This window comes from Aricia agestis, chromosome 4, assembly GCF_905147365.1.
Source record: "Aricia agestis chromosome 4, ilAriAges1.1, whole genome shotgun sequence".
Lineage (NCBI taxonomy): Eukaryota > Metazoa > Arthropoda > Insecta > Lepidoptera > Lycaenidae > Aricia > Aricia agestis.
The window spans coordinates 15,369,152-15,435,948 of NC_056409.1; the positions used below are offsets into that span (position 1 = coordinate 15,369,152).

General features: G+C 37.0%; 6 protein-coding genes and 1 pseudogene across 10 annotated transcripts in view; 5 read left to right on the forward strand and 2 right to left on the reverse strand.

Annotated features, from left to right (window-relative positions):
* LOC121725978 (ecdysteroid-phosphate phosphatase) overlaps positions 1-5,190 on the reverse strand; it is a 16,163-nt gene extending 10,973 nt beyond the window's left edge. For 3 of the 4 annotated variants that reach the window (XM_042113193.1, XM_042113194.1, XM_042113192.1), the window contains exons 1-2: positions 4,890-5,031; positions 1,657-1,782 (exon numbers count right to left, since the gene is read on the reverse strand). In XM_042113193.1, coding sequence (XP_041969127.1) covers positions 1,657-1,782; positions 4,890-4,932 — 169 coding nt within the window. In that variant the 5' untranslated portion in view covers positions 4,933-5,031. Of the gene's footprint in view, positions 1-1,656; positions 1,783-4,889; positions 5,032-5,089 lie in introns of those variants that run through there. The other variant, XM_042113195.1, reaches the window with a different exon arrangement.
* A 3,472-nt stretch (positions 5,191-8,662) lies between these two features.
* On the forward strand, positions 8,663-9,541 carry LOC121726119 (annotated as a pseudogene).
* A 5,083-nt stretch (positions 9,542-14,624) lies between these two features.
* LOC121725999 (H/ACA ribonucleoprotein complex subunit 3) lies at positions 14,625-15,918 on the forward strand. The gene is made up of 3 exons (XM_042113218.1): positions 14,625-14,817; positions 14,945-14,987; positions 15,818-15,918. Exons 1-3 carry the CDS (start codon positions 14,764-14,766, stop codon positions 15,913-15,915), a joined length of 195 nt encoding a protein of 64 aa, XP_041969152.1. The 5' UTR covers positions 14,625-14,763; the 3' UTR covers positions 15,916-15,918.
* A 2,117-nt stretch (positions 15,919-18,035) lies between these two features.
* LOC121725971 (anaphase-promoting complex subunit 2) lies at positions 18,036-21,767 on the forward strand. The gene is made up of 2 exons (XM_042113178.1): positions 18,036-20,498; positions 21,730-21,767. Exon 1 carries the CDS (start codon positions 18,134-18,136, stop codon positions 20,459-20,461), a length of 2,328 nt encoding a protein of 775 aa, XP_041969112.1. The 5' UTR covers positions 18,036-18,133; the 3' UTR covers positions 20,462-20,498; positions 21,730-21,767.
* Positions 21,768-24,304: 2,537 nt separating this feature from the next.
* On the reverse strand, positions 24,305-59,081 carry LOC121725967 (probable Rho GTPase-activating protein CG5521). Of its 2 annotated transcripts, XM_042113170.1 has the most exons (34): positions 58,871-59,081; positions 58,408-58,518; positions 57,882-57,899; positions 56,953-57,124; positions 56,279-56,859; positions 55,876-56,163; positions 55,328-55,512; positions 55,011-55,166; positions 54,589-54,755; positions 54,194-54,276; positions 53,702-53,853; positions 52,881-53,055; positions 46,666-46,794; positions 43,048-43,146; positions 42,630-42,728; positions 42,127-42,344; positions 39,736-39,839; positions 39,324-39,454; positions 39,029-39,183; positions 38,668-38,793; positions 38,232-38,399; positions 38,037-38,133; positions 37,776-37,960; positions 35,018-35,173; positions 32,556-32,778; positions 30,835-30,973; positions 30,236-30,344; positions 29,525-29,685; positions 28,958-29,143; positions 28,615-28,741; positions 28,232-28,387; positions 27,593-27,751; positions 25,308-25,557; positions 24,305-25,141 (listed from the first exon to the last, which is right to left on the reverse strand). In XM_042113170.1, the coding sequence occupies exons 1-34, from the start codon at positions 58,974-58,976 to the stop codon at positions 24,963-24,965; spliced, it is 5,550 nt and encodes a 1,849-aa protein (XP_041969104.1). In that variant the 5' UTR covers positions 58,977-59,081; the 3' UTR covers positions 24,305-24,962. The 2 variants fall into 2 exon arrangements, with proteins under 2 accessions (XP_041969104.1, XP_041969105.1); XM_042113171.1 differs by lacking the exon at positions 57,882-57,899.
* LOC121725998 (endocuticle structural glycoprotein SgAbd-5-like) lies at positions 35,942-37,234 on the forward strand. The gene is made up of 3 exons (XM_042113217.1): positions 35,942-35,966; positions 36,612-36,724; positions 36,975-37,234. The coding sequence occupies exons 1-3, from the start codon at positions 35,955-35,957 to the stop codon at positions 37,168-37,170; spliced, it is 321 nt and encodes a 106-aa protein (XP_041969151.1). The 5' UTR covers positions 35,942-35,954; the 3' UTR covers positions 37,171-37,234.
* Positions 59,082-64,969: 5,888 nt separating the features above from the next.
* The window catches only part of LOC121725993, a 2,215-nt gene continuing 387 nt past the window's right edge, over positions 64,970-66,797 (forward strand). The window contains exons 1-2 of the mRNA XM_042113210.1: positions 64,970-65,278; positions 66,297-66,393. Coding sequence (XP_041969144.1) covers positions 65,141-65,278; positions 66,297-66,393 — 235 coding nt within the window. The 5' untranslated portion in view covers positions 64,970-65,140. The remainder of the gene's footprint in view (positions 65,279-66,296; positions 66,394-66,797) is intronic.

Genomic DNA, 66,797 nt, shown 5'->3' on the forward strand with positions numbered 1-66,797 from the left:
TAAAATAAAAAAAAGACAGCGTTAGTTCCTTTTTTCGCCACGTGCATTTAAAGCCTTGTTGAGCTCTATGGTTATGGTTAAATATGGCGTCTTGATGGCGTCCATTTTCAACTTTAACCAAAGATTTGACATTTTCCATTGTAGTTAAAGTTATAGTTAAATTTACAGTTATAGTTAAAGTAAGTTGGTACAACCCACCCTAGATGTTTCGCGCGGCTTCACCCGCGTAATTTAGGAATGTCACGGAAACCGTACATTTTTCCGCAAAAAAAGAAACCTATCACGTGGTCTATTCTTCATGCGTGCCAAAGAACATAAAAATTGCTCCAGTAGTTTCTTAAGATATTAATAAACAATTTTAAATAATTTCCCCGGTTTTTTCCACATTTTCCTCTATTTCTTCGCCCTTATTAGTCTTTGCGTGATAAAATATAGCCTCTGCCTATAGCCTTCCTCGATAAATGGGCATCTAACACTGAAAGATTTTTTCAAATCGGATCAGTAGTTCCTATTATATTACTAGCGACCCGCCTCGGCTTCGCACGGGTATAAAATAAATTATGGCCTAAGTCACTGAAAAAATGTTTTAAATCGATTCAGTAGTTTGATTTTAAATAATTTATATTAATTATAATTACTACCCGTGGCCCACATTGGTCGGTACTGCCGCAAAAGCTACTTACGTCCCGCAATTTCCGTCCGTCCGTCCCGACCGGAGGCCCAATCCCCTACCCTATTCCCTTCCCTACCCTCCCCTATTCCCTTCCCTACCCTCCCCTATTCCCTTTCCTTCCCTTCCCATCCCTGCCCTCCCCTATTACCCTATTCCCTCTTAAAGGGCCGGGAACGCACCTGCAGCACTTCTGATGCTGCGAGTGTCCATGGGCGACGGAAGTTGCTTTCCACCAGGTGACCCGTTTGCTCGTTTGCCCCCTTATTTCATAAAAAAAATATGATATACCATCGTGGAGTTTTCTTTACCTTTTCAATGTGTACAATGCGCACCCCTGCATTGGTACCTACTTGTACTATTATCTATTCTGTGGCATTGGTAGCGCCCACTTCGAAACGGGCGTAAATCGCAATATTTTAATTTCGCCATAACTTCTAAACCAAACGTCCAATTTTAATCATTCAAAGAGCAAATATAATCTACATAAACTGTACTTAGTGATGAAATTATTTATTTTGATAAGGATTATTGAAATGAGTGAAATAAATGCGTTTAAATGTAGACCAAAAAAATCAAGATTTTTAAATAAAAAAATGGTTTTTGTGCCTCACTTGACATAGATAGGTATATTGTGTCGCGGACATTTTTGTAGATATTTATAAGATCTACATTTACTTAGAACATTGTATAGTTCTATCTTTTATAGTTTAGGCAGCGTACGCAAAATAAGTAAATTTTCTGGTTGTTTCCGAAAAACTGAAATATCTTACGGAACCCTATATTCTCCAAAATAAAAAGTAGCCGAAAGCTACATTATTTACGAGTAACATACTCGTAAATAATGTAGCTTTCGAATGGTGAAAGAATTTTTAAAATCGGTCCAGTAGTTTTTGAGCCTATTCATTACAATTAAACAAACAAACAAACAAAGTTTACCTCCCACCCTCCCCTATATAAGATAAGATAATATAACATTTACTAACCACTTGTGTTATGTTTTTCTGACATTGTCCTCTTAAGCACTCTAGTTTTGTGTGTATTAAAGCCAGGCAATTCACGAAAATATAAACTTACTCCTGAATATGGGGTGCTTTTTGACAGCAAGTTTTCTGAAAAATATAATATAAATATAACTATAAATGCGAAAATCTGTCTGTCTGTTACCTCTTCACGTCCAAACCGCCAAATCTATTTTGCTAAAATGTAGTAAGTATAATATGTAGATACTATGAGTCCCGGGAAAGGACATAGGATACTTTTTATCCCTATAAATATACAGTTACCACGCGATAAACGAATTTTGACGCAACGGAGTTGCGGGCGACATCTAGTAATCCTACTAATATTATAAAGGCGAAAGTTTGTATGTGTGAATTAATGTTTGTTACTCTTTTACACAAAAATTACTGTATGGATTTTAATAAAACTTTACAATAATAAAGCTTAAATACACCAGAATAACACATAGGCTACATTCTACAATTTTAACCGACTTGTAAAATGGAGGAGGTGTTACGTTCGTTTTATAATGTTCAACGATTACTCTGCCGTTTGGGAACCGATTTTCAAAAAAATTCTTTTGGTATATACATTATAGGATATCATCCTGTAATGGAGAATGTTACCTTATTTTGATTATTAGCAGTCCATATTCTCTGTCAAAAATAATAAATACTAGTGGACGCGGGCGCCCGGTTACGGTGTGACGTCATAACTCATATCACAATTATTGCCATTTGCCCGCGCGGGCCCCATACAATATACGTGATTTTTTGGCTGTTTTTGCTCTTTATCAATAACGGCAACAGGTAGGTACTTGCAATTTTCACTAAGGCCTTAATTATATGTATACTTTAATAATTAATGATAATATTAAAATAAAATAAAAAATTAAGGGGGGCTCCCATACAAAATTCACAATTGTTGGCCTATTTTTGCTATGTAGCGGTACGGAACTCTTCGTGCGCGAGTCCGACTCGCACTTGACCGATTATTTATTTGTATTTTTTTAACCGACTTCCATAAAGGAGGAGGTTATATTATGTTCGTCTGTTTATATATTTTTCTGTATGTTCAACGATTATTTCGCTATTGTATCGGGTGTAATCCGAATTTGGTACCATTTTCATAAAAAAGGTGACTTCATGAGGGGATCCATAAGTAATTGAGGGAATTCCTCGCTATTTATACTAAAACCACATATTTATCTGGATGATATTGTGATTTCGATTCATAATCTGAAGTAAGTAAGTATATCAAATTGAAACTTATAGTGATTTTGGATAAATAACGAAGTATTCCAAGTAAATCTTACCAAAAAGTAAGATTTTGCACCAAGATATTATACCATGGTTCGAAGGCGGTGAACAGAACTCCAACCTCCTTGAAGATACATGTTTGTGGGTTTCGGTGTTGTTTTAATTAAGAACTGAAAGCATATGCTACTAAGCATATTAGATTATTCGTCATCATCATAACTTCCCTCACACCACGCCTAATCGTATTTTGAACCTATTTAGTACTTTTCATAGTCTTTTAGGTTGAGACAGATGCCTTTGATCAATACACTGTCGTTTGATGAGTGATTTTGCGGAAATTCTTAAACTACTTTGGAACTGAAGGCCTCCAGTCCCAAAGTATTTTGTCATGGAATTCACGATTCTGAGCTGGTACCGACTTCAAAAGTATGAAGATTGTATGCAGAAATAGTTGAGGTTTCAGCAAATTCTTACTTTTTGGCAAGATTTACTTGGAATACTGTATGTATGCAGAAATAGTTGAGGTTTCAGAAAAACCTCAACTATTTCTGCATACATACAGTATTCCAAGTAAATCTTACCAAAAAGTAAGAATTTGAGGCACTACTAAAGAGTAAGAATTATTTAATTCTTTTTAGTTTTAAATTAAATGAAATTTTTATTTTATTTTAATATTATTAATTAATTAATAAAGTACACATATAATTAAGGCCTTGGTGAAAATTCCAAGTGCCTACCTGTTGCCGTTTTTGATAAAGAGCAAAAAAAAGCCAAAAAATCACGTTTATTGTATGGGGCCCGCAGGGCACAATTGTTATATGATGTCACAGGCGGTCACGGGACCGTTAGCGGGTCTTGATATTTTTCGAAACTTTGAATGCCTATAAAATCAAAACTACTAGGTATTTTTGACTACAACAAAAACTAGTGTGTTTGTATACATACAGGCTTTAGGGAGCGCCCATACAGTCGGCATGTCGACATGCCGACTGTATGGGCGCCGCAGACTCGATCGCACAAAAAGTCTGTCGTCTGTGATCTCCCTTACTGTGACAAAATTTCAAGCAATTTGGCATAAATAGTAACATTCTCCATTGAGGGAACTCTTCAAAATTTATATGGAAACAATTTATGTGGTGACTAGTGACTTCAGTTTCATGAGAAGTATTATGCTACCTACAAGTAAGGTGCTGAGAGAACTCCTGACATCTTATAGATATGAGTTTGGAGGTCTTGGTACTGTTTTAAGAACGGAAAGTGCATCTATGTAAATCACATTCATCATCATCAATAACATTACACCATGCATCATCACAGACCACAATATGATCATATTATTATTACCTAATGATTGGTACTTTTCAGTCTTTCAGGGGCTGCCCCGCAGTGTTACCCGCTGTTTAAGTGAATGCTCTATAATACTTTAATCTGTGGTGAATGCCCCCGCCGGGGCACAGCAAGTTTATTATATATATTTATAAAGAGCCAAAATAATAATTACTTTTTAAATGCTGTTTACACAAGCATTAGAACTCACAGCCTATCTGATATATTGTCCTTCTTTAAGCGCTATACACAGCCTATCTGATATATTGTCCTTGTTTAAGCGCTATACACAGATTAATATCGGGTTTTCATAGAAATAAAATAGCATCCATTCGCCTCAACATTATCTACAAATTTTTTACTGACTACTACAAGACTGATATCAATCTAAAATATTATAATACAAAACGTTATAATAATTAAGTATAATTATGTGACATATTTTATTGTACATAATATTTGTGTAAAAAGCTCAAAATTAATCAGAAAATCAAGTATCACCATCCAAAACAAAACAATATACTTACTTTATGATTCGATTTAACAAAATTACAAAAACACAATTTCATTGAAAGATATTCATTTATGTGTTAATATTTTTCTGTAGCTATTTTAATAAAACTTGTACTAACCTATAACTCGAGCGGCATTTTTAATACAAAAAAATACTTTCATTGTTGTCCCGTCACGAGATATTTACAGTAGATGTTCCCTTACTATGCTCAGCAAACTACCAGTGCGATCTGACGTCTTGGTAGCCAATCGAATCTAGTCAAATCATGCTGGTGATGATGGTCCTTGCTAGTCTAACTGGGACAATAAAGAAACCCACCTTTACTAAGTTTCTTCGTCTTCTTTAGAAGGTTTCGGTCTCTTTGGTCTCGATTATATTCACACTTCACAGTATCATCTTTTGCTAGCCAGACTCTATTAATATAATATTATATATACTTCGTGCTGCGCCCTCGAATCAGTATAAACTGAATATATTATACACTTGTAGTAACGCCAGGTCACACCATTGCTACACTATAGTCTATAAATTAAAGAGAAAAAAAAAAAAATTATCTATGTTCCCTATACTTTTACACTTCCGGTATAATGGCAACCACCTCTGCCGTTTGGCGCTAAGCCTCATTCATATATAGGTACTAGTAATCTGTGGCCTCATTCGCTTTTTAGTGCCGCGACACGCTACACTTCTATATTTTAGGTAAATACGTATTGAAATAAAATGGCGAAACGTGCATCCAATGAAGACAGTTTTGAATTTATAGTTCAGAAACTAGCTAGACTGGAGAAGGAAATAAAACGTTGTAGACGAAATAATTCGTCGTCAAGTTCAAATTCGTCATCGTCGAGTTCTTGTTCGAATTCGGATATCGTTATTGAGGATTCAACTTGTGAGTATTCTTACCAGAATTTGTTTCAGATATTTCAGATTCACAAATAATTTAGACTTTAGAATACATCAGAATTGGTTTTAAGACCTCTTCGCCGTATTCGCCGCAATTGCCATAATTTTGTGAGGGTAATTCGAGAAAAATCTGCTGCTATAATTATGGTGAATAATTGCATAAAAGTCTAAAAGAAATGCATCAGAATACTTTCGGAGTATATCGCCCCACTGTCTCGTGTAATAAGCACCAGATTAGTTTTGTGGGAACTATATCGCCGCTATTACACAAAATGAGGGTACGTATATTTTTACATTTTGTACATGTGATAACGTATTTTTTAGGTCAAAGGGTCATGCCAATACCTGAGACCATTAGTACTATATCAGCAGATGGACCTAGTCATATACTGGTACCACCAGGAGATCCTTCTATTGAAATCTCTAATATAATTTCTGTCGACGTTGCCGAAAAAGACGTTCAGATGGATATCAACGATATTGTAGGAGATGATCCATCCAATTCCGTCGAATTCGGTCCCGATATCAACAAGAATTAATTTAATCACATAGCGACATCGGGAATAGGCAAGGAAAATCGTAAAGAAATTCTGAAAAAATATCTACTATCCGCAAATTGTAATATCAGCCCCCCTTTTAAATACAGAAATCAAAAATTCGTCCCATTATGAACAAGCTCTCAAAAGAGACGCCGCAATAGAAAATCGCCAAAAGTTAATGGCCACTGGTCTAGCGGGCTTAGGTCGCATAATTTCGACGCAATTATCCGCTTCGGAGGTAGATAAAAAATTAGTTAAAGAATTAATGGATGTGGGTAGAATATTTTGTGATATTCAATACTGTAATTCAGAAACACGAAAACAATTCATCCTGTCGTTAGTAAAAAGTGATCTACGTAGTCACTTGACTGAAACAAAGATTGATAAATTTCTATTCGGTTCGAATTTTACTGAATCGATAAAAAATGCTAAAGCCGTGTCAAAGTCAAGCTTGGATTTAAAAGCTCAAGCTAAGAAAGATAAGTCGTCCACCTTTAACAAACTCGAATAGATATTTAAACTGGAAGACAAGGACTTCGAATCGCAGGCAGCCGGGTCCAGCGCCACGACAGCAGATGCCTGCTGCGCAGAGCGGGACGTCTCGTCCGGGACCATCGCGCAACTTCTCGCAGCGCACCAAGGTGATTCGCACCCGTCACCGGTAAACGAGATACGTTACACCGGTCGCCTCTCTAATTTTTACAATCGATGGACTCTCATAACACGGGACTATACTGTTTTGTCTTGGATAAACGGATACAAGATAGAATTCGATGAAGAACCTCATCAAAATTGTCAACCAGCAGAAAATACGTTTTCTGAATTTGAAAAAATCCGTTTGCCATCCGTTATCCAGGAACTTGTTGACATAGGGGCTATTTCAGATTGTCAACCGGTTTCAGAACAGTTTATATCTCGAGTGTTTTTAGTGCCGAAACCAAATGGTAAAATGAGACTAATTTTAAATTTAAAAAATCTTTATAAATTTATAACCACTCAACATTTTAAATTAGAAGATATTCGTACAGTCCTTAACTGGTAACTAGAGATTGCTTTGTAGCTAATATAGATTTAAAAGATGCCTATTTTCTTATCAAGATTCATGAAGACTCAAGAAAATATCTACGATTCATTGTCAATAATAAATTGTATGAATTTAATGTCCTACCAGTTGGTCTCTGCACCCTATGTATTTACAAAACTTATGAAGCCAGTGGTAAAGTTACTAAGAGAAAGTGGTTTTATGTCATCTATATACTTGGACGATTTATTTTTAGTTGGAGATACTTATCGAGATTGTTATCAAAATATTGTAATAACTCAAAATGTATTAGAGTCATTAGGATTTATAATAAATAAAGAAAACAGTTTGTCTACGCCATCGACGTCATGTAAATACTTAGGTTTCATTATAGATACTTATAAATGGCAAATAAGCCTACCACTAGAAAAACGAAATTTTATAAAATCGGAGCTTGAAAATATTGTAAATTTAAAACGTTGTAAAATACGGTTGTTTGCTCGCTTATTGGGTTTATTGGCCTCTGCATGCCCTGCTATTGAATATGGAAGGCTATATACAAAAAAAATAGAACGTGTTAAATTTTTAAATTCAAAAAACAATTGTGATAATTATGAAGCGTGCATGTGTATTCCGCGTTCATTATTACCGGACTTAAATTGGTGGACACATTCTGTTCACAGAATACTATTAGACAAATACGCGTTAGAGGTTTATTCTGACGCCTCAACTACGGGGGGGGGGAGCAGCATGTAATGGCAAAACGGCTAGTGGATCTTGGTCTAACGAAGAAATGTTGTTACATATAAACCATCTCGAATTATTAGCGGCCTATTTTGCGTTAAAAATATTTGTTAATGGTCATAGGAATTGTCAAGTTTTGCTTAGAATTGATAATACCACTACCGTAAGCTATATTAATCGTATGGGTGGAGTAAAATATCCACATTTAAATAAAGTCACAAAAGATATTTGGCAGTGGTGTGAGGCACACAAAATCTTTATTTTTGCATCCTATGTGAAATCGTCTGATAATTATATAGCAGATTTTGAAATGTGAAGAAAACATCCCGATATTGAATGGTCGTTAACGGATTTTTCTTTTAGAAATTTAAAAGAAAATTTACTTAAACCTCAAATAGATTTATTTGCTTCAAGAATAAACAATAAATGCCAGAAATATGTCTCCTGGCATAGAGACCCAGACGCAGTTGCTGTAGATGCGTTTACACTAGACTGGTCTCATGAATTGTTTTACGCGTTTCCACCATTTTCGCTTATTCTAAAGTGCTTACGAAAAGTTATCGTAGATAAAGCAGTAGGTATAATGGTAGTTCCTAATTGGCCCACGCAACCGTGGTATCCTTTGTTTAACCGGCTCGTTATTTCTGATTTAATTACCCTGGATCATAACGATATTATCTTACCATGTTACAGCAATCGCAATTTTCAAACGCACGTTACCCTGGTTGCCGGGATATTGTCAGGGAAGCGTTGCTTAAGCCCGGAGTTCCCGATGCTGCATTAGAAATAACTATAGCAGGGTGGTCTTCAAATACCATAAAACAGTACGATGTATGTTTTAAACGTTGGTATGTATTTTGCCAAAATAATAACGTTGACTTTTTCAAGCCATCGGTTGCACAGATATTAGAATTTTTAACAAAAATTTATAACGATGGGGGCAAATATGGTACTGTTAACAGCCATAGAGCCGCTCTCGCATTAATTGCTAATGACGTGTCTAGTGACATTAGAATTTCGAGATTTTGTAAAGGCGTATATAATTTAAGACCTCCATTGCCTAAATATAATACGACTTGGGATGTGGCTATAGTGTTAAATTACTTAGGATCTCTATTTCCAAATGAAAATTTACCACTAGAGAAACTTTAAAAAAAGTGTATCACTTTACTTGCCCTTGTCACTGCACATAGAGTGCAAACACTTTCAAAAATTAAAGTTAACGAATTAATTACTTTGAATGACCAAATTATTATAAAGATAAGGGACATAATTAAAACCTCCAGAATTGGAACTAATCAGCCAACTTTACATTTACCTTTCTTTAATGATCGTGTAGAAGTTTGCCCTGCAAAAACATTGTTAGCTTATATAGAAAAAACTAGATAACTAAGAAAGTCTGATTACATATTCATTAGTTTTCAAAAACCTCACAATTGTGTCACGGGACAGACCTTGAGTCGCTGGATAAAGTGTACATTAGGAGATAGTGGAATTGACATTTTATCCTTTTCATCACACAGTACTAGGCATGCTGCCTCTTCCAAAGCGTTTAAGCTTGGCGTCAGTCTTGACGTGATACGACAAGTCTGTCGTATCTGGATGGAGTGCCAATTCCACAACATTTGCAAAATTTTATAACCGACCTATTCTAAATGAAGATGACAATGTAGCCTTAGCTAAAACAATTTGTTCTCTTTGATTTTTTGTATTCCTTAGTTTTTATGTTATTGTTAATCATTGTTTTTTATGTTTATATTAAAAATCAAATGATTGATAAAAACATGATGTTTCCTTTAACATCTCTCAACATCTACAAGTGTATAATATATTCAGTGTATACTGATTCGAGGGCGCAGTACGAAGTATAATTAGAGATTAAACGAACTTACCTGTAGGTGAAGTTCAATCATAATTATACGGAGTGCTGAAGCCGTAAAGGCTTTCAAATATATTTTTTCTCCAACTTTTGAAAAAAATAATTTTTCTCTGGCTTTATACTAATCTGACCTATACTTCATAGGAAAATCGTTATAACTTCTAAACTATCTGACTTAGAGCATTGAAGTAAAGAATTTATTTAAGATGAAAACCTCCTCTATATTTTTTAAATAAAAAAGAACCGGTTTAATGTGCTAGATTTTTCACAAAAATCCATTAATTAAAAAATCAAATTTTTTTTTCTTAAACTTTGGTTCTTCTATGTTTGATTTCACGAAATTTATAACATATTGCCTGTGTAAGCGTAGTCCACAAGTTTAGCTATCAAATGAGACCTTTTTTATCTTCATAGGATATTTACATGAGAAGAAGTGGTCAGATTAGTGTGAAAGCCCGAGAAAAACTAAAATGGCTGCCATTTTACAACCGTGAGAGAGAGAAAAAATTTGAGAGCTAATTTGTCGATAAAATATGCCATAGATCATGACATTAAAGGATCGGACACCGGTGTCGGGACACATTGTATATTATGTAATTAAGAAAATTTAAAATAATTATGATGTAGGTAGTGTGTTTAATTTACGACATTACAAGAAACAATCTAATCTATGTAAAGTATTATAATCTTTGTATATGTCAAAGTCTGTCTCTGTCAAGAAAGTGAAGAAATTAAAAAGTGGCAACATCGTAGTGTCATCCCTTTCAAATTAATTTAAGAAAAAAGGGATGACACGTTTACGATGATGCCACTTTTTAATTTCTTCACTTTCTTGATGGACTATATAAAAAATGCAATAACTCGATTAAACGGTTGAAGCAATATAGCTAATTTTAGTCTTAAAATATTCCTGGAAGTCCAGGGAAGGTTTATAAGTGACATGAAGTTCACCGGGACATCTAGTCACTAGTGTTACATACCCTCTCCCTGAGAGCTGCAGAGCTACTTTGATGACCAGTGAGAGCTGAGAGAAGCTCACTCCTTTTTTTATTAAGGAACTACCTACTTATTTAAGAAAATACAAAAAATAAATAAATGAAAAACAGGGGTTTCTTATTTTAATAAAATATGATCATCCAAATAATATTCTACAATGCACTATGCAGCCGGAAACAGAATCATCGCCACTTTTTAGGTCCATGTAGTTACAGCGGTGGTGTCACAGTGAAGTGGCATTTTCATCTTCAATAATCAGCTCTTCAATATCCTAATACAGGGTTAATTCCCACTCCTTGTATTTATTTTCAGTGTTTTTTTTTTTTCAAAATGATAGTATAAATTCTCCCAGTCATTTCGGTTATTTCGTTAAACGCTTTTTCTGCTACCTGTAAACATAAAACGTAATAATTATAATATTATATAACGCTGCATCAAAGAGTTAAAGGAGTTAAGCACATACACTGTGACACGAGAATTTTATATACATCTAAGATACATAATTATGCAAAGCACCTAAGTCAAAGTATCAATCATTGTTAGGCGCGTTATATGATAGATTTCTTTGACAGTTCATTGTTTACGTAACCACACAATGATATTCTATGTTACTAACGTAACCACATAATACTTACTCAGGCTACTTAAAATTGCAATAAACAATAAAATTAACAAACCAAATTTATAAAACAAACGCATAATAATTTTGGAGAGAAAAATAAAATAAACATTATTAATTACCTGATACTATGGCGATTGAGCGATCAGAATCGGAAATGTGGACGCGAGAATTTCAGTGATATTTTCGCGGTTTACTATTTTTCTTCAATGAAAATCTTCAAATTTTCAGCACTATGACACGTCTTTCACTTTAATTATTAATAATAATCACAGTAACATGTAGTTTTCACATTGTAAAACTAAATTTAAGCAAATTAAGAATCTTTGTTTTGTAAATTTTATGTCATAGAGTATTCTATGTTACGTTAGTAACATAGAATATCATTGTCATAGAGTCACAGAGAACTTTATTATATACTCATAGAGTAATGATACAACAAAGGGACAAATGTCAAAAAAGAGTTGCTATTGCTAAAAAGAAAAGTTTCGCCTCCTAGACATTCTTGACGCACTATATATTTGTAGATACCTTGGTCGCTACCACAGAGTACCTTTTTTTATATACCTATAGGAAGTCGCTACTTGAACTTCAGTCCGTCAAGAAAGTGAAGAAATTAAAAAGTGGCAACATCGTAGTGTCATGTCATGTCCCTTTTTTCTTAAGTGGCCCATTCACTATCTCACTTTGCAGCCCGCCGTGCTGGATTGCGAAATGACGTAGCCCACACATTATCCTACTTTGCCGTCCATCTAGGGATGTGATATACTTGCAAAATTCAATATCAGGGCTTCTAAGTACGAATACGTAACGAAATGAAGCATATAGGCATGCTCTACGTGGAAAATTAAGATGGTTTTGTTAGAGTAGAACTTTCTAAAGTGTAATTTGAGGGGAAAACAATCTTTTTTTAATGTCACGGCTCACGTGTCATACTCCACACGTTAAAAACACATATGATACGGCTGCCGTGTCATCCGCACTGAATTAGTAAAATATAAATTAAAAGTTTTGATTTATATTCATTATTACTACCCGTGGCCCGCATTGATTGGTACCGCCGCAAAAGCTACGTCTCGCAATTTTTAAATATGTAAAATTATCTTCGAAAATATTCATTTACTTAAATCATATCCTGTAAAGGGCCATAAATATCTATATTAAATGGACAATGTATTTAAAGTGTTCAATTGAATACGGATTAATGCCGTATTGGTTAAAATTGCTCCGAAAATTACCCATTATTATTTATTTGTCGTTAAAAGTTAATGACAAAAAACTGTTATTGTGGGATAAGAGATAGACAATATACTATCGCGGAGTTTTCTGTAGACCTTTCCAATATGTATAATATTAATTGGTGCATTATTTTGAAAAATCTCGTAGGGTTCATGAAGCCTGCGTTTGCAATGTAAGCGGAAACAAATGTAATTATTTACGACATCACATTAGAAACCGCAATAATAACAGTATTTGTCCACTATTTAATGAATGTCATTATCTATTAAAGAAGAAAGTAGTTTTAAGGATTAAAGGGAAGAAAGGGACATGAGGGGAAAAAAGCGACTTTGTTTTATAATATTATATAGTGATAATCAGCTTGCTACATATACAATATACATTAATCTGTGTTATAATCACTACGTGGTTGACAATGGACAACACGGGCTTAGTGGAGTTTATCGAAATATTTAAAGAAAATCGCTGATAGTGGGACCAAAAATCCCCAGCCTATAGTAATAAGCAAATGAGAAATACGGCACTCCAAAATTTATTTCCATACATAAACAGATTGAAGTTTTTTATACAGATTATATTTTTATTTTATTTTAGATCATAATTTAATATTTATAGATATTCAGATTGAATTTTTAGGGTGCCACGGGGCTCGACACGTTTGGGAGTGGCAAGTGGGCAACTTGCAACGGCGGCAAGGCGCAAGAGGGGCAAACGAGCCGAGCCTTGTAAGGTTCCCTAAAAATACCTACTTGCATGGGACTTCAATTTGTATATGTATGGAATTAAGGAGCAACATCGTGTAAATAAAAAACACTTTAAGTTATTTTGTGTGGATGAGCTCGGCAGCGGTGCCATATATGTTTTGACGTGTGGCGTATGACCCGTGAGCTGTCTCAAATTACACTTTAGAAGGTTCTACTCTGAACAAAACCAGCTTAATTTTCCACGTAGAGCATGCCTATATCCTATATGCTTCGTTTTCTTACGTACTTTTAATAAGAAGCCCTGATATTGAATTTTGTAAGTTCATCACATCCCTAGATGGACGGCAAAGCAGGATATTTATTACTTTATTTAGTTTATTGAGATAAATATATAGATTTCTCATTATTGTCATGACATGTTTAATTATTATTATTATTAATGACTTTTGTAAAAATTGATTTGAATAGGTATTGTTAGCGTAAAATATATTTTGTATGATTATAATTATATAACTTTATGACAATATGTTTAATTATTACTATTATTATTGACTTATGTATAAAATTGATTTGAATATTGTTAGCGTAAAATATAGTTTGTACATGATTATAATTTAAATATATATTTGTATGCTATTTCCAAAGACATTTCATACATAGCCAAAAGTGTTAGTTCTTAAGAAAATGATCAATACCACCTACTGTATTCACGACTTTTATAGCAAACTAGCTGCTGCCCGCGACTTCGTCCGCGTGGTCTTTAGTTTATAGTTGTACGCGTACATCGATTGAATCGTTTACACGCAAATCAGAAAAGTATATTGTGTGGGAAATGGGCTTACCATTCAAATAATTTCCCCCGTTTTCTCCACACTTTCCTCTATTTCTTCACTCACATTAGTCTTAGCGTAATAAAATATAGCCTGTAGCCTTCCTCGATAAACCGGCTATCTATCTAACACTAAAATATTTTTTCAAATCGGACCAGTAGTTTCTGAGATTAGCGCGTTCAAACAACCTAACAAACTCTTCTGCTTAATATTATTACTTAATATAATATAAGTATAGATAAACGAATTGAATTGATAATTCATTGCAGCCCTACACGACGGACTGCAATGCAGGATAGTGAATGGGCACTTTACTGTCTGGTCTGTGGATTCTGTGACAAACGAATGTCAATTGTCAAGTGTCAACCTGTGATGTCAATATTGTCAATGTGCAAATTGTAGAAATTTTAGAAATTTCAAAACCTAACTTTATGCATTTTGTAACGAAACAAATAACAGTTCTAATCATCTAATAATTTAATAATTACGAACTGAGGTTACAGAATTGAGCAATAACTATGTATTTAAGATATTTTTTGAATGAAAAGGGCGATAGGCAATACACCCTTGCAGTAAGTTTAACCTATAATTATTATAAACCTATAAACAACAGTAAATAAATAATTATTGTAACGAACGAAATTTAGCACGTGCCCATAATAATAATATTATCATCAATTATAACAATATTTGTTTCAGACTATCGACCCAAGTGGAAAACCAACTCTTTCAGCTCATCCAGGTAAATTAATAATAGTGTAATTTATATTCAAATTTTTTATTTTACGTTAATAAGTATTTTGTTGTTTTGTTGGTAAATCCATATTCATAATTTCCATCCAATCCATATTTATAATAAAGATGCTAAAGCGTGTCCCTAAGTGATTACCATAATATTTTTAAGTAGTGTCTTATTATGTGTAGGTCATATCTTGAGTCATCATAAATCATGATCCATGGACATAGGATGGCTGTAATTAAGTTCTCGGATAAAAGAAAGATATACAAATTTATGGGCATCACTAGAGTTGTATCAATACCTTACCTGCATAGTACAGTAATCATAAATTATAGTTTGTGCGTTCTAAGATGATATGGATGACAGTTTTCATGTTCCTTGCTATGGGTTTTTTTTACAAGAAATGAATAAAAATAAAAAGATGTTAAATGCTAACTTATTAATAAAAATTATAAATATTAACTGTGAAATAGGAGTATAAAATTATTGTTACAAAAACATTTGAAAAATGTCATATGCATGAAACGGAACTTATGTCAATAGAGATTGACATAAGTTCCGTTTCATCTCCGAATCGAAATCAAATCGATAAAAAAGGGCGGCCATCTTAAATCGCCGGCACCACTGAAATGTCAGTACGAAATCGATAATTTCGATTGCAATTCCATTACGAAGTGATTCAATATTTTTAAACTATCGATTAATTTTTGTTAGGTAACTTCCCTACTATTGTCAATTATAATGTGTCACGCATATCATCATAAAACGCACAAACTATAATGACTTTTCTTCAACAAATACAAACCATTAACTTTTTCATTATTATTTTTCAGCCCGTTTTTCACCTGAGGATAAGTATTCAAGGCAAAGAATAACAATTAAGAAAAGATTCGGTCTCCTTCTAACACAACAGCCTGAGCAAATTCATTAACATTTTAATTAATAAGAAATAAAAGAATATATTTATATAATGTGATATATTTTTTTTATTTCAACCAAAATATTTTGTTTCCTGACTCATATCCGAAAAGAATTCAAGAAAGATCCTTTGCTAAGATTATGGTACACCTATAAAACAAATTTAGTGTCTAGAAATAAAGAATAGATCATGATAGATCATAGATGAGACAATATTGTTATATACCTACTTAATAAATTATGATGAAGTATTACTTATTTTATAAAACGCATGTAAGTAGCAGTGTTTTGATGAAATTGTATTGTGTACTCAATGGTCGATGCTCATCAGGTATATAGGTGATAGTATATTAATTACATATTATGTATGTATAAAAATCAGCTAAGTGCCAACAATCAACATCTATTTTCCAAAACCAAAACCTATTTTACCTGAAAGACAATTAAGAATGTTACCTAATTTAGCAGTCCATATTAGAACGAATGATTCTGGTTGGAAAAGTCGAAAGCAGAAATTATGATTACGGAATACGGAACTTTGTTTGGACTAGTTAGGAGATAAACATACTAGAAGTCCTGACCCCTCCGAGGTGAGCCGGAGTGGAGGGGGGGGAAAAGAAGGACCTCTTTCTTGGTTTTTTGACTAATTTTCGAAAAAAGTGCTTGGTACGAAATTTTATTGTTTTATTGAACATAACCTCAAAATATAAAAACAATATTTTTTGTGGTAACTGGTAACTAATCGATAGAATTTAAACTAGTAATCTTTGCTACTGATTTCCTAACTTTCGGGAGCAGGGAGGGGGTCTCCCTCTCCTCCCCCCTCTTATCAGGCGACAGTATCTGGCAGACTGATTTCTTTTCATACCGAAGGTTAATGTGATTTTGAACTTTAAACTACCCCCTGCCTCATCTGTTTTCACAGGTGAGGTACTTGCTATATATAAGGCAATCTTATTTATTGAGTCACATAGACTAGACAAATCCATTATCCTCTCGGACTCCAGAAGCGCTCTGGAGGGTATCATGGCCAATCAATTTCGTTGTAGGAACAGATTTCCATTAATCTTAAAAATCAGGCAGCTACTCCTTAGATGCAAGATTCAGAACCTTCAAATAGTTTTAGCATGGATACCTGGCCACAGTGGTATTATTGGAAATGAAAATGCAGATGCTTATGCCAAACAAGCTGTTACAACGGGTGGACTTAACCATTATCAACTATATTGCCAGGACCTGATTTGTGCTAAATTACTAGTGTGCTAAAAATAATAGAGTGCTAAAAAACACCTATACATTGAGTGGAATAGAGATTGGGTCAGATCTGGCAATATTAAAGGCAAACATTACTTTGACATACAAAGTAGCGTTCCAGTGAGGCCTTGGTTTTTTAGGTTCATTCGAAGTAGTAAAGCAGTATGTTCTACCGTTTGTCAAATTAGGATTGGACATTGCTGCTCACCAGTATTCCTAGCTAAGACTAGGGTTAAGGACAGCTCTCTGTGTGAATGTGGCCTTGACGAGGGTACCTTAGATCATATTTTTTTCTGCTGCTCTAGAAATAATCCCTCTCTTTATGACCTTCTTCCTAACGACATCCCCCGCCCTATAAATTTCAAATCAATCCTTTGTTCTAGCTAAGATTAGGGTTAAGGACAGCTCTCTGTGTGAATGTGGCCTTGACGAGGGTACCTTAAATCATATTTTTTTCTGCTGCTCTAGAAATTCCTCTCTTTATGACCTTCTTCCTAACGACATCCCCCGCCCTTCAAATTTCAAATCAATCCTTTGTTATGTAAACACTCCACTTATTGAAATTTTATGTACCTACATATATCCGTTCTAACAATATAAAACTGTGATGTTTTTCTAACCCTTATATGTTTGTGTTTGTTTTAGATTATTCAACACATTCAACAGATAATCCACTAAATTAGATTCCGTTTAGGTATGGTATACCTACATTGTTGTTTCACCAGAGTCAGACCTACAATAATAGAGCAAAATCAACTCAGCCACTCTGACATTGGCAACCATGGAATTAATATGTACTACGTACAGAGTACATATTAATTCCATGTTGGCAACTCACTGAGACCGCCATAAATAAAGAAGAAGAAGAAGTAAATTTGAAGGTGCAGTTTTAAAATATTATTTAAAATTAAAGAGCTTCTCGCATAAAATAGTGCGTAAAGTTATATTTGAAACCCCTTTGTTGAGTCAGTCTTAAAATGGCACACAGCAGAGACGACTTACGTATTTACTGGAATAAAATCATTTATGCTTTTCCCATACTAACGGATTCTATGTTGAGTGATTGTACAACTAGCGAATACGAAGAAGTGCTACAAATAATAAACGGTCTGGGTATTCAAATCAAGATTCGTGATATGGTGCATATACACATAGAAAAATATCTACGGCAAAATACGGCACCATCGTTTTGGGCAAAATTTTCAAAAGTCGAGGAGGAAGTCAAAGGTTTCCAGTTGTTCAAAGCAGCAGTTAATGAGCTTTATGAATCGTTTGGCAGTTTCCTCCCCATAATAAAACGTCTGTCTATACTAAATAGCCACTGTTCAGACAATACACCAATTTACGGCGAACGAGATGTTATGTTAGGCTTTAAACAACTTTTACGAGGTACTTTACTTTCTCAGTTGCCGATAGAATATCATGTTATAATCAATCATTTTTATAAGATTTCCTTTAATGTGTTCGAAAATGAGAACTCTGATATGGGCGAAGATGACATGTGCTCCGGCTGTTGGAATGATTATAAAGATTGTAACTGTGCTTATGTTGTAAAAGTTTTTCATGATACAAATCGAAAACTTATGGAGCTAGAATTGCTGGAGAGATTGACTGGCTCTGTTTTAACTAACTTTATACAAATGAGGATTGAATCTCATATCAATAAAATTTGCACCGGGACATTTGATGTATCCTATATAGAGTCATTGGAAGATTGGCTCGAGACAACTGTCATGTCTTGGCTAACGCGTATTTACTGTGCAGGAAAATCTGAACCGCCACCTGATGATAGACACACTCAAAATGCCATTCATAAATTTAAACAGAAATTAAGTTACTATTTGTACCACTGCTACACTAAGTTGAGGATTGATCAGCTATTTAGTATAATTGTTGACTACCCTGACTCTCAACCAGCAGTAGATGACATTAAAATATGCCTGGATAAGACTGATTTACGACCAACTCTCTGTAGAAAGCTTCAAAATGCTCTTGAAACTAGACTATTGCACCCTGGTGTTAATACTTCTGAAATATTAACTGGTTATATATCTACCATTAGAGCTTTGCGACACTTGGATCCTTCGGGAATTATTTTGGAGACTGTAACAAAGCCAGTTAGAAATTATTTAAGAAATAGAGAAGATACTGTGCGCAGCGTGGTAAGTAGTTTAACAGAAGATAATGCAGGTAGTGAATTAGCAGAAGAATTAGATAAGTTTAATCCTGAAGCCGATGATGATGCTGAAAAAGAAGAGGCATGGGATGAGTGGGTTCCAGATCCAGTAGATGCTGATCCAAAAATTAATGCTATTGAGAGGAAAACTAGTGACATAATATCAATGTTAGTCAATGTTTATGGAAGTAAAGAGTTGTTTGTTAACGAATACAGAACACTTTTAGCTGACAGATTGCTTTCACAAAATGCAATTAATTCTGTCAAAGAAATAAGATATTTAGAACTATTGAGGCGTAGATTTGGAGATGAATCGCAGCTACATTTCTGTGAAGTGATGCTCAAGGATATATCTGACTCCACAAGAATAAATGCTTTAATACAACAGGAAAAAGATTCTCTTTTGCATAGCAACCCATTCAACTCCAATGCAATGATACTATCTGCTCAATTTTGGCCACCATTTAAAGATGAAAGTTTGGAATTACCAGATGAAATTAAACAACATTTAGAAAATTATACTAAATCATATGAAGCTCTCAAAGGCAACAGAACTTTAATTTGGAAACCACATTTGGGCAATGTAAATATAGAAGTAGAAATAGGAGATAAAAAATTAGATCTGACAGTTTCACCTTTTAATGCAACATTGATAATACACTTTCAAAACAAGCCCGAATGGAGCTTGGAAGATTTGCATAAAGTTATGAAGGTGCCTATAACTGTGCTAAGAAGAAAAATTATTTATTGGCAATCTTTAGGTATCATAGCAGAAAAAAGTCAAGACAGATATATCCTAGTGGAAGGTAATGAAGCTAACAAATCAAGTGGTGCTGTGAACCAAATTCAGGAAATGATATGTGAGGATGAAGAGTCTGAGAGTGTAATGGCTTCAGCTCATGACCAACGAGAAGGGGAACTTCAAGTCTTTTGGTCCTATATTGTAGGAATGTTGACTAATTTAGATTCTTTACCCCTTGAACGAATACACCAAATGTTGAAAATGTTTGCATCTCAAGCTCCAGGTGCAGAATGTAGTCTACAAGAATTGAGACAGTTCTTGGACACTAAGGTGAAAACCCATCAACTGGTTCTTCAAGCCGGAATGTACCGACTACCTAAAACATAAGAGAAGAAAGGTCAGTCTGTTCTGCAAAACTTCTATTATTTAGAGCAGGGGTTACCAAATGGCGGATTGTGGTCCACATCCGGACCACCAACCAAGCATTTTCGAAGGTGAACTTTGTTTAATAGCTTGCACCAATTTCACTCCAAACTTCAGACATAATAATCAACATTCAACAAAAATTGTTGATTATTATCTGTCTGTCACTTTTCTCATTAATATCTAAATAAATATTGTTTTTTTTTATGATTTGCATTATGGAGGATAGTAATGAGGATATTGTTATAATTAGCTGTATTTTATCAGAAAAGGAAAAGAGAAACAAGAGGAAACAAAAGATATGGGTTCATAATAATATAAACTAAAAAAGATGAATTTTAGGAGAATTTCATACATTATATTCTGATTTATTAGAAGATGAAAATAGATTTCCATCATTATTTGCCCAATTTCATCCCAAACATTGTCTCTCAGTTGGTTATAGTAATGTTGATGTTTTAAATTGTAAAGTTCTTCATATTTTTTCCAAAATATCGTAATTCATCCTGAATTAATATTTATCAATTATGTACAGTATAGTATAGCCGTCGCGTCATCGCAAACACGTCAGAACTTGAAAATCTTCGGAATCCGAGTAACGAGTTCACTTTGTTTTACTCCAATTTGGTACCATGTTCACAAAAGTGGTGACTTATGATGATGAGATCTTTGACTAATCGAGGGAACTCCTCGAAATTTATCGACGCGGTCTTTATTCCTTCGTGGACAAAAAGCCCACCACGCCCCGTCTGCAAAACAACAGAGTCCGCCCGGCAGCCAGCTCACTCAAAAACATCCTGTAAAAAAACCTAGTCTCGCAACTCAGTTTTTATACCGTAAAAATTTATGAGATCCATGCATTGCATGGACCAAGTCGGTTAATTTATTCAGTCCCTACCTACCTTCTGTCTCAAGTTATTACGTAAGTTATTATCATATCAATATTAAAAATCTTTTACGTTTTAAATAAATAGATCGACTTGGACATTGCATGATTAGATTGTTTAGTATAACACTATACAGTATCACACAGCACTACGGGCCTGCATCTGCAATAAACTAAACAATCTAATAATATAATAATTAATAAATACCTTTGTAATATCTGTAAATGTAATTAACTTGGTTTAAAAAAAATTATAAAATGTGTGGACCGCAAAGGTCATTTCATTTCTTAAAATGGACCCCGAGCGAAACTAATTGGTGACCCCTGATTTAGAGAACCAAGATACATTAACTATTTAGTGTAATAGTCATTAGTCATTCTAATGTAGTGGAGGTGAATAAAATTATAAACACAGTTTTATAGTTATTATTTATTTATAAAAAATGGTTAATCCATAATGTCATTTGAGTTAATTTCTGTGATAGTATTGCTTTCAGTTAAAGCAACTTATGATGTTTATTCAAAATTATTTATAATTTAACATAAACTAAATATTAATTAAGATATCCATTAATATGTGAATTAATATACCTTTTTCAGTCTTACAATCTATAAGAATACTGTAAAAACTATGAAATACATACATTGCTGATATTGCATACTAATATAGTGCTAGAAGATTATAGTTAACAAAGACTGGAATGTTGTTGATTTTAAAATTTTCAATGCTATTATTTTGCAAGCAAGCTGTTGCCATTAATAAAAAGAATTAAATATGTTTATGTTCAAATTGGAATGTTACATAACAATATTTTTTCAATCAACTTTATACATAGTTTAAACCAATGATATTCTATGTTACTAAGTATTTTAGAAACTCATTGGTTTAAACAAACAACAAGTTAAACAATATAATTGTGTTTCAGACAAATTCCAAATTCATAAAAAAACAATGAAAGGATTGTGTATAATAATCAATAATAATTTAAAAAATGTTTATTTTTAATCATTATTTTAGTTAAAAAGAAAAAAGTTTTATAGATTCAAACTACGAATAAGTAATAAAAACTAAGGAAAAGTAACTGTCAAAAAATTAGTCCCCATTCTACAATATGTGACTCGAATACATGCTTTGCATACTTTATGCAAAAAGAGGCCAGAATACATGCAAGAATTTTACGTAATTATAGAAGTGACCATTATTGTCAACGGCTTTATTTTGTCAATTTGAATGTAGTGTTTTGTAGCTATTGCCATATTATTTTAGTGTGCGAAAAGAACCTTGAGAACCAAATTCAAAACGATTGAAGTATGGGAGTTACGTTTCCTTCGTTTTTATTATTCGTAGGATTCAAATAATAAAATACACAGGTTTTATGACGGGTACAAATTCAAAATCACATCACAAGTATTTAATTTGCTTGAAGACGATAATAATCACACTTTAATCTTTTTAAACCAAATTATCATTATATAACCAATCATATTTAGCAAAATACTAAATTCACCAAGCTTAAAAGATTCGACACAGAAAGACATTGTGCACTGGATATAACAGATAATCCGGCAATAATTTCTTTTTAATACTTAAGGTAAATAAAATAATACACGATACATTTGCAAACAAAAATAAATATGTCTATGTAGAAGAAAAATAAAACAAGTATAGGTATATAATTTTAAAGATACATAAAAAGCCTTAATTCCTACAACAGTTAAAGCTCTATAACTAGTATACATATTTACAGACAAATCAGTGCAGTGTTGATTAACACGAATTGTCACAATATTCAAATAAAACATCGATAGGCCGTTATTAATGTAATATTCGCACATATAACACATAATAACCGAAACAGTCTAACAAGAAGTACCTATCTACCGAAAGATGCAAAACGATTAACGAACTTTTATATCAGATAAATGAAAATGTTACAAGAATGAAAATGAAATTAACGACAACGTTCAAAATTTTCAATTCGTGTTATTTGACTTAAACATTGTTATTTTTATAATAATTATAAACAATATATTATGTGCAGTAGTATAGTGAACAAAATCTTTATAGTTTATACACTTTTTACTGCGAAAGGCGTGGCTACTGACGTCATTGGCTATGTATTTTTTGTTTGTGTGTTTGTAATATGCTCTTGCTGAAATGATTATCATGTATTTTTAAGGCTAACAAAAATCTAATTAAAAGCATCATAACCAATGGGCAAAATCTTTGTAAGGAAGTAAATTAAAAAATAATAAATTAACAACTAAAATACGGGTTATAACTAATGTAACATTAAATGCGTTATAATCTATTATATAATTGTAATAAATAATACCTAGGATAATAAATTATTAAGTACATTAAATTTCATTTAAGTCCATATTTTCCAATCTCATTGTGGACGACATCAATATTAATACTATGATATAAACTTCAATCCCCTTACTAATAAAAGAAATGAGGCTGTTATATTTATACAATGCGGTTATACAATCCTTACCTGACAAGTTAGAAAAGTAGCTTGAAAGACACGGAAAAACATTGTACTTTTGGACTTTTTGGACCTTTGTGGACCTTTTTAAGAAAGCTGATGATATAACTGGGTGTCCTCAGATAAATGGAATAAAGGGTAATCTGCCCGTCATGCATATTTTTCAGTTCCGGATTTATATCTTTTTAAAGTGTACTTCATATTTTTACATATTATTATGTAATAATTATAAACTGAAGTTATCCTGTTTTCGGATAACCCAAAAAGCACTCACTTTAGTTACCATTATTACGCTTTAGTAAAGTGCACTAAAATGATTAAAATAACAATACTTAATTTAAATTATTTTAAACGGTTAACATAATATAATTTTAATTATAATAAATTATTAGCATAGTTTACAGTTTAACACATTATCTTTTATGTTAAGTATTGAGATTCCATATTTTAAGCATAGTTGTGCCACCCATGAAAATAAAATGTTTTAGCAAATTTGTTATCGAAATATAAATCAGTTATGGCTTGATAGTAAAGATGTTCCTGATTGTGGTAATAATAGAGTTTTATTCAAGTAAGTACTAATTAATTGCAAGCATTGTAAAATGAATTATTATAGATGCTAACAATCATTGTGCCGTGTAGAAGTTTCATAAAGGAGTTGTCAGGTTACCGGTTTGTTGTTCAACCTCACTAGTTACTTCGGTGAATTTTTGTTACAAATATAATATTATTATTATAAATATGTGAGATATTTAAAACATGAATAAGAAACTCTACAAAAAATATTATTGGCATGTTCTTTAAAGAAACAAACAGATAAATTAAAGCAAATAAAAAATGTAGGCAAATATTATAATATTAATAAGAGTAATCGAGCAATAAAGGTTTATCTGTTTATCATGACTGATTAAACAATTGATGTTCAAGTCGTATTTTTAATATAATTTTCTTTCCTAGTCGTTATCGTTCATATTTTTTTTCATACGTACTCGCTAATGCGTACTAGATAATCGAGGTTAGAATCATTCTTCATTTCCAGTAATGGGCATTTAGGAGATGATTTAGAGAAGACAACAAGGGTTAGTGTTCACCGTCGCGGGAGGTGCGGCGCGTGCAGCGCGGCGGCGGGCGCGGGCTGCAGCGCCGGCGGCCGCTTGAAGCCACCGACCAGCCGCTTGGACGGACGCGGCGACACAGACTGCGACTCGCTCGAACTCCACGACCCGTGGTCTAGGAGAGCGTTAGCCAATCGACCACTCGTTCTTTCTACAAAAATAAGTTACAGAATAAAATAAATAAAAATAAGTTACAGAATACGTTAAAAATCAATTACTAACTGTACAAATAGTAGTAAAATGCTGTTTTATACCTTATATATATAATAGTAGGCTAGTAATATTGAAGAACAGGTTAGAAACGTTACGAAGCTGACCTGGAGCAACGGGGGCGATGGGCGGCAGTGGGTCTCGGAGGCGCGCCACGAAGGTCTCGAAGGGCACGGGCTGCGTGTACTGACGGGAGAGCGAGTCGAGGTCACGCGCGCGCTCCGAGCACGCGTGCTGGTACAGCGGCATAGTGGCGCGCACGGCCCGCCCGCCGCTGAACGCCGCAGCCCGCACCAGCGCCGCGCCGCACCGCGCCCGTATCACGCACTCCTCCCACAGCGGCCCGAATACCACCACCTGGAAACCGACGCGCTTTACGATCGTCCGATACAAACAGAAATAGCTCCTATTTCATTCATTAACAGATTCAGTGCGGTGTCATTTTTTGCAATATTTTGCGTCTGGCTGCTAACAAATATTTCGTGGATCCTCTGAGGCGCCTAGAGCCAGGAACTTTGATGACTCCTCTCGAGCCCCATCCGCCATGAGTTGTAATTTATCGTTGTTTCGTCTGTTTCCAATTGTTTTTCTTTTAGTGGCCCCCCAACAGCGAACGTAAACAGATTAATAGTTTGTTTCAAGTATTTAGTAGTGATTATTTACGTGTACAAACAGAAATTGAAAGTAAGTGACTTATTTTTATCAGCTGTGTAAACCTTTGGCTATATTGATCAATTTATTTTCGTTTTATTGTAGAACGGGATATTACATGCTACTTGCTAGTTATGTATAGCGCCAAAAATGTATATCTACTTTATAGCATTTTATAAACAAATAAACATTGTCTAAGTTGTAGATTTTGAATGAAATATGTTTCTTTCATACCGGTGTGAAGCAGGGGCGGGCTGCTAGTTAATTATAAATAAATAAATAAATCTATGGACGCTTCACACCACGTCAGTCTGGCCCCGTGGTAAGTACCTGATGGACTTGTTTACAGGTACCAGACAACGGAAATATATTTAATACTTTTATACTATACATATATTTAAGATTTTTATTATATGATACACATATTTAATACACATCCATGACCCAGGAACTTTGAAAACTTTTTGTTCCGTCGGCGGGATTCGAACCCGCAACCCCCGGCTTAAACTACCAACGCGCTCACCTCTGAGCCACAGAGGTCGTCGTTATAAGAATAAATGTGAGATTTTGCTGGTGTTGGCGTTATATATTTATAAAATAATTGGTCAGCAATATTTATCACCAATTGAAAATGTTTAAGACTCCTGAAGTGTAAGTTTTTATGCAATATCCTAAAACTAACACTGTACACGTAAAATACGTGACAAATAAAGCCACTTTCATTGAGGGGAAACCTCTGAAAAATGTAATTTCATCATAGTTTTACATGTCAAAAACATTTAATCTCTTCTCGGGCGTCACACGCCATACAGAAAAGATACCCATGGTGCCTCTGAGGCGACATCCGCACGGAATCGGTTAATCCGTTCCTGTATTTGTGTGACGATGATGATAACTAGACATCGGATTATATGCACGATCAAAGTGCCGAAATATGCACGACAAATATCCGAAATATGCACAATCAAAAGTGACTTATTGTTAAAATTTACCGTTTTTTAAGAGTTTTCCGGTGGTGCCGTCAATAAATGCGCCAAAATTGTTGTTTATAGAAATATAAATAAAGTTAACCTCAATAATCCCGAAAATGAGGAGTTATATCGAGTGAACTACATCTACTGCTTGTGCAGCAGAGTCCTCACAAGGTTTGCTGACTTTATCCGTTGTTATATATGTTTTCTGTTATCGATTCAAGCAATGGGCGTTTGTTTTTTATCCTTTGCTTTGTCCTATAAAAGCTTTTCAACTCAGAAACATTGTTTTTTGTTTTCTAAGTTCCTGGGTCATAGATGTGTATTAAATATGTGTATCATAATATAATAAAAATCTTAAATATATGTATAGTATAAAGGTATTAAATATATTTCCGTTGTCTGGTACTCGTAACACAAGTCCTTCAGGTACTTAGCACGGCGCCAGACTGACGTGGTGTGAAGCGTCCATAGATATTATTATTATTTCGTGACATTGGTGTGTATTATTTATGATAGCTAGTTTGGAGACTGCGGGGGCATAAAACGACTGAAATATGCACTATCCACGAAAATTTGACAAAATATGCACTAACGCCAAGAAAGTGTCATTATAATTATGCATTTGCAAGTATACAAATGCATATAATCCGATGTCTAATGATAACGCTCCCCTGATAAGTTGAAAAACATACAGGTGTAAGTATTGCAGCAAACAACAACTGTTGGAGCTGTTACTTTTTAACAAAAATAATGAAAGCTGTACTGACGTCGGGCTTCCGAGAGACCGTGCAGCGTAGTAGTCCACCGGGCAGCGGGTATAACACTATGAGGACATCGCAGAACTGCGTCGGCAGCGTGTCGCGCTTGTACGGCCGCCAGTGCTCGCTCCAAACCACGTGCACCTCGTCGTTGCCCAGGTGTCGGGTCTAAGAAATAAAATGTATCTATTACTCGTAGTATTACGAATGTTATCATTTCAACCAGTTTTTTTAAATTTAATTAGGGGACGAACGGGTCTGATGATGAAAAGCAACTACCGTCGTCCGTCGCCCATGGACACTCGCAGCGTCAGAAGAGTTGCACATTGCCGATCCTAATGTTAAAACGTAATTCGAGAAGGCAACAGACAAGTCGAGAAAAAAGTTCACGTTTAACGCCAGCCAAGTGCAAGTAATTTTCTAGGGGTGCTCCGCTTAAATATTTTTTTTAAATTATAAATGCGGAAGTGTTTGTCTGTCTGTTTGTTACCTCTTCAAGACGAATCACCTAAACCTATTTTGCTGAAATATGGTATGGAAATACTTTGAGCCCCGGGAAATGATATGATATACAGGGTGCAATTAAACCTTCCCGCCAAATTTCGATATATGATCCTTGTTAAAAATAAGTAATAATTGTATAAATACCTTATTGAGTATGGCGTCAGGTGTATCGGCGGGCATGCGCGTGGCGACGTGGAACAGCGCCTCGATGGTGGGCGTGGCGAGGTAGGGCGCGCTCACGCCGCCCCCGCCGCCGCCGCGCAGACCGCCAGAGAAACCCACGTGGCTCTCTAGCTCCACCTACGACATTTTAGCTAATATATTATATATATATATATATATATATATAGTCATATTTTTATATATACATTGATTTCTTCATAAGAATTATAAGTGATCTAGGGTAAAATCAAGTACAAATATTTACTGCTAAAGTTAAAATAAAAAAATAGTTGTATGAAGTTGGTTATAATAGTAATTAAAATGTAGTCATTTACTTTTACACTGATATTAGTATTCCTGCTTACCTCCCAAGCCAAAGCGGCTAAGAACGCTTCGTAGGCGGGGCTTCCACATCTATTGGACAGTATCTCATTTCGGGTTTCTTGACCTTTGCTGACATAGATTACTGCAACTTTGTGTGTTTCTCGACATCTGCATCAAATATCGACCGAAAAGTACAGTTACAGGATGAAACATTTCGACAAAAAAGTACGGTAGACGACATCATTGGTATTTTACACAGTATTTTAATCGAAAACATTTACTGTTCATATCTTGAAATGCCAACATTTATGTTAACATGATTTTCTTTTACCCACTTCCATAATTTAATTTGCATCTTTATACAAATTGCACAGTAAATCATACCGCTGGGCGTCGAGGTTTCGCAGCTCGCGCAGCAAGGACTCGGAGCGGCGCAGCAGCTGCGCGTGCGTGCGACGCGCCGGCGACAACACACCCAGCTGCGCCGCCAACTGCGCGCCGCACGCGAACGCCCCGCCCCCACCGCCCCCACCGCCGCTCCCGCTCTCTGACTCCACCCACTCCTCCGTGCTAATAATAACGACATTTTAAATTGTATACTTATATCACATTTTTATCACGTTGTTTATCTATACCTTATATTATAAAGCTATGGAGTTTGAACGCGCGATTTTTACTTCATTTTAAGTTACATACTTAAAAATCGTTCCAGCAACTTGCCAAGTTATTAACTTGGTACAGATATAAAATCGACTGCGGGGAAGAACATACAACATACTCCTATTTTTTGCGGTAATACAGTTGCGGAATAAAACATACATGTTTAAAAATATACGCGATCGTACAACAACATTAACAAAATAATATGTAAAAGGTCAAATAGTCCGGAAAAAACACGCGCATACGATTCTTCTAGTAGTAGCTAGTAGTAACCATCGGCGATAATACTACCTTTCGCGGTTGGCGAGGTACGCTCGCTCGGCGTTCCGGTGCGCCACGAGCGCGCACACGAGCTCGTCCTCGGCGCCGGGCGGCAGCGGCGACGGGCCCGCCGCGTCCAGCCGCCGCCCGCCGGTCACCTCCGGCGACGTATGACCGATGTACGCCAGTATCTGGACCATACGCATAATGACAACACATCAGCAAACGATTGTTGGCACTTGGCACTTCTTAAGTCAATGTTATCTTAGTGCAGTTAAAAAAATACATTGATAAACCCACAAACTTACGACAGTATATTATAAGTTTATGGATAAACCATAGAGCTTAGTTTAAAAAAAGAAAATTCCGATGGAAATGAAATGTTCCTGTTGTCAGTGGCGGGGCAAGACCTTTTATGTGGGCGAGATACATTTTGCGAATGACCTTATGGATGACGCAACATGACGGATTTTGTTGAGAGAAATAATTTTTATACAATACTTTTTATAAATAAAACGCATAAATCCTGATCCTACTGAAATAGCACCTTTGAAAAAAATTAAGGCTATTTTTTAATTCTTACTGGATGACTCAGAACTTGGTATAACTTCCCTTTTAAGATAAACCTTCCCTGGACTTCTACGAATATTTCAAGACAAAAATTAGCCAAGCTCAGCCATTCTCGAATTTAGCGAGACTAACAGATTTAACATTAAGTTTTTTTATGTATAGATTACTTACATGATCCAACTGATGTTTATCGGGCGGTGAATTCTTATAATCCGGTAGCAAATCAGGTGGCAGCGGTGGCGGTAAAGAGGACAACGTGTTCTCTCTAGGGTCATCGATTCTGTATAAAGAACAAAATATAATTACCTACATATTATGTAAGCCGATTTAACACTTATAATGAACCCTCTTACTTAAGATAGCCACGCAGCGTATAACTATAAAAAATTCGCTGTTTTTGTCTGTAATGTGAGTTGTGACATGTTGACAACTTGCCCCACAAAAAAGCAGACCTTTTATAGTTATTCGCTGTATAAAGACCATTTATATACCGTGGTAATTAACAGTACCACTAAATCTACAACAAATCCATGCTAATATTATAAATGCCAAAGTGTGTCTGTCTGTCTATCTGTATGTTACCTCTTCACGCCCAAACCGCTGAACCGATTTTACTGAAATTTGGCATGGAGATACTCTGAGATTCGGGAAAGGACAGAGAATACTTTTTGTCCCCGAAAAATGTACGGTTCCCGCGCGATAAACTAGTTTTGGCGCAACGGAGTTGCGGGCGTCATCTAGTTCGTTTATAATTTCAAATTATAGCTTACGTCTTTGGCAAGGGCAGTGTTTGGAGGTCCTCGGAGAGCGCCACGGTGGGGTCGTAGTAGAGCGGTGAGGCGTCCCAGCACGCCTTGCCCGTGATGTCGCGCAGCAGCACGCGCACTATACGATCCGACGCCATCAGCCCTGCAACACACGCCGATATTACATATCTGACGAGTATCTACTTATAGTTTTATATTTTATTTATACAGTTTATTGTGTACACATGCGAAAAATAATAATACAATTTACAATAGCTAATATGGAATCAGGCGTTACCTTGCGAAAATCCATAGTTTAAATTTAGTTTGTTATTATTTTTAACAATATTCCGCGAAAAAAACATTTTTAGCAATTTTTTTCGCGGAATATATATAGGAGTTTTCAGCACAAAACAATATGATTCATCTAAAAACAGAGAATTTATTCATTAAATACAGTAAATTATACTTTACTCAGAGGAAAACTTAAGTATTACAATATAAATTTTTACTAATCTAAAAACAGAGAATCGACAATTGTGTCCATGCGTAATATACTCCTTGTTACACATCAACAATTTTAATTATTACTATGAAAGTTTTTGAGAAATAACAATAAGAAATAAAACTGAATTTAACAAATTTTTGCATTAAAATATTCTGCACTTTTTCGAAATATGAAAATCATCAAATGTTTTTTTTTATATACTTTTGGCGGGCATCTATCTTCTCCACCTTCTTTTTTAGTTAGTAATATTTCCTTAAAAAAAAGTAAAATATCATATAGGTAATGTGTCAATGTTAACACATTACTTACCATATCTCTAGCTAGGAATCATTTTCAGAAAATGTCTTTTTATTCGTGTTTTATCCATAATAGATAAACTGAAAAATATGACTCTTCCTGACATCTATTGGCGAATAATAATACTATTTTGTTAGCAACTATACTCGGCGCGGCGAACCTTGATCCCTATGACACTGACAGTTAATAACATTGTAGTGGCGTCACCATTAAATTAGGATCATATTGGAGGCGTCTAAAAATAACATTTATAAATTTTACGTAAGTGTATGCTATAACAATGATATTCCGTTAGAATTTTTAACAATTCTTAACATTTACAAGAAATTATCTCAATCTGAATTTACGTTTACGTCTTGCAAAACTTACGTCGTGTGACATTTAACGATTATGTAAGTTTTGCAGGACGTACACGTAAATTCAGATTGAGATAATTTCTTGTAAATGTTAAGAATTGTTAAAAGTTCCAACGGAATATCATTGTAATGGCATAAAGTTACGTACAATTTATAAATGGCATTTTTAGACGCCTCCAATATGACCCTAAATTAATGCTGACGCCACTACAATGTTATTAACTGTCAGTGTCATAGGGATCAAAGTTCGCCGCGCCGAGTATAATTGTTTTAACGACCAGCAGATGGCGTTATTAAGTAACACGAAGTCAATGAGTGTTTGCTATACCGAGCAAAGCTCGGTCATCCAGGTACTTAAAATATTATGCATGTTTGTAATATAATATAAAAAGGTAGTAAATAAGATGAACTACGAATTCGTGTGTTAGTAAGTACTATTTATTTACCTAATAAATAAGATAAAAACAAAAGAACTATAAAAAAAAAATAACTTGATAAACTGACATTCGTGTGTATAAATAGTATACGTGTACGTTAACTGACGTTCGTGTGTGTTGACCAATAGTATGTGTGTAGGTGCGTACCTGGCGCGGCGGGGGCGGCGGGGCCGGCGGGGTCGGGCAGCAGCACGAGCGAGGCGAGCGTGCCCTCGGCGAGGCGCAGCAGCTGCACGTGCGGCGCGCGCAGTACTGCCGCGTCCAGCTCGCCGCCCAGTGCGCTGTCGTGCGCCTCGCCCACGCGCGACGACAGCCCCCACCCGCCCCACAGCGGCCAGTGCCCCACGCACAGCACCAGCTGCGACATTATCTAAGACACATTTCATATTATATTTAACATATTGTATTCGATATAAAGTTAACGTAAATATCATCAATTAGACATTATGTTCAACTTATTACATTTATTACTTATACCTACTAATATTATAAATGCGAAAGTGTGTCTATCTGTTACCTCTTCACGCCCAAACCACTGAACCGATTTTTAAATTTTGTATGGTACCCCCATATTTTTTTTCAGAAAAATTTACGGTTTCCACGCGATAACCAAATTTTGGCATAACGGAGTAGCGGGCGTAGTCATCAACAAAAAGTTTGAGCATAGTTTTAAGTGTCAGAATTTATTAACCGAAAAACAAATACATTGTAGTGTATAATATATGTATATATGTGTATATAATATCACCTATATAATTATTAAGTTAGTCAAAAAGATCAGTCGTGACTAAAACATCTTTACAATCAGTCTCCCTAAGCCTGAAATTGAAACATGTAGTAATAGAAACTGCACTTAATTTGAGCTATTAGCATTTATCATAATTTTATAAGAAAATTACAAATCATGTATAAAAAACAAGCCAAGTTTTAATGCGATGCTAAAACGATGCGGCGTACGGGAGCCAAATCAACAAAACTTGGTTGACTACTGAACCCTATCAAGCTGATTTTTTGTATATCGATAGGTTAATAGTTATATAACACTACTCAACACTAAAAAAAAATCTGGTTTGGTACATATGATTTCATATCGACGTTGAATACTAATAAATAAATGTAGGCATTTTATTTTGATATCACATCTGGAAACTGAGAAATATAAATTGAAACTTTCTGTAACGTGGACGTAAGTTTGATGTTTATGTAGGTGGTATTTCGAAAATAAGATTATTTTACAAACAAAACTTACTTTATACGTTAGTTTAATTAATGAACTTTTATTTGACATGCGTGAATGTTAGCAGTCCTAACTTATTTTGTTACATTTTTGGCGAATTTATGCCAAAATCTGGCCATCATGAGAGTCACTCGTACTGGGACACAAAATTGTTAAATTTGGTTCACTGGTTGAGCCCGATTAAATTATTTTGCTGTCGTAACACATAAAATAAGGCTTTTTAAATATTTTCGTAAAACACTTGAAAAAAGTAGTCCTGCATTACAATTTCTCTAGCAAGTTTCCAAATCTTAGTTAGGCAAAAATCGAAGTCAAAATCAAATCTTAATCGTAGGTAGGGCATAAGAAAGCTGATCGAAGATTCATTACTCTAAATCATTCTGAAAAACAAGCAGGGGAAGCTTTATTGATGTGACAATGAATTTTCTCGGTCACAACAAATCCGCTGACTATCGCCAAAAATAAAATTGATGTTGGACTGTGTTTTTAAAAAGGAATGTTATATGTAATTTACTTAATCCGCACTTGGACTTTTTGCTCGAAAATATGGGATCAGTTAGCCATAAATATGGGAACCGCTTTCATGGAGCTACGGCTGAAATTTTTTCCAAGGTGGGGGCCTGTTATGCTAGCAGATTACTGTTGGAGCCTTATAAGTGAATTTTCAGGATCATAATACAAGCGTAAAGCCAGCTGCACCAAGAAATCTTCCCCTTTTTATGTAAAAAAAATCAAAAAAACCTAATGGATGAGCTTGATTTTGCTTGAAAATCATATGTTTGAATAATTTCATTTATCTCGGAAATGAGATGTGATCCAAAAATTTTATTTACATATTTATATTAGGCCAATAACAAGGAATTATAATTAATTACATAGTAGGAACTCAGATAAAAAAAAAGTTGAAAATTTGTTGAGTAGTCTAATTTAAGAGTCCTACAAATAAAACAATCCATATTTTAGGACCATCAAGTCAAAGTATGAAATCCTTTCTATTTCTGTTAGTTATAACATTCAAGATTTTTCGCAAATACAAATTGAACACTAATAAAACAATATTTGCGTGCACTTTTTCCACTATATTAAGAAATTATTAACAAATTACACGACCGGTTTCGAAATTAATCATCTTCAGGTGTACTTAGTGTAGGTAGTTTTACAAAATTTAAAAAACCAACGGTACAATCAATTACATATATGCAAATACAAATGTTGTTCGTCTTATCAAAATGAAGCTACTCACAAAAAATTTGCTCGATAGTAATAAAAAAAATGTTCTAGGGCCTAGGGTTATAGTTCCCGTACTATATTATTACGTTATTTGTCCTGACTTCTGCCTGATTTCAGTGATATTATTATAAGAAAATCTTACCGTTTGAGCCCAGAGTTTGACATCGATGGATGACGAGGGCGAGGTTTTCGGGCCCAGATTATCCAGTTGTATGTTGGGATCGAAGTCTTCGTCAATGGTCACCGTTAGCCCTTCAATGTCGGTTCCGTTCCCTCCCGTCATCACAGCGTGCAACACCTGTAACAATGTTGTACGTTAGCCCCCTTCTTAAAAGAGATATACGATAATATGTAAAAACGGTATAGTTATACGTAATACCATGGTAATACGCTATATTGTCGTTGTTTAACATGTTAAAAGTAGCATGACAGACAAATACGAAGCAAAGGTAACGTCTTTGTACACAATGTGGATTTTTAAATTTGTAAGCTGCCCCATTACATATTATCGACGGTCGAGCAGGTCGTGGTCTACATCAGGAGCAAGACCTACGTCTTGAGGGTCGAGCGCTTGGAGTCCCGCCACAAAGTCAATTTTAGCTCCTTTGTGGTGAGGGTCCCGACGCATCATCTACCGACCTTCGAGAAAGATGAGTTCTGGTGATTCGAATGTTAGTAATTTTTAACCGGATTAGTAACCAGCATCGTATAATTGAAAACCAGTTACGTTAGCATCTAAGCTATAGGTTTGTAGCAATGTGACTCTCGATATCAATATATTTTGCAATAAAACAATTGTTTGCATAATTAGCAATGTGATATGAAAAGTGAAAGATGGAAGTCAAGGATGACTAAGAGATTTCTAATAGTGTTACGTTTTTTCAGGTGCAACATTTTTAGCACTAGACACATTTGTGGGACATTCGTAGCCGTTCATTAGCACCACATTACATGCGCCGTCGCAGCCAGTTTTGACATCAATTAGAGTATTCTGCATTTAAAACGCCGCAGCGCACGAAGTTAGCACACTTCAACAGTTGTCTTCAGCAGCTACACATTCAAAATCTCCCATTTTCAACATGCAGAAAATAGTAAGTTTTTTTTATATTTCGTTTAAGAACTATGCCTTTATTTGTTGTGAATTGTGATAATTATTTCATTCCATATATCTTTAAGCGAGCAATTTTATATATATATATATATATATATATATATATATATATATATATATATATATATATATATATATATATATATATATATATATATATATATATATATATACAGTCTGTAACAAAAACTAGTGATAATACTTTAGGGTGTGTACATGTTCCTTGTAGAGAGTTCACTGTGAAAGTAGCAGCTCTGAAAGACGAACATTTTTTTTCACTTTTGTATGGGCAAGGGCCCGAGCGTCACGAGTTTCCCCATACAAAAGTAAAAAAAAAGTTGGTCTTTCAGCGCTGCCACTTTCACAGTGAACTCTCTACAAGGAACACGTACACACCCTAAAGTATTATCACTTGTTTTTGTTACACCCTGTATAATTGGAATCTCGGAATCGGCTCCAACGATTTTCATGAAATTTAGTATATAGGGGGTTTCGGGGGCGATAAATCGATCTAGCTAGGAATCATTTCTAGAAAATGTCATTTTCATCGGATACCGAGCAAAGCTCGGTTAAACAGCTAGTATATTATAAGGAATATATTTTAATATTATATTTTGTTTTTAAGGTAATTTGCACTTTGGCACTCATCGCTATCGCCGCAGCGGCTCCTCAAGAACAAAACCCGACTTACATATTGAAACAAGACTCTAATGTCAACCCTGATGGATACCATTTTGAGTGAGTATTTTAAGCAAATATTTTTAACAACACAAAAAAATCAATAGTCGTAACTCGTAAGTATATTCATTTTCTGAACATGACTAGCGCCTTTCTAGGTATATCTATTTAAATAATATAATGTAATTTATACATATTTTTTAGTTTTTTATTAGCTCAAAATTCAAACCTAGAATATAATAGATGATACTCTAGTCTACTAAAAATCGGAAGTGTTGGTGTCTAAGTGATGTATTTTATGCGTTTACAGTTTCGAAACTAGCGACGGCACCGCTCGACAGGAGCAGGGCACGCTAAAGCAGTTCAGCGAGGACCACCGCGCCATCGAGGTGCAGGGCACGTACAAGTACACCGCGCCCGACGGCCTCGTCTACACCGTCACATACGTCGCCGACGAGCACGGCTTCCAGCCGCAGGAGCATGTTTCCCATCCCGGACAACAGTAGAGAGTCATTGGTCAAGCCAACATTTAGGGCCAATACATATAACCGCATTGCGGCACAGCACCGCCAAAATCATTCAAAACTTATAATAAAAACTTAAAAATCTCGCCAAATTTGGCGTTGTGGTGCCGCATCGCGGTTAACAAACGGCCTTCAGGGCTGCCAGTCGCACTCGCGTTATAGTTGCCAGCCCTGAATATCAAATGAGACATATTAATATGTGCCCTAACGTAAGTTTCCTACGTTTTAAAGCCTTGTTTTTTTGTTTATACATATTGTATGGACGTTGTTTTTGGGTTCAAGCTTAATGTTGTGTAACTACTATTGTGCTGTCAATCAGTCTCTTAACGGTACATAACATTGAACCCGCTCGGCGATACTCGAGAGTTGTTATTGTAATTTTAATATTTTTTGTATTGTTCGTAAACGATTTTGAATAAATAATGTTGAAAATAATTTATAAATTTCCATTTACATAAGCTACCATAATATATTAAACTTAAATTACTTAAGCCGTAAAGTATTTCCCAACTAACAATAACGTAGAATGACGCGTCACTCAAAACAAAAACCGAATCATTGAGGCACAAGTTGTACCATAAAATTACCTCAAATATCAAGAGCAGAAGGGAGTGTTCGCCGTCCCGCTCCCGCAGTAGTATATTTGGACCGCAGCGCACGGCGAACTCCGCCAAACTCAGCAGCAGCGAGCCCGCCAGCGGCTTCACGGCGTCGCGCCCACTGTTGCCCGCGATGTCCGCCAGGCACACGCAGATCCACTTTATTATCGTCTCTGTTACAAATACCATTAAATTATTGATCTACTCCAAGAAAAATAACAGCAAACGATCTTATAAACTAATATTTACCGACTAGGCCTGGATACATTTCAACGATGCGGTCGGTGTAATCGGCCAGCATCAGAACTGCGTCACTTACGAATTTTGCGATCGTTTTATTTTTCATCTGTAAGTAAATTTAAAATTTCAAATGTGTATTTCTTTTAAATATTTAATTTTACAATGTTACATAAAAATTAAGACATTAAAAATAATATACTGTACCATCAGCATATGCAGTAGGCATGTGACGTATGCCGGTAGTCGCTCGCAAGTTTCGCGCGCCGCCAGCACGTACGCAATGTGCGCCGCGAGTGCGCACGCACCCGCACACCGCGCCGCCGCCGCGCCCTCTCGCCGGCACACACGCACTACTATGTTGAGTACGTGCTCCTGGGAAGTTGGTGCCAATTAAATATTAATTATATATTTGCATTTTTATGACACAATACGTTATAATCTAGCTGTTTAATAAATAAGGCAATAATCTAATAAAAACTACAAAAGTTAGCTATACCTATAAAAATAATTTTATTCATTTATTGATTTAAGCTTTACAAAAAAGTTTTTTCTACATTATGTGCAGAAGCCCCATAAGTATTGTTATAGGCTGATGACATAAATTTCAAGATAACAAGAAAACATTATTTCAGTAACAAACCTTTAGATCTGGACAAGAAACTGTGTTGTATTGATGTGGATACGGTTGTAACATCGGCGCATTCATCAGTCCGTCGGGCAGAGACAATAGAGATCCAAGAAACGTTACGGCGGCCGTCCGGGGGCACTGTAACAACATTACTTTGTGAAACTCAATATAATAAAAGAAGAAAGTTTTTTAATATTTATTTCCACAAAAAACTGTCACACAAAAAACTAGTAAATAATTATTTTTTTAAATGATACTTTAGAGTTTAGTCTGGATCTCGAAAGAATAGTGATTAAGGGGGGGTTAATTAACGGGCGGAGATGCGCGTCCAAAAGCTAACACAATGATCGTTATGTATAAAGGTGTGTCAAACCGATGGCGCCATATCTGCGGAGTTGAGCACGACAGTGGCGGCGTGAACGAAGTCGAGCAGCAGCAGCGAGTAGCCGTCCGCCGCCAGCCACACGTATCGCGGCGCCGCCGCCGCCACCAGCACGTCCACGACCGACCGGTCCTCGCCCGTTAGACCTGATCACACAGTACAACTTATTAGTGCGAAAAACTCAAATCAATTTGGTGTTCTTTTTTACTATACTATGTTGCTATTACTTGTAAAAAATAAATAGATGAAGTTATATTATTTCTAGTTACTGTATAATCTCACTGACCATGATGCAAGGCTCGCTGGTAGAGATGTAGGTGCGCGAGATGCAGGCGGTTGTTGCAGGACGACGGTGCGCCCGGGCCCTGCGCCTGCGTCGCCTCGCACAGCAGCCGCAGCGCCAGCAGTTTGCCAGCCCTGACACGCGCATATTCATTTATGAGGATACAAAGACTTCTACTTCATAATCGGGTCATTTTTGCCAACCCTTTATATCTTAAAAGGTTTATTTACATTTTAATTATTACAAGCCAAAGTAAGTATGTTAAGCCATAGTAGGTACAACTCACAAGTTATGCAATTAGTGTTCTTTAAGACCTTATTAAACAGTATTTTAATTTATAAAATATAGTTGGTAGTAATTTAATGATTAAATCTGATACACCAACTCTCTCACTATGTAAGTAAATGAAACATACCTGTGTGAAGAAGGTAGAGCCTCGGCTTCAAGACACCAGCCTGCCACCAAGTTGAACGGCACATGGATCTCAGTGTTGCCATTTAGTGTTTGGTTTGCACTTATCTAAACAAAAGTTTGTGATATTTTAGAACCTACAGAAATTACATATATCATTAATACCAAAACATTTAAGTCTAAATCACCATTATATTTTGTAAATATAATGAAAACTGCAGAGAAAACTTCCGTAACCAAATTTAAACGTAGGCTTCTGTAAAGTATACGATGCAATATAGATAGTTTAAAATATCTGCGTTCTTGCAACGTAATATCAAAATTCCTTATCAAATGAGTTTTGCGCATACTTGATGCAATAGATTAACGACAACGTGAACATTTTAATGCATATTTTACGACGTATCAAAAGTTCAGAGAATTTGCTGGTCCTGTTTTTCAGTTTTTATCCACTGATTTACCTCTCTCTTTTGACGTCTCCGTCTCAACCTTTTTTCTGCTCCTTTTTCGCATTGGCAACTTTTACAACACTTTGTACTGGACAACAGCTCGTATAATCTCAAAAGAACCATACAAGGAGCACTACAAACAGGTTTCAATCAGACTACGAAGTTCGTATAAAAACAAAAACATGTTTCAATCGTAGATAAAGGACTAATAAATATCGTATTGCAGCATCTGTCCGAAGCGCGAGATAAGGTATGATTTGACACAGGTCTGTTTGTGATAAATATTAGCGTCACATTCAACTCGCTATGACCAGCTAGCGACTACGCGACTTACACACGATGTAACTGATGTAAGGTAACGGTTGACTGTTTACATTTTAATTAACGTCCAAACGTTCAAATCAATTTTAAACGGTATTTCCATAACTTTACGGAGATTTGCTATTACTTATCGTACGTTAGGTTAAACATTGCCATTTCAGGCTGTATAATTATCTTTTATTTTATATTTTATTTTATATAAGTATAACCTAATTAGAAAATCTATAAATATAAAACTCAAAGGTGACTGACTGACTGATTGACATAGTGATCTATCAACGCACAGCCCAAACCACTGGACGGATCGGGCTGAAATTTGGCATGCATTTAGATGTTATAAGTTATAACGTAGGCATCCGCTAAGAAAGGATTCTGATAAATTCCAACCCCAACCGGCAAAACCGATAATATCTATATATATAAAACTCAAAGGTGACTGACTGACTGATTGACATAGTGATCTATCAACGCACAGCCCAAACCACTGGACGAACTGGATGCATTTAGATGTTATAACGTAGGCATCCGCTAAGAAAGGATTTTGATAAATTTCAACCCCAAGGGGTTCAAATAGGGGATGAAAGTTTGTATAAGTACTTCTTAACGCGAGCGAAGCCGCAGGCAAAAGCTCGTTACTTATATAAGAAAATATGATTGATAGGCAAAACTGATAATACAGAATTTAAAATGTATGTTTAATGGGGCTTTTAGATGCCTAATTCTTCAAGTCAAAATACTAAAACATAAGTCAAGTCATTTATTTTAGGTACGTCAGCGGTCAGATATTGCAAATAGGGAGGATGCGATATTTTAATTTTTGTGTTTATTTTAAAGAACTCTGCGTAGAACAGACCACAAGTATATTAAAAAAATTAAAACACTGGAATTTACTGCAAATAATGCGGTTTAAAATAATTGTCAGTTTAAATTTTGGCGCCAAAACTGATCTATAGTCTGTAACTTTCATTTTGGCGCATTCAATAATTGGATTCATTCATTTAAGTGTTGGATACGGCAGAGGGCACGCGTCGCGGGCATGTTCGCTGTTGACTGCGCTATAACGCATGCCCTTGACGAACAGAAAAAGGCACAGTGTGGACAATGGCCCCGCCTGAACCAACCTTTCAAAAAGTTGTCATTCTCCACGTTTCATTTAGCGTTAAAAACGATCAAAACGCTCAAATTGGAGGCATTTTGATCGTTTTTAACGCTAACATCACTGATCGCTGATTGGTGTTTTGAAATCCGTTCCGTTTCAAGTAACCATCTTTTATATTTTTTGATGTTTTAATAGCAAAATTTTCATAAATATTATATTTGCATGTTTCCTATTATATTTTTATTTTTTTATATAAAAACCTACTTTAATCCAATTAACCGCTTTAAAACTTCAAATTGTAATAGAGTTTTATATAAAAAAACCGAAACAGGAATTTGTATGTTGAATCGCCTCGCTTTATAATTTCTAATGCCGCGGCCGCACATGCGTCTATCGTCACGAAGCTTCGTGCTATGAGACGATACAATTGGACGATATACGCAGATCGTCCAATGGTATCGTCTCGAGCACGAAGCACTAAACTTATGTGCGGCCGCAGCATAACAGAACCTGTTAAAAACTGTACCTTGAGTAGCGTCGCGTTGAGATGCACTAGGTATGTGAAGAAGTGGTGGTGGGCAGCGGGGTCCGGCAGGGCGTTGGGGTCGCCGAGCGCGGCGAGCATGCGGCGCCACAGCACCACCGCCACCGCCGGCAGCCAGCCGCGCGCCGTCCCGCCCAGCACAACGCCCACCCCCGCCCCGCCTGCCGCGCTCGCGTCGCCCACGTCGCTCTCCGACCAGTCTGCGATTAGTATTTGTAAAGAACAATTTTATATTATGTCCTTTGAAACGACCGTCTGTGGCCTTGGGTAGGTCTATAGTTGACACACGAGAGCGTGCAGGTTCGTCGTGGCAAATCGTTATGGGCGTCATATAGTATAATATAAATCATACAAATGAAAAGATCATAATTTTTACAATATTTAATAGCTTCAAATTTCAATTGCGTTCAGTAAAAACATAGGAATCTTTAACGACATCCTATGGAACTTCCAAAGGCTTGACATGTTTCTGGGGAATGACTTACCGAGCCCGGCATCGGAGACGAGTTCGATCTGCAGCGGCGAGTCCTTGATGGAGCTGCACTCCACGCCGCTTGACGGCGCCGGCGACGGGGAACGAGAACCTACGTCGCCCATAAACGTCAACGTCGTCATTAAACAATAATTCATTCATAGAATAGGTGATTATTCATAGACATCAGCATTGCGTCCCTTGTCTGGTAACTTGGAAAGTTCACGTAACATACAAGTACAGCAATATAGTATGTATACTTATCAATTTATAATATAGTGTATACATTTTTTAAATAGTAACGTTTTGTTGCCTTTTGCTGTGTAAGAATAAGACACTTGTATTTTGATAAAATATACATGTTTTTCTTGCCAATCCATTACATAACTCTTAAAGGATCAAAAATTCTAACATTCATTATAAATACATACCACTAGCAGAATCTCTCTCTCCTTGTTGTGATGACTGCCTCAGTGAGTCCAGTGAAAACCATCTTCTAGGTTTGTGATTAATTGTCTCTTTGGTATCGTCTAAAAATATTGGAAACATATTATGACAATAATTTTCCTTTCTATTGATAATTTAGTATTTCTATGTCAGTATATAATATTATGTATTAAAAATAACATGACACGATATCTAGTTTATAATTATAACTAAATGTACGATAATTGCATCCCATGTGGAAGTATCCACGGCGAGATTGTCAAGAGAGTTCAAACATTCCTTTGTAGTGTCCAAAATTTCCTTTAAGCTTTTAAAACATTCTGTGTTCATCTTTTTCTGATTTAAAAGGCGGCTAATTATTGTGGTAACAATCATACGTTTGTTATTGTATCTACTCTCAAGTGTGCTCCAAGCCTTATCGTAATTAGCCTCCGTGAGTGCTAAATGTTTTAGAAGTTGTTCCGCCTCTCCCGATAAACTCGTTTTTACATAATGATGTTTTTCAATGGTTGTTAGATGCAGGTTGTCATGTACGAGAGCCTCAAACAAATCTTTAAAACTTATCGAGTCGTTATAATTACCGTCGAACTTTGGAATCGATAAAGGAGGTAACTTAGTTCTAATCGGGGCTACTCTGTCGGGGTGGTCTCGCCATCATTTGTTGCTAAATATAGACTCTGCGTAGAGTTATGTGATTGTGGTTGACCTTGACCTTCCGAAAATTCCAACAAATAATCCTTTAATAATCCCTTAAATTCTAGATATATGTCTTCAGTTGTCTCGTATAGACTTTCGGCATCAAATTGTAATTGCTCCAGTTCAGTTTTCGTAACCGTTGAGCCAATCATCTCATATTGAGTTTGATACTTAGACCAATAACTTTCTAATGTTTCTAATCGTGTTTGTAGATAGCCAAGTGTGTATCTTGATTTAGACGTCTTTTTAGTATTAATTTGCAACTTAGAAATACGTTCCGATAACGTTTGTAGTGATTCACAAAGTTGAGCCATTGTTAATGTTTATGAATTCACTTTAAGTAATTACTAATGTTCACGTAACGAAATTGTATCAGTCCGAATACATCACTTTGTGGTTTCCAGGCTATGCCCAGAACTTTCACCGAATCATCCATTTTAATATTCACTGAACTTTTTAAGGCTTTTTGTGAATCGGGAATCTCATTTAAAACCGCATCACTATTAGACGACCACTTATGTAGAAGAAAACCGCCACGTTTAAACAGTTCAGTTAGGCGACGTTGAAGCCGTTGAGTGTCTTCTTCTGTAGATGAGCCCGTCATCAAATCGTCCATATAGAGATCAGTTTTTAGAAGTTCAGCTTCAGGAAACTCTCCACGTTCCTCGTCGGCAATTTGATGAAGTGTCCTTATGGCAAGATATGGAGCACATGAGCTGCCATATGTGACGGTAAGTAACCGATATTCTTTAATCAGGTCTTCCAATGACTCACGCCACAAGATTCTCTGGTAATCTGTGTCTTGCTTCGAGATAAGTATCTGTCGGTACATTTGTTGTATATCGGCTACTAGGCAATACTTATGTTGTCTCCACCGTGTTACCAAATCTCGTATATCTTGTTGCAGCGGTGGGCCGATGAGTAGCTCATCGTTAAGTGAATTTCCGTTTACAGGTTTAGCGCTTCCGTCAAAAACTACGCGCAACTTTGTAGTGAGGCTCGATTCACGAAGAACAGCATGATGTGGAAGGTAATAAGCTCTATTCTGCTTCTCTGTTTCAGGGACGACCTCCATGTGACCGAGTGATTCATATTGCCTCATGAACTTGCAGTATTCTTCGTGAAAATCGGGTCTTCGCTTAAACTTATTCTCCATCTGATGTAAGCGCTTCAAGGCAAGTTATCTGGAGTTACCTAAGTTCGGCGCACCTTCATCCTTGAAGAGTAAGCGAAGCTCATATCGATCGTCAGTGTTTCGAGTGTGAGTTTTCTTAAAATGCTCTGCACACTGTATTTCAGGTTACTGTTTAGGTCACTGCACCTAATAGTACATCGATAGATCCTGGCTTGTGAAAGTGTGGATCCGCAAGATCCGAAATCTCAGAAGAAGGCCAGGTATCGGATGGGAGCTCTTGTGATGGTAATCTCGAATTAATTCGTCTAAGGACGTACGCCTTAGCTGTGATCATGTGTGATGGATCTCTTATAGCATGAAATAAATAAATAAATAATTCTATTCTATTCTAATTAGCCGTTTGTGTCCCACTGCTGGGCAAAGGCCTCCCCTCTTTCCTTCCACACGTCTCTATCCTTTGCTGTGTTTGGCCACTCTTTATCAACAGCGTCTAGTTCGTCGCGCCACCTTTTCTTGGGTCTGCCCCTGTTTCGCCGACCTTTCGGTAGCCACTCCGTGACTAGACGCGCCCATCTGTCCGGGTGCATGCGGGCGACGTGCCCTGCCCAGCTCCACTTTAGACCAGCAGCTTTTCTACCCACATCCATTATTCTTGTCTTGGAGCGCAGAGCGGTGTTTCGAATACGGTCAATCCTTTTGACACCTAAAATGCTGCGCTCCATAGCTCTTTGACAAACTCCGAGCCGGGACTTCTGTAAGTCGGTCAAAGACCAAGACTGAGCACCGTAAGTTAGGATAGGTAGGATGCACACGTCGACGAGTTTACGTTTTAGGCAAAGTGGAAGGTCCCCTTTCATTAGTTCTCTCATAGACCAAAAGCTTTTCCATGCCTTCTCAATTCTTTGGTCTACTTCCTTGTCTTGTCTATTATTAAAGGATGTTATTTGGCCTAAATATACGTACTCGTCAACATAATGCAACTCATACCCGTCTACCTCGACCTTACGTTTCGTGCTGTTAGTCATGAGTTTGGTCTTTGATCGATTCATCCGAAGTCCCGCCTCGTGGCTTGCCATGCTCAGGTCTTGCAGCATGGCCTGCAGGTTTTGTGCAGAAGTGGCAAACAGAACTATGTCGTCGGCGAAGCGAAGGTTTGTCAGCCTTTTCTTGTCGACAACAATACCCTTGTCCCCCCAACTTGTTGAGACTTTCTTGAAAACCTCTTCTAAGGCGCTCGTAAATAGGCGTGGAGAGATAGGGTCACCCTGTTTGACACCCCGTTCAATTTTGAATTTTGGGCCTGTAGTTTCTAGTTTTACGGCAGCTAAACTATGTTTGTAAATTATTTTAAGTAGATCTATGTAACTAGGTTCGATATTTTGTTTACTGAGGGCTGAAAAAATTTTGTTATTAAATAAATAATATTTAGAGTTATTGTAAACAAGAGACTTGACTTGTAAATCTACTCCATTTTAATAGGGTAACATGATGCAAAAAATGTAAATGTCATGTATTTAATGGAATAAATGCGATGGCGTCATCTTGCGTGCGTTACGTATGTACCATCGAGGAAGTTGATTCCTATGCAATGGAGAGACCAAAGTTATTTGGTCGAATATGTCAATTCAATGTTAATTGTGATCCGTCAGCTGGGTTTGACGTAACGCAACCAAACTACTTAGGTCCCCGATTTGCATAGGAATCAACTTCTCTGATAGTACAATCAGATTAAAGTGAATTTAATCTGTAACACTATCGAATTATAGCTTACCAGTGGTCTGTGTCGGCGGGGGCGTGGCTCGGCGCGCGAGATGCGGGTCGCTGCGGGCGCGGGCCAATGGCCGCCGCGCGTGCGGTTCCTTGCGCGCGCCGCTTTCAGTACTCGCACGAGGTGATTTTCCTGATCACAATTAAACATTATCTATTAATGAGTGTCCATGAAGTCACAAATAGAAGATGTTGCCAGCAATTTCAAACCTGTCTAATAAAATTAAATTTCGCATGAAATGTAGAATATGGAATATCACGCAAAGGTAATGGGGTTTAAGGTTTCCATTGGGGGGCGATTTCCGGTTACCTCCAAGTGTGCACGATTACTTCTCCAGTCTTTCGGTGCCGCCGACTAACGGATTAAATCTGTATGTCGACGGTTCTCTGGGTTCTGGTGAAGTAATCGTGACGGTGTCCCTGGGCAACGTTCGCTTGAAACATCTGCGGATGTGGCAAGCGGGCGGCCGATCGACCGGCGGACCGGCTGACCCCGGACCTGACTGCGGCGTTGCCGCCGTTTGGGGGAGGGAGCGAGCTCGGCTCGGCCTGTCGGGGCTTGGCTGTGCAAACAGCCAGGTCTCGACGTGCTGACGAGTGCGTCTTTACCCCCGAACGGTTGCGACAAGTTGCTGTCAGATTTGGGATCAGTCGGTCTGGGTTGGGTTGAGGTCTGGTCTGGTTTGGGGTTCTAGTGCTCACAGCATTGGAACCCCAACCCAGACCAGAACTCAACTCGACAACAAAAACCCAATCCAATCGGTGTTATCCGACCCGTGCCGAAGGATGCATGGCTGGGGGAAGTCAGCCGCGAACGGAGGGCCCTCGATACCAGGCGACCTCGAGGAGTAAATAGCCTTACCCTTGCATGCGGGGCTCTGTGGGGGTGGACCTTTTATTTCCCTAGCTACTCGTGGGATTTGAATGGAAATTGAAAAGGACCAGGAAAGTCTTGTGGCCGAACTGGAAGCTTTATGCTCCACGGAGGCGATGGAAATCGGCGTAGCCGAGGACCACCTATTGTCTGGGTCTGTCGGGGCAGAGGACACTTCTGTGTCTGGTACCCCTTCCGACCCTCTACCATCTAGCGCTTCTGCACCTTCTTCTTCTGAAGTTGGGGCTGGCGCTACCGCTAACGCCCCTAAGAGAAGAAGAAGACAACTCAGTGGGGCAGCCAAGAGACGCATTGAGTGGTGGATGGCGAGGGGTAAGAGCCTCGAAGAGGCGAAGACCCTTTGTCAGAAACCACTCAGTGAGTTTCCTGAGTATGCCGAGGAGTTGGAGAAGCGTTCGAGCTCCAAACGGCAGCTCTCTGACACCGCCAACTCACAGGAAAGACCGACGAAGGCAGCCAAGCACACCAGTGCTCAGGCGCCCAAGCAGAGTTTCAGTGTGGCGGCGAGTGCCATTCGTGTGGGCATCCTCGATGCTGGGGGACCTCTCTCACAGGAGAACGCCGAGGGGTTGAAGAAATGCATTCTTCGAGTCATCGACGATCAACCGGAGGGAGAGGGACCTAAGCTAATAGGATGCGTCCACAGATCGGGTGGACTTGTCTTCACCTGCGTCGACGCTGCCTCCAAGCAGTGGCTGGCGCGGCTGATAGACATGATCCATCCCTGGGATGGAGCAGCCCTCCGCGTCGTTGACGAGGCGGAGCTGCCTAAGCCCCGTTACGCTACGGCGTGGGTTCCTGACCTAGAGGTGGATGAGGTAGGAATCATCAAGCGACTGACCTCGCAGAATGGAGGTATGGGAATCCGGCTTTGGAAAGTGGTCAGCAGGAAAGCCGATGGAAAGGGTCAAACTTTTACCTTTTCCTTCGACGAATCTGCGGTCAAGCTACTTTCCGAGCGGGATTTTCAGCTCTACTTCGGGTTTAACCGGGTTCAGCTTCGCTTGAAGGGACCAAAACCGGCACTCCTGTCAAACCCTGTAGGGTCTGACGAAGTGACGGCAACACCTCTGCTGGGCTCAACTTCCCAGCCCCACACCTCACATAAAGGATGGCGGCCAGCACCTCTTATCAAGCCTATAGGCTATAGAGGCACGGCGCCGCCCCAAGCTAGCAGCAGCGGCACATCATCTGCCACTGTTACTGCTCAGCCCAACACCCTACACGTGCAAGCACAAAACTTGCACGTGCACACCAGCAGGGGAGGCGGACGCCCGGCTGCTCAGACCAATCCCAGACCTCAAGTTCCCTTGAAAGTGGCAACTGTGAGTAGGGGTAGGCCTGGACAGTCCCGTGGTGGACGCGGACGCGGACGTGGTGGCTCTGGGGGCGCCTGCGCTGTGAGGAAGCCAGCTCATTAGCGCAGGAGCACTCAAGTCGCAAAGTGGCGCGAAACCCCCTGCTCCGACTACCTAACCTGCACCACACAGACTAAACACACACACACATCCATCCACATATACTTACTTTAACACTCTACAGCTACACTTCACACTTGCCTGTGTACAGATGACACTGTAGCTGCGTATATTGAGGAGCCCGGAGGGACTGCAGGCAAACTGATGGTTTGCTCCGCCTATCTACCTGGAGACACTCAAGACCCCACTACGCAGCTATCACCGATAATAGACTACGTCGAGAATCAGCGCATCCAACTTATCCTGGGAAGTGATTGCAACTCACATCATACAAGTTGGGGCAGCACCGACGTAAACTTCAGAGGTGAGAAACTATTTGACTTCTTACTTACTAATAACCTCCACACTTTGAATCAGGGTACTAAACCAACGTTTATCAACCCACTGAGACAGGAGGTCCTTGACATAACAGTATGCACAGGCCCTATACGACATCGCGCCTGTAACTGGCATGTATCGGACGATAACTCACTGTCCGATCACTGTTACATTAGGTTTGATATACATGACAGTATGCCTGGGAAAGAGGTAACTTATAGGAATCCTAAGGCCACAAACTGGAGTGTATTCAGAGAGGAATTGCAGTTAAACCTCGCAGCAGTCAACAAAGCTGTCAAGACCGTAGAACAACTGGAACTAACGGTGGGAGAGCTGGAGCATGGCTTGAATGATGCTTACCTCAGAAGCTGTCCTGTTAAGAAAACGTCAAATAAACGTAATGTACCTTGGTGGAATGGTACTCTGGCGCAACTCAGGAAAGAGACTCGAGCTCTGTTTAACAGAGCCAAAAGAGACGGGAACTGGGACGCATACAGAACCGCCCTGACGACGTTTAATAGGGAGCTAAGTAAGGCCAAAAGACGCTCTTGGGCAAGGTTCTGTGAGGAAGTGAATAACACCTCGCAAACCTCCAGACTATATAAAGTCATATCTAAGGCCCCTAGCTCTCATCCCAGCACTCTGAAAAGGCCAGATGGTACTTACACTAAAACGGCGGAAGAAACGCTAAGATTACTAGCCGACGTTCACTTCCCCAGCAGTATCCATCTCGAAAATCACGAAGCCTTCTCTCATACGATTATTAAAACGAGACCATCAGTTGACGATTGGAGAAGAGCTTCCGTGATCTTTAAGCCTGACCGAGTCACTTGGGCAATTGACAGTTTCAAGCCTTACAAGACCGGCGGCGAGGATAATATATTTCCGGCCCTCCTACAGCAGGGCAAGGACATTATCCTTCCTATGCTACTGAAAATATTCAGAGCAAGTTTTGCGTGGGGCTACATCCCATTGGCATGGACAAAGGTAAGGGTGTCCTACATACCCAAAAGTGGGGACAGAGACAAAGCTCTACCAAAGTCATACAGACCAATTAGCCTCACTTCTTTCATGCTTAAAACAATGGAGAAGGTGGTCAACCTACACATAAGGGACACCTATCTCACTAAAATGCCGCTGCATGAAAGACAACATGCCTACCAAAAAGGCAAATCTACCGATCTAATGGACTTGGTAGATCGGATTGATAGAGCAATTGAAGATAAAGAGATTGCGTTATGTGTCTTTCTCGATATTGAAGGCGCATTCGACAACACTTCAACCGGCTCTATCACAAATGGCCTGGCTTCAAAGAATATAGATCCAACAACTAGGAAATGGATCAAAGCCACGCTCGACAATAGGGTAGCCTCATCGACTATTATGGACCTGACACTCAAAATCAGGCTGACACAAGGTTGCCCACAAGGAGGTGTGCTATCACCCCTGGAATGGTCCCTGGTAGTGGATGAGCTACTAAGGGAACTGAACCTCATAGGTTACTACGCTCAAGGGTACGCTGACGACCTGGCGATTATGGTGGTGGGAAAATGCGCATCGGTGGTCGCTGGGTTGATGCAGTCAGCACTAAGAGTCGTCGAGAATTGGTGCCAAAGGGTCAAGCTAACAGTAAATGCTGATAAGACGGTCTTGATACCTTTCACCAAAAAGAGGAAGTTGGAGGGACTAATACCCCCAACACTCTTTGGGAAAACTATTAAGTTTGCGGGTGATGTCAAATATCTAGGAGTAATCCTAGACAAAGGACTCACTTGGAATAAGCACATCGAGTATATTACGAAAAAGGCTAGATGTGCTCTGGGTTCCTGTTGGAAGCTTGTCAGCTCTAAATGGGGTATTCGGCCGAAGGCAATGCTATGGCTATATACAGCCGTAGTGAGACCGATTACCACATATGGCTGCGCAGTGCGGCATAAAAAGGCTGAACAAGTAAACTGTCACAAAACACTAAACAGCGTACAGAGACTAGCATGTCTAATAATCACGGGTGCACTCTCGTCAACACCCACCGCTTCCCTCGAGGCCCTGATCAACTTAACTCCGCTTCCTCTGCTTGTTCAGATGGAGGCCAAAAAGGTGGCTCTCAGGGCCAGGACGGCGGGTGGGACGAATTGGGTCTCCACCCCATTTCGACAGCTGGAACAGTCTCTCAGTGAATCACCTATCATGGCCATGCCATCAGATGCCATGATCAAGGTGTATAGCTTTTCGAAGCAGTACCAGGTTTTTATACCTTCCAGGGAGGACTGGGAAAGGAAAAATCCAATCGATGTCCGCCCTAGCGACATAGTTTGGTTCACGGATGGATCAAGGAAAGACAACCGTGCGGGAGCCGGAATCTACGGGGGCAGGCCACCAAAAGGCAAATACGCCTGTTTGGGGGAGCTTGCGACCGTGTTTCAGGCTGAAGTCTTCGCTATCCTCGGTTGTTCACTAGAAAGCCTGGAGATGGCCCTAGTTAATAAAAACGTTTTTATCTTCTCCGATAGTCAAGCTGCACTTAAAGCACTGACTGCCGCAGAAGTCTTGTCCAAATTAGTTCTGGAATGCATTGAGACGTTAAACATGCTGGGAAGGAACAACAACATCCGCCTAGTATGGGTCCCGGGCCACAGCAACGTCCCCGGCAATGAAACCGCTGACGAGCTGGCTAGGCTTGGGGCCGAGAGTCTCATATATGGTCCAGAACCATTCTGTGGTATAACTCCCAGTACCACAAAGCAAGTGCTCAAGGAATGGGGTCACAGACTATGCAGGAAGCAATGGGCTGAGACCCCTGGCCTTGAACACTCCAAGGCACTAATTCCTGACTTCAACAAGAAACAATCAGAATTAGTGCTCACCTTGGGTAGGAACCAATTAAAAATCCTTACCAGAAGCCTAACTGGGCACTGCAAGCTCAACAAACACCTAAACAGAATGGGTATTTGTAGCATAATGACTTGCAGATTCTGTGAGGAGGAGGATGAAACACCTATTCACCTTCTCCTCGACTGCCCTGCTCTACTACAGAGCAGGAACAGGCACCTTGGTCGCCACGAACACTCGTCCACAGAGGAAATTCGTGGCACCAACCCCAACCATATCGTTCAATTTATGAGCAGTATAGGGTTGGGGATGATACTCTAGTGCGAAGGAGTCACAATAGATCCTCATGGGTCGCAGTGACGTCAGGGCTACAGTGACCTGCCTTCTTTTAAAAAAAAAAAAAAAGGTTTCCATAATATATCGAGACTGTAAAATTATTGTAAAGGTTGTAAAGGTTCCCATACACGGGACAATTATCGTAACGTTTTATCTCCTCGATGTTAAAATCGAACGACAAATTGTACGTGTGTAGAAATATCGCAAACGATTTTACGTTCAAAAGATCGATTGGACGATTTTCTTGACGATCGATCGAAACGACAAATTGTCCCGTATATGGGCACCTTGAGATTAGCAAAGTCAACACACTGGTTTACGCTCATATTCTATTCAGGATTAACAGTAGTTAATATCGCTCACCGGGCGTGCGCGTGTCAGCGGCGTGCGTGAGCGGGGCGCGACGTGTGGGCGGGCGCGGCTGCGGCTGCGGCACGACGCGCCCGCGCCTCCGCCCCTCCCCCGCCCCGCCCACCTCCGACAACTCCAGCGAGTACACGTGCCGAGCCAGCACGCGGGTCAGGGTCTCCATTGTTTTCTAGGAGATAAATATTAAAACAAAAACAGTGACAGCGTAATCCCAGTAACATAATTTTAATATACAAATTCAAAGATGAAATTATCAATTAAATATATGATTTATTCTAGTTTTATCAGATCACTCCAAGCGATACATACAATGATAAATATTATGTTAAAATAAATTAATTCAGTTATCTTATGCTACTGTTTTGATTTTAATATCGTGTCAATCATTTATTATAAATACGATATATTATCAGATTTAAAAAAAATGCTACCTATATCTTTACTTATCTACAGGTAAATAACTGTATTTTAAAAAGATAAAACCGACTTCACAATTGTACGTACGTACGTAATTGAGAATTAAAACTCCCTATCTCCAAAACAACTGAACCAATTTTGATGAAACTTGCACTATTCCCTAAGTTGAACAATACCTAGTAGGTACACCAAAAACAATTACTGAAATCGGAAAGGTAGTTCCAGAGATATGCGAACACAAACATAAAAACATATATTATACTTTTGAAATTTGGCACATTTGTTCAGACGCTGATATAGATTAATATATACGTAAATTGGGCAGTTCTGAAAATATACATACGCGTCAAATTGATAACCTCCTTTTTTTGAAGTCGGTTAAAAATGTATGAACTTACCGCCCACTCCTTTATGAGGTCCTCCCAATGTGTGAGCCTGGTCAGTAGCTCCATGAAACTCTGCCATAGTTCGGGTTTCACGGCTACGTTTAAATTAGCTTTGATCCACGTCACAATCAATGTTTGGAACAACGCTGGTGCAAGGCACGTACCTGAAAATTTTCTATATCTCACTACAAGGACTTAGTTTTATCCCACACTTAGGAAGTATTATTATATACAAACTTTCATCCCCTATTTGAACCCCTTGGGGCTGGAATTTATCAAAATCCTTTCTTAGCGGATGCCTACGTCATAACATCTACCCGCATGTCAAATTTCAGCCCGATCCGTCCAGTGGTTTGGGCTGTGCGTTGATAGATCACTATGTCAATCAGTCAGTCACCTTTGAGTTTTATATATATAGATATACTTAACTAAATATAAATTAGCAAACAAGATATTTGGTTCGTTGGTTTGGTGGATCTAATAAACAAGCCTTGAATTGTTTACCTAGAGTTTCTTGTTTCCGTTTTGGCGGCACTTTTGTGAGAACTAGTGAAGTAATTTGCAGAAGCACGAGCAATAGTTGTTCCCTGCAAAACATGATATTATTGCATCATTTCAAACACATGCGTCGGAGTAGTTGTTCGTTTTTCTGTATATAGAAAAAATCAAATAGTCTGTCCCATGTGGCACAAGAGGCAACTGGTCAACAAGAGCTAATTTATTTTCCATCTTAGTTCAGATCGCGTTGCCTTCATTAATAGAAAAATCTTCACTGCGACTAACTATACTAGTCTCTGTATGGCTGGAAGCGGCACATGACAGACATATTTTTATTACTAATGGTGAGTAATGGGGCATAGGGACCTAAGATGGCACAATAACCTATTAATCTCACTTACCAGGAGTTATCGTTCATGGGCACGTGCATGACCATGTACCGGTATATGTTGAGCACGCGCTTGCACGTGTCCGTGTGCTCGCCCAGAAGCGCCGCCGAGCCGGCCCCGCTCCCCGCCCCGCCCACAAACACGTGAGCGGCCTGCGTCATGAACACTTGCAGAACGTTCTGGAATTGAAAATATGCGTCAGGATATGCGTATCAACTTATTTGCGTCGAAATTTGCTCATGTGCATTTATCTGGAACTCCTCGCTATCCATATTTAGGATTGAAAGACTATTTCGAATAGAGATAACACTAAATTGTTTAAAATCTGTTCAGAGCTATAACAAAGCGACACACAGAAGGAAATACTTTTTGCAGTTATGGATAATATTAAGTACTTATCTACAATATCGATAACAAATGGCAAAATATTTCACCTGCATCCCAGCTCGGACCATAACATTGTCTCGTCCAATGGCGCCGAGGTAGGAGTCGTTGCGGAGTCGGCGTGGCGGCGCGAGGGGCTCCGAACCAGTATGACCCACTTGCTGCTCAAATGTGTTCTCCATCAAAAACGGTGGGATTTCTGCCACCTAAAAAAATAAATCCTTAAACATTGAAATAGAAAAATACAAATTTTAAACCACATTCATTCTTTAACCTAGTAGCAATACCTAATGAATAACTAATAAGCTTTTATATTATATTACTACAATAGATGACTACAAGATATTGAATTTTCTAATATAGTTACATTCATCTGTATCCAGTCTTTGTAGAGCGTGATGACGCGTCTGATGGTGGCGGCCTGGGAGAAGGGCAGTAGGAAGGCCTGGCGGAGCACCTCTATGGTGAAGTCGACGTGGTCACGCGACGAGCAGCACAGCACGTCTCGCGCCACCTGCTCGGCGTTTAGCTCCTCGTACGCACCGGACGACCCTGTAACAACAGAAAAACAAACATTGCAGAAAGGGCTATAAATAAAGATACTGTATTGGTCAGCAGATCGTGACCAATGTTGTTTTTCTAAGCTGGATAGTAAGCAAGCAAACAAACAACCATTGGGCAATGCTATAAGTAAAGATACTTTATTGTTCTACTATCGGCTTTACGTAATTTGGATTATCGTTTAATTAATTATTGACCGCAATCAGAGCGACTTCATTTCAATTGAAACTTTATTGAACAAGAATTTTGACATAAACTCCACATATTTTCAGTCAACCTCTTCGTTAAACTAAAAAAAAAAACATCTTTAAATGTCCCAGAGTGCGGCCGGTATTATTAAGGTTTTTTTGTCACCTGATTCCAGGCTGGGATGTGGCGTTATAGACGCAGAATCGAAGACTGAGGCTCTAGTGGATTCTGGAGTGTGGCCGACGGTAAAAGAAGTCTCTTCTTCGTGTTGCGTACTGTTCTGAGTGTGGTTAGCAGACTGTGCGTGAGACCCTGTGCTAGTAATGGACGATGGTTGACCGTCGCTTCCACCGGGTTTCTTCATAAAGTGTGCGTAGCCCGCCACCCATCTTATTAATGCTACTCGGCATAACACAAAGTCGTCTTCTAGGATAGTGTGATGCACTGGCAGTTCTAAAATTTTATGTATTATTAGAAGATATTATTACCCTAAAACAACTGTAATAATAGTATGTATGTCATGTATTAAGTCATGTCATGTACATAATTAAGTATTTGAAATGCTTACCCAAGTTAGGTTTGTATAAAGAGTTGTTATGGTTCATTTGTGGACATATTATAGGTATGTAATACATTTTAAATCTTTCCAATAAAAATGCAAAGCTTCTCATAGCCTTAGCGTGTGAACGGTCCTTCCACTGAATTTTTGTTACACTGGCAGTCATCGATTCTAGCAGGGTTTCAAAGAAAAATTTTGTTTCATTATCAGCTGCTTTTTCATTAGCACTCGCCGGTAAAAGCGGTTGTATATCAACACTTTGGACTGGATTTAAAGCATTGGTATCGTGAAATATTGACGCCGAAACATTTGCTAGTTTTCCCATTATTCCAGTTGATGTTTGTTCCACTACCACTTTCTTTGCATTGTCCTGTGTCGTGCTAAAGTTGGGATGTTGCAGAATATCCTCCATCTTAAAATCGCCTGAACCCTGAGATATATTTGTGACGACATCAAAAACTTTTGGCTTAAACGGGGATCCCAGGGGAGGCAAGCAGGAATCAGGTAATCCGGGTACGAGGGATGCGAACATCCTGTTGACTTCTGGTGGAGCATTCTCTCCGAGGGCTTGATACCATAGCAGAAAGTACCTGAAATAGTATGCACATACACAATATTAACATTTTTGCATAATATACTTAAGTGACTTTAGTAGAGTATAGTATAATTGTGATTTTTTATACCTTATTGCTTCTGCTCTCAATTTTTGAGAGTTTCCAGTGTGTAGTAATTTTGAAAATATCCTCGTCAACGAGTGCAACTGCCATCTCTTCCCAATAAGCTCTGGTAGAAGACACAATACTTTTTCCAGTAGTGATAAAGCTCCTTCTAATTCTTCTCTTCCGGCTTTGTGGACTAAAATAAACATTTATAATAACATGGTTAGTACTTGAGCTTCAAAATGATGTTTCTGTAACACAGAAACTGCAGTAATTAACCATGCATGATGCATCTAAGATGATACAAGCAGCAGCTGTTATTATTATTATTGATTAAAGAAAAAAAAACTTCAAAGCCTGTAAAATGTATTTAAAAATCGTGATTTTTAATAGTGAGAAAAATATTTTGACATGCCTAGTCAATTTAATATATTAAAGGATTTATATATTACAGTTCATCAACCCTATGAAAGTTTTTAATTTTTTTTGTTTTTAATTGTTCTAAAGTATCAATAACACAAAACTGATTATTTTAATCAAATTTTTTTTCTACTATTTTACAGGCTTCACCAAAAGAAAGAGTCATTGTATTGATAAGGTTGAAGGTTAACATTATTAGTGATCTACATGAGATGAACTATTTTATATTTAGAGTGATTGTTACATGTTATTTCCCAAAATGATTTTTGTCTATTGATTCTCTGCGAAATATAAAGATAGTATCGATATTTGTGAATTGTTATGGACATACAGATAATTTCATCATGATAATGGCAAATATTTTTCATAGATAAGATTCTTCATACATTGATTTTTATTATTTTGGGTGATTCATCAACCTTGAAAATATGCTTCTATTTACATTTTATTATGTTATGATGTTATTAAAAATGAAAGGTTAGATGAATTACTTGTACCTACAGTGATATTATTACGTTACACACTTTACTCACCTAAGTGAAATGGAAGTTCTGTTGGGCAAAGGAAAAAACAAACAGTTACAAAAATATATAATATAAATCTAATACAAAGTTTAATGTTGTTAATTTTAAGGAAAATATATAGTAAGGTACAATAATCTATAGAAAATATATTTTTATTTACAATAACCAAATGTGCATTTATAGATATCTACAGACATAATATTATGTGCAACAAAGTATTGTGATTTAATTGCAGCATCTTTGATGGGTCCATCACACCATTGAAGAGGAATCAAATCCACAACCACTTAGGTAAAATACAACTTACTATAATTTTTTTACAATAATGTCTAAGAGCTTCTATTAAAAAATAAATAATTATTACAAAGGAAATATTATTCTTTGGGAGAAACACAACAGCTTTACTAATTATGATTATCCACATTTAATATAATAATTATGTCAAATAGGTAGAGCACAATGAGCATTATTTTGATTAAGTGTAGCAAAAAAAACTGCTTATATTAGTACATAATCTGTTTTAATGTGTTCCTACCTTTTTGTCGAAGATTATTTTCTGCAAGTATGAAGTTGTCATAGAGGATAAAATAAACATGACTGAAGTTGTTTTCAAAATAATTTTTGGCTTCGTCAATATCGTAATGTTCTGAAAAAGAAGAGTCAATTATTATTTACAAATTGTGTGACACATTTATTTATTCTAAATACTTACTTAGTTCCTTATGATGATTAAACATATTTTACTTATACAAAGTATGTTTTAAATATTTTGTGTATTTTTGGATGTGTTACAAGCAAAGTAATGTTTCACGGTAATATCTTTAAACGTTACAAAGTTATTTGCGATTTACTTAAACAGAAATTACAGTTACTCCTAATTAGCATGTTGGATGAAACTTATCAATGTTACTGATATTTATGTGATCAATCAGATTGTTTGTTAAAAATACTAATTCTTACGGTGAGAAAGAGGTAAATACCATGTCAATACTACATACCCAAAACGATCTTTAGGTGTTTCAATCGTGTCGTCGAATCCTTTTTGGAATCCTGTATTTTAACGGTAGATTTCTTAACATCTTGATGAGACTTTTTGGTAAACATTTCGTAGATATGTATAATAATGTATTACATATCTGTACGCTTATAAAGCTTGACTATTTTCAAAATTTCACATTGTTTTTTACAAAGTTTTATCATCACACATCTTTCTTCTGTTCATTGACGATCGAGTTTTCAATTTTCTCCTTGAATGTCAGCTGTCACAACTAAAGTTGACGTAATTTGACATTTTTTTTTCTTTCCTAACATCTTATAAGGCAAAGATATCCAAGTTCTACAATGCTGAATTTGCAACGATTGTGAAAGTACGATAATATTATTTTTCAATGCTTCTTTTCATTAAATATACGGTAAGTAATATTCTAAATGCGTGTATCTGTGTTCCTGAGAAATACTCTGAATTGGTATATAATGTTTCAAGTGTAGAGAACCACAAGTGAAATACATTAGCCCGTCATCGCGTGGCCATTTTGTGCTTATTTTCATACAAGTAGTGTGCGTTTTTTTTTTAATATTTCTATTTGTCGATTATTTCGAAGCACATTATGATACAGGAAAGAAAGTCAATTAGTTCATGATATCGATTAACTATAGTTCAAGTGATGAGAATCCGTAAACACACGTAAAAAGCTATGCAATTTTTATAGCCAAATTATTAATTGATGTAACATTTTTAGCACTAATGCCTTAAATAGCACGAATAAGGGATTAATAAACTTATAAATTATCTTTTTAGCTTCAATGATATTCTACTTATACAGATATGTTACGTCCATACTATTTTCCAGCTTAAATCTCTTCCGAACAATTTTCAAATTCAAAATTGCAAACATTGACAAATTTAACAGATAAGTGAAACAAAAGATATGAAAAACCATTTACATATAAGAGACAGTTCTATTTTAAAATGTCGAATCGTATCGCTGACTCTTTCTTCGATGAAGCTATGAAGAAAATTCGATTTTTTCGAGATTGTTCAAAAAATAATTGAAAATGTCAATAATCGAGGTATTTATTGCAATCAAGACATGTGGTAAGAGATTTCATGTGTTTTGTTTACTTTCGAGTCATAATTGGTACATTTTCGAAACACGCACGACGTCATTTTCAATTTATTTAGGTAAGACAAGACGTGGCACGTTCGTGACTGCGCTCGATGCAGACTAAACAACAGACGGCCCAATTGGGCCGTTAGCCGTATTTGAATCTTCACAACGCGCGCGGTAGTAACATATCTGCTTTGAGTCTTTCATAAAAGCCCAAAAAACGTTGTTCAAAACTTATAGTAGGGGAGGTCGCGCTCATTTTAAAAAGTCATTTCATACCAAGCGAAAATCGTAACAATAATACTATTCTATTAATACATAAGAGTTTTGATCGTCAGCTACTGCTGTATGGGTGGAATAAAAATTGAGAGTATCTCAAAGTTGTTGTTGGAAATCGTATTGAATTGACATTAAAAAGATCCCAATTTGCACCCAATAAAGGTCATATCTAGATTATACACGTTTAGGTTTGGTAGGTGCTATTTTAGTTTTAGTATATAACAACAGATGGCGCTTTTAAAGTAAAATGTATATAATTCTTCTTCACAAATATTGACTATCGAATTAATTACTTAAAATTGCTATGTGAGACAATTTTATGGTTAATTCAAACGAAAATCGCCGTCAGCTGAATATTTGCAGGTGGAAATGTCGTCCACGCGACGCCCTAGGATACATTGAGCGCGAAGTAGGGCTATATTGGTTATAGCTTATATAGCTGGCTGACGGGCTTTCCACCCGCATATTAACGACTGACGGTGGTCTTTATTATTAAAACGGTATCAACATTTACCTGTATAAATTTTGTACGGTATGAAATGACTTTATATTTTAATTTTTTTAACATAGTTCAGTAACGCGACTGACGTTAAATCCCCCGTCTGCGATACGGCTGACGGTGCATTTTTGGTTAAGCATGACCTCAATAATCATCCATAAAAATTTCATTCGGTATAAAATCACTTTTCGCAATTATTTTTTTTACAACTTTGAAATACTCTCAGTTATCATCCCACCACGGGTGCGGCGACTGACGCTGATTATATTGATTGATAAATATTAAGCTACCGCTCGACAAAAATTTGGTCAGTATGAAATGACTTCGCAAACGATAGCACTACCTCCCCTACTATTACTATTTAATGTTAAATCCACATGTTTGAGGCATTCTCTGACCATTCTTATGGTTTATTATTTAGCGGAACCACAAAACTCAACAATATCTATCATTAAATGTTCACTAAAAACCTTTATTAACACTTTTATTACATGAAATATGCAGACCGACTCCTTTGTTATGTCCTAGTAAGTAGGACATAACATTACACGCTTATGACGCTTATACACCGATATAAGGCTCTCTCCAGTCTATAGTAAAGTCTATGCTTTCGTCTACGTCTTTTTTTTTCTTAAATCTCTCTCTCCGTCTTCTTAATCATAAGCCTATTATAATATATTATTATGTCTATGTTCTTAATATTAGCAATAGGTACGTATTTTGCGGTCCACATCTAAGTAGTTTTACATGGCATGGTGACGTACAATGTTGCTACATCGTGACTTTTTACGTTACGTTGACGTAAATTTTTACGTCACGTCAACGTACCGTGCCACGTTATCGCACCGTTCCACGGTGACGACGTCGTGACGTGGACATGTGGACAGGCCCTTGCCGCATCGTTCCACGTTGACGACGTCGTAACGTAGACATCCCAACCAGCAAAAAGTGGTTTTTATACAAATTACAATCTCCAGGAGTAAATTCCATAGGACTATAAGAGACTTTTATCTACATATAAGTCCGGAAAAGGGCCCACTTTATAAGTAAAATTTTACTTATATCGTGTTTATAATGGACCGCTTCAATGCCGTTTGCGCCTATCTTTCTCCTACAATAGAATTACGTGAGTGCAATTAATACTGCAAATGCCAATATAAGTAAATTATAGGAAAAAGTGAGATGAATACAAGCCTCGCAATGCTTCTATAAGCTCACATTTTGAGAACAGTCGAATTTTATTGTGTTCTGTGAGTCCAGGAATTGTCAAAACTTAACTTTTAATTTTATATTAATAATTAATGTCAACCATTGTAATCAGAAATATAATATAGTAGAAAATCAATAGCTTTTTCTTGTTAATCTGTTGTATTTTCGAAGGAGAATGTGAATTTTGCGAAAATTATATCATGGTTTTACTTATTTACTTACATTTTAATATTTAATATTTTATTATGAAAATATCATGGACTGTCGCCATTTTCTCGGTGAGCATTGCCAAGTGTGACTTAAGAGGCCCATCATTCACGGTAGGACTGCACGGCCGCGGCAGTCCTGCCGTGAAATGTGAATGGGCTCTTTTAGGGCCATTATAAGTAATATTTCTATATTGGCAAGTGTTAAAGCCGAAGATTCGCGATATTGTTACCAATAAGGGTTCCACATTGCCCAGATAAAAACAAACTCTGTTGATATTTATATATTTGCAAGTTAAAGGAATATTAAGTAGGTATATGGTTTTTTATGCGTCCTAGCCCCTAGGTTAAAAATATAATAAAAGGTATAAAAATTACTATAATAGAATTTACAAAACCATATAAAGTGTGTTTTTGCCTATAAGAGTTTTGACCAGGATTGTTTGAGATTACTTAGTCTACAACACTACTATGGAATGCCATTATAAGTATATCTATGCTTATAACGGCATGCGATAAATCTATATAGAGAACATTTTATCCTACTGCGTGCTGTTATAATCCAAGTGATTTTATTATAATTAAGTAATTATATAATATTATAATAAAATTATATAAAATTACTTCTACAGTAATGTAAAATCAGACAAGAAAAATAAATGTTTTTCGGTACTTTAACTTGCATTTACTTATAATGGCCATAAAATATTAGCTTATAATATGAGGTTATGAGTATAAATAACTAGAGTTATTGCGCCTCAGGTTATATTATATTCCTAGTAGATGCTCCTCGAGGAGTCTTAGGATTTAAATGTTCCTAAGATGTTATCCTATAGGCGGATATAAGTATGAGTTACTAGATTAATTACTCCTGAGTGTATTTAGATTTGTTCCTAGCTATTATAGGAGTCTTAATCCAGTAGTGGCCACAAAATATGATCCTATATACCGATATAAGCTCAAATTATAGGATTGAACGTACTGAAGTAAAAACGGCATTCATTTATGCTGATAAAAGCGCATTAGCAAATACCAAAACCATCATCGGAGCTATTTAAGTCCAAAAAGCATTATAAAATCGCATTCCAGGATTACTTTGCTGGTTGGGATGTGGACAGGGCCTTAGCCAGTAACTCACAAAATTACGCTCGTGTGAATCAAATGTTTGTATAAAACTGAATGCAGCAAAATTCTGCCGAACCGAAATTCTGCGACTCACAAGTCACAACTCACAAATTACTTTCGTTTGGCTTCGCCCTTAAGGGGGGTATTACATTATCATTTATATATTATCATTTCTATGAGCATATAATATAGGATCCAATATATAATTTGATCATATCTGCATAATTACATTATCATATTTCATTGATCCTATTTTACTCATATGTGGTTTCAATAGCCAATGGAGAGCGCTAACGCTGACAGGTATTATAGATCTCAGAGAATTCGATTTGTCAAAAGACATCGTCATTTTTAATATGGCTTGTTTTTTGTTATTTCAGCAAGATTATACAAGTATATATAAATAATTACATTACATTATTTGAAACATATTAATGAATAAGAAATTAAAAACTCTTTTTTATATTAAATAACTGGCAACACCTATTTCTATGACCATATTGGATCCAATCTCTCAGCAAATGTCAAAAATATATGATCAAGGAAGAAATGAATCATATGTCTATATTACATTATCCAATATCATTGACTCAATGATCTCGAATCCAATATATTATATGATAATCTAATATCCCCCTAACGATTTTTTCAGCTTTGAAACTTCATATTCCACAAATGGATCCCTAAATCGAAAAATGATCTATGAATACCTACTCGTAATATTTTTTTAAAAACCTATCCAACGACACCACATACGGTGGGGTAGACGCGAAAAAAAATCACCCCCGCAATGATGTGTAGGGGAGGTACCTACCTTAATTATTTTTTTTCAAAGATTTATTATACCATTTTGTCGGTATCATTAAGAAGTGCATTCATGCCGAATTACAGCTTTGTAGGTTTTATAGTTTCTGAGCAAAACCGCGGACAGACAGACGGACGGACAGAGAGACAGACGGACAGACAGACGGACGGACAACCCAAAACTATAAGGGTTTCTTGTACTACGGAACCCTAAAAAGATTTTATACCATTTTGTCGGCATCATTAATATGTGCATTCATGCCGAATTACAGCTTTGTAGGTTCTATAGTCTCTGAGTAAAACCGCGGACAGACAGACGGACAGACAGACGGACAGACGGACAGACAGACAGACGCGACGGACAGATGGACGGACAGAGTGAGCTGTCAGTTTTGCGGTCCACACAGTAATTATTACTCGATTTGGAGTAAACCGCTGTGGTAAAACCATAGACTTTATATACCTATATGGGTAAAACTATCGAGCAAAACCGTATGTGAGTACTTAGCTTAAGGGTTCCTTGTTGACTACGGAACCTACCCGTCAGATATAAAGACGTGTTACTAGTAAGGTGTAAGGTTATCACTATAATATAAATATACATATATTTTAAGGGTATATTGGCTGCTACAGTCAGGAGCATTTTATATTATAAAATCTAGTTGACCGAACTATTAAGTAGGTAAGTAAAGAACTCACGAAAAATTACATCAAAATCGGTGCAGCCGTTTAGGGCAAGCTTAAACACACACATACAAAAGATTTATACGTAAAGAATTTGTATCGCCGTGGGAAACACCGCCGGGTATTGAACCAGCAAAAACTTGATTAGGTACACTAAGCTAACATTATCCTCAATACTCTCCGTATTATATATCTGCTAGTAGTCGCGGTCAGATCTTTGGACCAGACGACCGAGTTATCTTACGTCATTTAAGTAATTGATTGTTTAATTACAACAATTGAATTATAAAACTATTAATAATATAGTGCAATAAGATATACTTACCTAGTTGTATAGTGAATAGTAGTTTTACAATGGCAAAGTATAGTAATATTGCGTATTTGGTGCTAATGCTGTGTTTGTCAGTGACAGTGGATTCCAAGCCAAGAAACACTAAAGACTCAATTGCGTTTCCAGAAATCGAGGAGAACATTAATTTAGTAAACAAAAATGTAAGTTTAGGTTTAAGGACTACTAGATATTTGAAACTATTTACAGAAATTTTCTGGTCTAATGCTGAAATCTTGGTCTGCTTCCAAATTTAATAAAATGCAAATATGTTTCTCGTAAGTTATAGCTTACGCGGCTTAAGAACTTGAGAACAAAAAAGGTTGTTTTGTATTATAAACTAGAATAGTTTACAATAAGATGGTATAAATAAATAATATAAAGCTTATTAGTTATTAGATTTAATAGCATAGTGGATTTGCGATCTTAATTATTTAGTTATCGCTAAATTAGTTTGAAGGTCACGAACTTGCTTACTCACTATGACCCCGAAGTAACGCCGCAATACAAATATATAGAGTAGGGTGACGTACCTAGTTGTTATTATTCAAATTCGCTCAGCACAGTTACAAAGTTATAACTAAGTGATAATACTTAAGAGAGTGTGCGTGTTCCTTATAGAGAGTTCAGTGTGAAAGTAGCAGTGCTGAAAGACCAAATTTTTTTTTCACTTTTGTATGGGCAAGCGCCCCAGTGTCACGTGTTACCCCATACAAAAGTGAAAAAAAAGGTTGGTCTTTCAGCGCTGCTACTTTTACACTGAACTCTCTACAAGGAACACGTACACACCCTTAAGTATTATCACTTTGTTTTTTTTATTTATAATTGGAATCTCGGAATCGGCTCGAACGATTTTCATGAAATTTAGTATATACGATAGGGGGCCTCTGGGGCGATAAATCGATCTAGCTAGGAATCATTTTTAGAAAATGACATCGAATACCGAGCGAAGCTCGGTCAAATAGCTAGTAATACCTATATTATGTTACGGTCAATGAGGATTGAGGATCTAAAAATGACATATCAAATTTCAACAAAATCGACTCAGCGGTAGCTTGAAGATGTTGTTCAAATGTTGTTACCTCTTCACGCTCACGTGACAGACAGACAGACACACTTTCGCATGTATAATAATAGTAAATGGTTTGTGAACCTTAGCCAATGGTTTTATTATTATTTCAGGATCGCCGCCCTGTATTTTTACCTTCTATGTGTCCAGAGAATGAGCTTTTTTATCCCGGGGATCAGAAAGATGATTGGATCTGTGATTGCCGACCAGGTGAGGAATTGACTGACCCATCGATATAAATAAAAAATATGGACAGCAATTAGATTGCATTGATTAAGACCTACGAATAATAAAAACTATGGAATTGTAACTCCCATACTATTACCGTTTGAAAGCAACGAGTTTCTAAAATATTACGTTAGTAACATAGAATATCATTGTTTGAAAGAATCCTTTTGATCTGTCATGTAACGTCAGCCAAGGTCACCTAAATATTGCAAATGTATTGAAATTAGGTACACTTTTTTGACAAGTATTGTGGAGCATGTTTTTTGACGGAGTTACTGTTCCTAGTTTTTATTATTCGTAGATTAAGACAAAGCTTTTTGAATTGTGATCAAATCACATCAAAGTTTGAGTCAAAACAACAAGAGATTTTATGAAAGCACATTTTT

Excerpts from the sequence above, each read along its gene's own strand:
- LOC121725998 (XM_042113217.1), top strand. Across the intron at positions 36,725-36,974 it reads CCTGATGGATACCATTTTGA|TTTCGAAACTAGCGACGGCA; the intron begins GTGAGTATTTTA and ends ATGCGTTTACAG.
- LOC121725971 (XM_042113178.1), top strand. The coding sequence starts at position 18,134 with ATGGCACACAGCAGAGACGACTTACGTATTTACTGGAATAAAATCATT.
- LOC121725967 (XM_042113170.1), bottom strand. The coding sequence starts at position 58,976 with ATGTTTACCAAAAAGTCTCATCAAGATGTTAAGAAATCTACCGTTAAA. Across the intron at positions 58,519-58,870 it reads ACACCTAAAGATCGTTTTGG|AACATTACGATATTGACGAA; the intron begins GTATGTAGTATT and ends CTTCTTTTTCAG. Across the intron at positions 25,558-27,592 it reads CGGTCTCTCGGAAGCCCGAC|GTGGTGGTATTCGGGCCGCT; the intron begins GTCAGTACAGCT and ends GTCGGTTTCCAG.
- LOC121725999 (XM_042113218.1), top strand. The coding sequence starts at position 14,764 with ATGTATTTAAGATATTTTTTGAATGAAAAGGGCGATAGGCAATACACC. Across the intron at positions 14,818-14,944 it reads ATAGGCAATACACCCTTGCA|ACTATCGACCCAAGTGGAAA; the intron begins GTAAGTTTAACC and ends TATTTGTTTCAG. Across the intron at positions 14,988-15,817 it reads AACTCTTTCAGCTCATCCAG|CCCGTTTTTCACCTGAGGAT; the intron begins GTAAATTAATAA and ends ATTATTTTTCAG.